The sequence below is a fragment of the Lissotriton vulgaris genome, chromosome 4_1 (genome assembly GCF_964263255.1).
Source record: "Lissotriton vulgaris chromosome 4_1, aLisVul1.2, whole genome shotgun sequence".
Taxonomy (NCBI): Eukaryota; Metazoa; Chordata; class Amphibia; order Caudata; family Salamandridae; genus Lissotriton; species Lissotriton vulgaris.
In genome coordinates, this window is record NC_141691.1 from 75,984,211 (window position 1) to 76,056,299 (window position 72,089).

The following is a 72,089-nucleotide window of genomic DNA, read 5'->3' on the forward strand; positions in this document are numbered from 1 at the left end:
TCTGGACTTACACAATCAAAATTAAATTAAACAGATTATATGAAATAAGGTTTCTAAAAATAAATAATCAAATTGAATTACAGAAAATTATGGAGGTCCTCACCCATATTTAGACCATTCGGGATTTTACTGTTAAGAAATACTATGTAATGGCTCTCCAATTGTCGCAGTCTTTTTTCTCTATCCCCTCCTCTCTTAGATATGGGGACCGCGTCGATAACAAAATATTTCAAATCGTTCAAGTTGTTATTGTGAACTAATTTGAAATGACGCGCAACAGGATAACTGGCGTCGGAGTTGACTATAGCTCGTAAATGCTGTAAAATAGGATTGAACACTTGCAATTTGGTACTTCCAACGTACTGTAAATTACAAGTACATTGTAAGACATAAACTGCGTGGTCAGTTTTGCAAGTGTAAAGATTGTTAATCTTGCTAATAGTCTCTGAATATATATATTTTTTTTCATACTTAACTGTTGTGGTTGGCCTGCACCTCTTGGGAACACACTTTTCAGCCCAGGGACGCGCATGCAGCCCACCGCAAGGGGTTGGTTGTCTCTGGTATACCATGAAATTCCACTATTTCTCTAGTTCCACCTCTGGAGCAGATTTTGTCTGCTATGCTCAGAAGGCTGCATGTAAAAGGGCAGATTTCACCAATTTCACCTATGCAGCAATATTCGGTTTTAATAAGTTCAGGAGTGCCACCCCAAGCAGAGAGCACCACCTATGTGGCACGTCACGTAGGCCCTGCTTTTGCCAACGAGCCTTGAGTGTGAAACGCTCTCGAAGGGAGGGCACAGGTATATTTCATTTGGGAGAGAAGCACTTCCAATAATGTAAACCACATCAGAAAGCTATTCAAACTTCGGAGATTCTATTAAAAAATAGGCGGCACATTTACTTACAAATAGTCATCGCTTAGTTTGTAAAAAGAATAATGCCAGGGCTCTTGTCAGAAGGCCACTGCAGCTTGCACCACGCATTGCCCCTGACTTTGCTGCCAATGGCAGTACAAACACAACTAATAACCATCACGGAACTACAAGTGTGACACTTCAGACTGTTCCAGGCCTCCAAAGCTATGAGAATGGCTTGAGCGGCAGGTAATGGTAACTTTTACTGTGTAATGAATTAATAACTAACTGTTGTTGTGGTCATCGCAGACAGCGCCACCATGTGTTAGTCTGTCACAAGCATCGGTGTTGACAATTATCTGCCGGCGCTGAGAATCGTAAACCACCAGCTCAAATTAAGCACTGCAAATGCTTGAAGTGGTGTGGCTCACTGGTTAGAGGCGGCAGACTCGGAAGCAGAGGACGGCCCGGGACCAGGGTTCAATTCCTGACGCGGCAGGGTCATGAACCAGGGCCAGCGGACTCGATAATTCTCGCCTCGGTGCCTACTCTAACCAGGGATCACACTCGGCAACTCTGGGCATTAGCTTGCCTCATCTCTACAACGGCCCCCCACAAACGCCGGGGATGCCTGGTTTCACCTTGGAGATACCCAGGAAGGAACATCTCACAGGGAAAGCCAGGACGGGTTCCCCAGCGATCTATAGCGCCAGGACGCCTCCGGGTAGCAGTGCGCTTTACAAGACACACACATTTACAAGACACACACATTTACAAGACACACACATTTACAAATAGTGCTGCATTACGCTACGGGAGGGCAGTGCACAGCCATTAATAATGAGATATGGGACTGCTCCACGGTTCCCCAGAGCTGGCACACAAACAGGCAGCTTAGGGCCTCACATACACCTTTGCACCATAGTTCCAATATGCTATGTCTAGAATAGGTTTTGTATTGGAAGAGTCTCCTTCCAGCACAAAATACTATGCTTAGACATACTTTAAAACTGTCCACACACTGGATGTGTTCTGGACAGTGCAGCACATATGCAGTGGGAGAAAAGTTAGAAGAAATTATAATTTCTCAATAGCGCATGCAGCAAGGTGGTGGCATTTTTGGCCCAACGTCTATATACCAAATTTGAAAATTGGACTTTCTGCCAAAAACCATGGGCGGCAAGGGGGCAGGGGGGAGAATGGTAGCATAGGATTGCCCGCATACCACCCAATGGAAGCCCCAACAATGCAAAGTAAAGAGACACAGCACAAATCAGTGCAAAGGCCTACTTGCATTACTTTAAGGGGTTGTTGGCTTTTTTCACTCCTTCAGCACAAAAAAGTAAATGCTTTATCAACTATTTGCGCTACTTTGCATCACTTTTCATGACTTTTGAAGTGGCGTAAAGTATTGATAAATATGCCCAATTTGGCCACATTTTTTTCCTGCATGCCAGTGGTGGCAACAGTCACTCACCAGTGAACGGCTCAGTGACCAGTGGTTGCCACAGTACCTGGAGAAAGGGCCTGACTTACTGGTTCAGCCAAAAAGTATAAACATATTGCCAAAGTAAATACTAATATGTCAAATACACGCTTGTGGCACCAATTTGTAAGCCTCATTTTCTGCCAAGTTTCTTGCACTCTTGTTTACTCGTGTCCTTCCTCCGGCCAATTAGAGAACAGCTTTAGGGCTTCTCCTGATTGCAATTTTAAGTTTTCTAAAAAAAAAATGAAAGTTAAAACAAAGTCTGCAGCCATCAGGCAGGATAATCCCCTAGTTAGGGCCTGGACTCCTCAATTGCCTTTAATAGCTGTTATTAGTTACCCCGGGGAGGGGCCTGTCGGGACCCCTTCAGCCCTCCTTATTGATTACTGACTAATAGCTTCACCATTTTTCATCCAGGTCATTAATGGGGTCCCTCATGAAAGGAATGCCAGACCCCTCTCTCTTTCTCCCTCCAAAACATTGGGTCCCAGGAGTGTGGTGGGTCCATGTGTCTGTAAAGCCTTCCTTCCCTTCTGATGTCAGTCTGTACAAGGCAGTGTCAACAAAACTTACAAATGATTGGCCATGAGTAGGAGGGCGAAGATGTCAAATTTCATCTGCTTCTATTTTGTGAAGTTTTCTCTCAAACGTCTCCAACGTTTTTAACTTCATGAATGTGTTGAAAGTTAGATGTCAGCTTAAAAGAAACAAGGGTTAAACACACTTAAAGCAGTTTTATGTCAAAAAAACTGCCCTGGAAAATATATGTATGGATCCTCTTCACTCACTGACAAATTGGTCAGTGAAAAATGCACAAACTGTCGAAAGGTTGTAAACTCTGAGACAAGTTAAACTTTTCATGGCCATAAACTTGAAGCCCAGGGGTCTGGTTTATTATGTCTCTTTCCCTATTTACCTATTGGTGTTTTGTAAGGTGCTGAATGCTGCACACAGGTGCCTTTAAAGTGCCAAGTGGTGAAAGTTGTAGGATCTATGTACTAAACGTGAATTTGATAACCCCAAAAACCAAAACACATTGGCACTACACCCTCACCAAAGACCCATTACTAGGTCTGGGTTGGCGTCTCACAGCTGCTTCTTTTGTTAGGGGTAAAATGCCCATTAACTCACTTCCCCACCACACAACTCCTACTAATACATATTTGTGGTTATATTTTATTACAAAATAGGCCTGTGGTAATGGTCTCTTAGTTATGCCATACAGGAAACAGAAGACCCTAAGTTTAGGGGAGTGGGAAAAATATCTAAGTATAGGTTGGTTGAGGCATTGCTGCCAATTTCCTGTATTTTTCTGGGACAATCCAGGCAAGTTGGAGACTGTCCCGGGTAATTAACTATCCCGGGATAGTACCGGCAATTGCACTTCCAGCCCTGCCAATTGTGACACATCTTGCGTTAGTACCGCATTTTAAGTCATCATAGAAAAGCGCGACTGTGCTGGAAATCTGAATATGGGGCAGCAGTGTTCGTAGGGAGTTTTTATTTATGCTCCCCACATACCCAAAATCGGGGTAATGATATATTTCTCCATTCCAAATTTTATTTACTCGAAAAACTGGTTAGCACTCTAGCTCTGCATATGGTTGGCCACTCCAAAAACCAATTAGTGCTCTATAGTTCTGCATCCATTGGCTGATGACATAGTTCTATGTTTTTAGGTTAGCGGCGGTCTAGACAGCTCTGTAATGGTTGGCCACTCCTATTCATATTATAACTTGTGCCTTGTTTCCTGTTAACGCTTCGTACGTAAATGAGTCATTCCGATGAGTGCTGATTCTCAATTTATTCTCCCAAAGCACTGGTCTTGAGATGTGGACTTTCGTGTGTGGCGTTTGTAGCGTGGCACCCAGTTGAGTAATATGGCCTTCACGCTGCCTTGCGGAGAGTGCTCGCGACGAACACACAGGCTGGAGCACGAGAGCAAGGAATAGGTGCAGGCACATGGCCTGCACATGAAGAATGCCGCTCTATGATGTTCGCACAGGCAGAAGCACAGGACAGGCGGAGGCACTCGAGGAGCGTAAAAGATAGACACGAGGATGCATGTGATTGGCACCAACAGCAAAATAAAACAATAATGCAAAAAAATATAACTATGTGGGTTAAGCACTTTAAAGTCAGTTGAAAGGTATAGAGCAAGTTTAGTCCACCAGTAACGCAGAAGGTTAATTGTGTCTGCAGCAAAGAATGCGTATCATGCATATCACAGAAGCCAATGCTCAAGTTGGCGGAGTTAAATTAAGCTAATTGTGTGGGGGAGTGGGAGGAGCTTTGGGGAGGTGGGTGTGGTACATTTTCAAGCAAGTAATTGATAGCTTTGCTGCAAAGTGTCCCTGGAAAATGTGTTCACATGTTGGCAACTACGTTGAGGTCTTAGATGTAGCTTTGGTAGCTTTGGTTTCTAAGATCACCGGCATGACCTCGAGGAGGCTTGTCAAAAGAACAGGGTTCTCTTCTTCTGGAATCTGGAGTCCTTGTTGATTTCTTGAACTCTGGAGCCATGTTTATCTATTCGGCAGGGCCAAGCGCTGCCCGAGTCCTTCCTCTCTGTCAGTTCCAGATATAGAAGGATTGTGTGATGATGTAGATCTCACGTTCCATTGGATTTGTAATGCAAGATCACCGGTTGAGATAGTTATAGCCACATCCCTTACTATACCATGTGCAGCTTCTTGAGAATAGTCTCTCCTCCTTCTCAAGTCATTGCAAGGATTGTCCTGCAGGTGTGGATTTCTCAGATCAACGGTGGACTAAAATTCAATCCAGCTGTTCTTCTGGACAAGTTGTAGCAGGTTGAGCTTTTTCTTATGAAAGTAACGTACATGTTATAGCAACAATCCAGTTATGATAGAAACCACATCTGTATTAGAAACTTATCATCAGAATAATGTGTCCTTGCATGTGGAGCTCCAAGTGGGTGATCTTTGACACTGTGTTCCCTTCTGGGATGGATTGGAGCCAAGCAGAATCCCAAAAAGGCCTGATGTTGCATCCTGGTCTTGGAAAATTCTCCAGAGACAGGCATGGGCCATTGGACTGTTCTTAGGGCCAGTCTTTCTTTCTTTGATATTTAAGATGAAGCTTCGTTTTCAGATAGAGGAAGGAATTCAAAAAAATAAGTTATTTTATCTTGCCTGAGCCAAGAACTATAATACACATTCAGTACCACTTCAAAGCCTGTAGAGGAAGGCTGCAGATTATTTCCTTTCCCAGAAAGACTGGCATCTAACTCAGTTCAGTTCTACTTTATTTCGGCTAATATAGCCATAAAAGCAGAAAGTACAGACAAGAAAACATTTACAGACGAATATGAAAAATACCCTTGACAACAATTGATCGCATAACACATTACAATTAATATAGTGGGGCAGAGTAACAATTGATTCTGTAACAATTAGTTATATATATTTCATAAAATCCAGATAAAACCATAAAAAAGGTTAATTCCTAATAAAAAGCCAGATTAAAAGCCTAGATTTAAAATCTCTAAAACCACACAATTTTTACAAAAAGTGAACTCAGTGCATTCTACGTTATTTAGTGCTATGGGTGAAGACTGCAGAATCCAATATTATATTACAGTTTGTGTCCAAGACGTTTCCTGATAAGAAACACATTGAATAGGAACCTGCTTATGAAAAAAACCACCAATTGTGAGGTATTAGACTTGATGATACGCTCAGCCTCTTTATACATCCTGACACCCATATTTTTACACAAGGATTTTATCCAACGCTGTCTAGGTAACGCACAAGCGGAGCAAAAAAACAATAGATGGGCATTATCTTCCTTAGCCTTTAGTGAGCAAAGGGTACAGATACCATCCTCATTTTTACCTCCCCATCTGCATGTATGAGCATTGGTCTGTAATACACCGTATCTAAATTGCAAATATAAGGTTTTTCCTAATGGTGGATTTATCTCATCCATAAAAGGTACGAATGCAGCATTGTCTTTTATGGACAAAAATTTCAGAGTCAGTATACCAGTGGATGGACAGTAAGTTGGCTCGTCGTTAACATAAGACCAGTAGGTAGTTTTTAAAACCTTTTTACACACCGAAGTCATATTCTGGGGTTTGTCCCAAAAGTGGGACAGCCCTAACCTGGTACACCAAAGTTCAATGTGTTTTAACCATGCAATTTTCTTGTACTCATCAATCTGGGTAATTTCTATCAGTCCATTTTTATAGTTACACAACTCCGGGGTTGTCCATAACCTTACCCAATACAGCAATGGCCTAAGAGCTGCTTGGTGATCTGTCCGCTTAAGATCCAAATCCAAAAATACTGGAACTAGGGGGGTTCTAGTTGGTAATTTTAGTAGCCTGCGCAAAAAGTGGTTTTCTTCCCGTTCAAAATTGTGTTTACAGCAATGCCCCCAGACCTCAGCACCATAAAGTGCATACTGATTGGGCCTTTGCCTTGAAGACTTCCAGTGCCGGCGTAATGGCTTTGGAGTCACTAGCTCCATGCACTTTTAGAATGGGCATCGAGTTTTGCTTGAAAGCCAACCTACTTTTTGTCAGGTGTCCCTTCCATGAACGATTACTGTCCAATGTAATACCTAGGTAGTTAAAGCTCCCCCACATATTCCATTTTTTGGTTATTTAAGGCCAAATTCTTCCTAAAGGACTTTTGCGGATTTATTGACATGTATTTTGTTTTAGATGAGTTTATTTCCAACCCCTTCTTTACACAGTAACCATAAAAAGTGTTCACCAGATTTTGAAGGCCCTTCGGAGTCTGTGAGATGAGGATTGTATCGTCGGCAAAAAGCAATGACGTAATTGCCTCATCTCCTAACCTCGGAGAGTCATGGTCACAATCCCTTAGATAAGTAGGTATATCATTAACGTACAATGAAAAGAGCGCGGGCGCCAGCATACAGCCTTGGCGCACACCACGGCTCACATGTATGGGCTTCGATAGTTCACCTCCCTTTCCCCATCTAACTTTGCATAATTCCCTGAGTGTAATCGAATTAGTTAATTTAGTAGCTCGTCTGGGACCCCCAAGTCTCTTAGTGTAATCCACAGAAGATTCCGTGGGACGAGGTCGAAGGCGGCCCGCAAGTCTATAAATGCCACATACAAACTGCCCTTCCTTATGTTAATATACTTCCAGCAGATGCACGTGAACCTGAACACTTGATCTACTGTACTAACTTTTGATCTGAACCCTGCTTGGTATTTGGACATTATTTGTGTCTCGTCCATCCATTCTGTAAGTCTATTTAAAATATGTCTGGCGAAAACCTTCTGTAAAAGATCAATTAAACTAATTGGGCGGTAATTGCCCAGATCGTATCGATCTCCTTTTTTAAAAATTGTTACAATTTCTGCCCCTTTCCAGCTTTCAGGGATTGGCGTTCCAGCCACTATGGAATTACATAAAAAATTGATGTATGGCCCCCATACTTCCACATCGTGTTTTAGTAGGTCTCCAGGAATCCTATCCGGTCCTGGAGCTTTACCCGCTTTAATAGCCCCTAGTGCCTGCATAGTCTCCTCATTGCTAAATCTTAATGGCGCTATGCTCAGTTCTAAGTTGCACTCTAGTTTTTATGTGAGCGACCCCTCTTCATCTTATGAGTAAAGTTTAGCGAAATGGTCGCACCAGGTTTTTTCATCTAAATAGAGAACCTTGGGTGATCTACCCTTCCTGTTCCCTTTTGATATTGGACTCCAAAAGGTGCCTTGATCTCTCAGTTTAGCTGCTATTAGTAAATCTTCCGATAGTGCATCATCCCAAGTTTTTTTCGTTTGGGTCAGAATTTTATTATATGCATGTCTACTTTCTCTTATAGAATGGGAGTTTTTAGTTTGAACAGCCTGGAGCAGATGATACTTAGCTGTGCGACATTCTTTATTATACCAGGGATTAACCAGCTCTAAGTGATTTGAGGTATTTTCCCTTTTGCAAGCTTTACTCAGAAGGGGGCCTAGAGCATCAACCAATTTATAATGTAAATCTAGGGCACCCTGGCTGCCCAATAAGGGTTCCTTACAAGATGTGACGGTATCAGAAAAGATATTGTAAATATTTATAATTGCGTCTTCTTTAGCCAGGATAAAGGGCCATCTTAGTGCACGTCTGTTGTTAGATATCTGGGGTTCGACAAGGGAACTATTTTGTGCTACCCCCTCTTCTCGATTGGATATAAAGGGTTGTGGGTTTATCCATAATTGGAGTGGAAAGTGATCACTCTCGTTCTTGGCATCCATTTTAAGATCAATGAGTAAATACCATAAGCTCAAGGAGACCAATATGAAGTCTATATGTGACTTGCAGTTGGCTTTACAGAATGTTGGGGCTGCCGGTCTATCCGACTGCAGGCGGCCGTTACATGCTCTTAGTTCATGACCTACGGTCAACAGAAAAATTTGGGTTGCTGCTACAGTGCATTTAACTGGCCCAATAGCATCCAGGTTTGGAATATCATTTGCTGTGTCCTGCTCTTCAAGTAAGTTATCGAGGCCCAATACCGGTTTGTATTTACAATTAAAATCCCCTCCTACTATTACTTGGGCATTTGGTCCTAAGGTATCTAGAAATTAGTCTAAAAGTTCTACTACCTTAGATTCTTTATTTGTTGGCTGTGGCCTCTTATATATGTTTATTAAATATATGGTTTCATTCCCCCTTGTCACCATCTTTAGTCCCATCAAATCAGGGTAAGGAATATTTAATGAGGTAACTTATATTTCTAGAGTGACTTTAACCCAGATCACCAGGCCCCCTGACGCTCTTCCTCTTATTGAGGGAATTGCGTCACAGTGGAAAGTTTTGAATCCAAGCCTGTGTGGAGTTATTAAAGACCAAGTCTCCTGGAGAAGGATGATATCATGGTCCTCAATGTAGGTACACCAGGCGAGGTCCCGAAGATTCTTAGCTATCCCCGCAATATTCCATGATACTAGTCTTAAAGATAGTTTATCACTGGGTCTGGGTGGGGGTGCATCCAGCAATGTATCTTGTGTGGATTTAGCGCCTAGAGGGGCAGCTTGGATACTTATTTCTTCCAGATAGTTATTTCCTATAGTAGGTCCCTCAAGCACACTTCTGTCTATTTGGCTTATACTCTCCTCTTCTGAAATATCAGAGATATCGCCAGCACAATTAATAGTCTTGTCCGTTTCCTCTGCCGTTTGAATGGGCCCAATTGCAGACCTATCATCGTGGTTCAGTATGGGCACCACTACCTGTGCCTGTGTATGCTCAGACTCTGGATTTATCATATTTGATTTGCCTACTTGGCTACTTAGAGTTGGCCCAAACCAAGACTATCACTCAATGTGAGTCAATCATTATGATCCAACGCACTCAGTGCTTGATATCTGTTGTGCGTTGTGATCTCAAAGATTGGACTCCCTTAAAAATTAGGGGGCCTTGGTGGATTATTACGCTGAGAGACCTTGTCTAAGTGACTATAGAAATATCCCAAGGGGTGCACACCCACGCTATTCTCACCCTACTTCAGAGAAGCAGCTCTAAGTAGTACAGTCGCAACATGCTGGGGTGTCTAAAATTAATGATAACACAATCACCCCTGCAAGTTTTCCTGGCATTTCCAATCCATGGTGCTCATCTAGTTGACAATATCTGATCGGAAAAATGTATCGGGAACCCACAGTTTTTTTTCAGCCAGGAAACAGTTTTATGTTTAAGTGAGTCATGTGACTCCTGGCGGAAGTTAGATTCTATGGGGTGTAAAAGTGGGACATTTGAAAGTACAACTACGTATGGTTCACAAGCTGGTGGGAGATTAAATGGTCGAATTTTTCTTACTGGAGTCAAAAGCCCCTCCATACTTGTTGAGGTTACTTTGGTCTGAGTAGACTGGCCATCCAGTACGCTCATCACCTTAGCTGTAGCCGGAATTGACCACTCCGCCATTGGTTGCTGTACAACATTGTCTGTTAAAATATTCCGTTCCCTCGTTTTGGGGCTCTGACCATTGGTTGTCTGGTTTAGAAGCTCCCCCAATCTAGATACTTCAGTGGTCAGGGCATCAATTTTTGCCACTAGAGGCTTGACAATCACTTCTAGTTTGTCCTCTAACAACTTAGCAATATGGTCCAAAAGATCAGGGTTTATGTTAATGCCAATGTCAGTAGTCACAGTTCCCTTGTGGCTGGGAGTACTCCTCTTGGCTGTGTCAGGCTTTCTCTTAAGGTGTGTTCCTCCCCATTTAGACGCTGTTTTCCTACATTTCCTTACTGCTCTCTTGGCTGGTGAGCAGTGAGTGGAAACCTCCATAGGATCGTCAGGCGCGTCATCCTCTAATGTGTCCTGGTCTGTCATGTTTATCTCCTGGGATTCCACTATAAGAGCACTGGAGGTGACATCAGTAGTGGAAGGGGGGGGCTAAGTTCAATCCGCCACTGGCATCAGATACTGTAGTTATTGTCTCTGGTAGATTATCGCGCCCCAGTGACTTCCTTCTATCATTGTTAATTTTGCTCACCATTTTCACTAGATAATTGTCCATGGTTACTTTGCTTTTAGCCATTGGTAATAGCTAAGTGCTGGCCCCTTCGATATCAATGGCTTTTGGACCACCACTGGTACTAGGCAGGAAAACAGGAGCAATGATTTATAAGATCAATGTACTTCCAAGTTTAACTTAAGAACTGAAATAACATTTACAGAGTATTCTAAAAGTTCATGTATCTTACTTCTTAAGGGGGTGGCCCAGCCCTGCCTCGGTCTGCCCGGACTGCATAGACTGCCCCGCCTTTGTCCCGGGCTTCTCCCGCGATGCTCCCGCACGCGAATCGCGGTGCGAGAGTTGCTCCGTTTACTTATGCGCCTCCGGGCGCGCTGGTGGCGTGGCATGGTTGCAGCGCGACTCCCTCATGCTGCTGGGAGTGGTAGTCCGGAAGCCGTTCCCCTCACGGCGTGACCGGCAACTGCGACTTCAAAGCCGTTCCCCTCACGGCGTGTCCACTGAGTTTTGCGGCCCCCAGGAGCTCCGGGCGCTCCGTTTACTTATGCTCCTCCGGGCGCGCTGGTGGCGTGGTTGCAGCGTGACTCCCTCGTGCTGCTGGGAGTGGTAGTCCGGAAGCCGTTCCCCTCACGGCGTGACCGGCAACTGCGACTTCAAAGCCGTTCCCCTCACGGCGTGTCCGGTGAGTTTTTTGCGGCATCTAACTCAAATATCAGAATATTGCAAAGAACTGATGGGCCAGAGGTGGCCATCCCTTCGTCGTGGTCTGAAGGGCTGGAACAAGTGTTCCTGGTCCAGACTTAAGTTCTCACAAGCGGCAAAGGGCTGACTTTTCTGCTCCGCATCCAGCGTTTCTAGATTATTACTTTTTACCCACTGAGTCTGGATTACAAAATCATTTTTTTGAGGCCAGACAGACGGCTGATCCCTTTAATCATCAAATGTACTTGATATGGGGCCAAGACCATTGGGCCAATCTCAATACCGAATATGGCTCCTGTTCCTGTCCCTTAGGCTTAGGGAACCTCTAAAACAGTGGTGGCCGGCAGGCATGACGGCCAGGAGGGCGGGGGACGAGGAGTGAGGGGGTTAAAAAGAAGATTTTTTTTACCTGATTACCGGGTCTCTCCTCTGCCGTCCCCTTATCATCTCTCCAGCTAGAACAGGGAAGCAGGAAGCACCCGGCTCCCAGGCTCCCCTGAGCCAATCACAAAGCTGCAATGCAGCGCTGTGATTAGTCTGAGTGCCATGGATCAGCACTCAGCCAGGGAATGGGGGTCCTGCATGTTCTCCACACAAGCTGTAATGCAGCCTGCGTGGGGAAGATGTAAAGTGTGCTTGAATGTTTGGTCGGCCCAAGATGGCCGGCCAAACATTCATGTGCAGGTTGGGATTCCAAACCACTCCTCCTCTGCCCTGCTCTTCAAGCAGAGCAGCCCCGCCCACCCAGAAAGCTGCCACATCAGGGAAACATAAAATGTTAGCAACAAGTTATTTTCATTTGATGTTTTATTTATTTCACTGTTGCAAGCAGTGGGGTGACGCTTCTCTGCCTTAGCGGAGGAGCTGCAGCTGCTCTTAAGGATAGACAGCCAGGCTCCTCTGTCATTGAGAGCTTTCCACCACTATCCTGAGTCCACACGAAACAATCCTTTTTAGTTCAGAGTCCTGTCCCTCGAATATATCACTATCCCAATAACCGCTGAAACCAGGAAGGAAGAATATAAGGTACCATTTCAAGTAGCTTAAAGTGACCCCCTACCCCTACCGTCTGGTGCAAGGAAACCCCTGTACCCCAAGGAGAAAGTCACATTTGCAATGCAATTGCTTGACACTGGGATTACATTTACATTTCTTCAGCTTCTGTTGACTGGGCTTGTGCAAATTTCACAAAAACCAAAGAAGTTTGCCATGAGTTGAATCTCAGAATATCAAGCACAAAAATAATGTTTTACAAAAATAACATAGCCAGAATATGGACTTTTAGAATATTGTGAAAAAGTGTGTATCGTCCTTATATAATTAATTTTCTTAACTTCACATACACATACCTTGATTATGTTTATATCTACGGCTATGTGTAGTCATGCGCCTTGAGACCCTCACGGGTGAGTAGCAGTGCTTTATAAGGCTCTGATTGATTGATCGAAGTATAGTATCCTATAATTACCTATGTATTCTTTTCTTCACGTCTTTTTGGTAGCCTTTATCATGGCTACTATAAGTTTGTTACATGGTATTTAAGACTTGATTTTCCATCCATCCCAGGGTAGACCAGAGATGTAGTCTCTGATAGTGCCAACAGTCTCTGCTAGTGAAGTAGTGTGGCTCACTGGTTAGAGGCGGCAGACCCGAGAGCAGAGGACGGCCTGGGACCAGGGTTCGATTCCCGGAGAGGCAGGTTTCTGGACCAGGGTCAGCAGACTCGATAATTCTCCCGCCTCGGTGCCCACTCTGATCAGCGATCACACTCGGCAACTCTGGGCATTAGCTTGCCTCATCTTCACTAATGGCCCCACCAGACCGCCGGGGATGCCTGGTCTCACCCTGGAGATACCCATTAAGGGACCATCTCTCAGGGAAGCCAGAAAGGGTTTCGCAGGGGTCGAAGCGCCTTGGGACCCTCCGGGTAAGTAGTGCGCTACATAAATGCCTATACATTTACATTTACCTGTGACTTTGGACTGCTGCGCCCCGAAACACTGTCATTAACACTGAGATTGAAAATCTGTGAGCAGTTGCCACAGACCTGGAGCCATCCAGGGTAACATTGGCTGTGTACAACCTCTTAAATTTTTTCTTCCAACAAAACCACAAAACCGACAACAAACAGGTCCATCAACTGCAAAACAGGGTCCTAGCCCTACGGCAATGAAAAGTTTTCGATGAAATGCACCCTGGGACAAAGATAGCGACCAATAAGATCATTGGGAACCAAAAATCAGCAATTAACTTACCTTCTAAGCAAACAACAAAATATGGAGGTTGGTTAAGTATGGATAATTTGCAAAAGATCATTTTGAAAATTCTGAGCGACTGAGCCCAGGGCCAAACGGTATACCGGCAATCATTTTTTAAAACAAATTCTGCATTTTTGGCTAAATTTGCCTATTAATGTCTTCGAGAATTGCTATCTCTCATACCATGATCATTGCAGGGTTCTTATATCCACCCAATATATAAAAGGGGGCAAGCATTTCCCATCAAATTATGGGCAAATTACTTTGCCTCCCTGGGGCCGTATTATGCATTTTCATTGTTTAAAAGGTGCGCCCTGTGCAAACAATAAAAGTGTGCCCTATTACGAGGAATGCACTGCTCCTGCCACACTGTGGGGCATATTACCAAGGACCATTATCACAGCTTTAGCTGGACTTTTTCCCGCTACAGCGGCGATAAATTTATCGCCCTATTACCTAGCTGTTGCTAAAACCAGTTGGCGCCAGCTTGTAGGAGATAGCGATCATCTTGGGGCCCACTTTGCATGTCAGCGATAATTATCGCTAATGACATGCAAAGTGGGCGTGCCGAGATGTTAGCGACTGGAAATAGTCGCTAACATTGTTATCTCCTATTACCTACTTTTGGAAATATTCGCGCTAAGCGCGAATATCTCCAAAAGCTAACGCCTGCTCAGACCAGTTCTTAGCCATTACATCCAATGGTAGGTGGATAACATGGCTAAGAGCATTAGCTCGGTAATGCATGAATATCGCTGGCTTTTCAGCGATATTCATGCTTTTCGGACGATTTTTATCGCTTAGGAGATAAACCTTGATAATAGCAAGGTTTCTAAGCGATAAAAATAGGCGAAGCACTGCGATAAAATTATAGCCGCTAACCAAGCTTAGCGATAATTATCGCTTATTCTTGGTAATATGCCCCTGTGTTTTCACAATGCAGGCGGTACCCGCCTGCACTTTTACAGGGGATTAGAGATTGGGTTTAGGCAAAGCAGCAGTATCATCGATCATATTGTTGCTGTTGCGCTGCTTGTACATCATTCTACAACTAAGAACAGACCTCTTCATGCTTGCTTTATTGATTTCAAGAAAGTAGTTGACAGCAGCAACAGAAATTTGCTCTGGTGCAAGTTATGCAAACAGGGCCATGCAGACAACACACTCAGCTCTATGATAGCCTTATGCGCCAATAACTGGGTCCAAGTAAAGTTGAGAACAGATGGAACCCTGTCCAAAAGGTTTCCATTGATAAAGGTATGTATGGAACATGGGTGTGTGTTGTCACCATGTTGTTTAATCTGTTTGTCGCTGATATGGAGGAATGAATAAAAAACTGTAGGGTATGGCCACCGAAATTGAACTGGCTCTTGTTGCCTATTCCATCATATTCCGAAGACACTATTGTAATGGCTCATCCTGCCCGAGGTCTCCAACACCTATTGGTTCATCTGGAAGGCTATTGCAGAAATAACCATTTAGAAATCAATGGAAAAAAATCAAAACGTATCACCTTTTCTAGGAGTCAAAATTAACCTAGTGAAACGTGCTTCTGGCTAAGCAGCATATGGAGTACCACACCACAAAGGAAGCAGGTATTAGATCTGCATTACAGGAAGCATAGAACTGTCTCACAGGTCCTTCTCAGCACCACTTTTAAGAGTATTGAATGGTGAGTATCTACCGTCGCTGACAAGCGGGCTCGAGGGCTTCCCTGGTAAATATGATCTGTGGCTCAACTGGGAAGCCCTGCACTGGCTTCCCGTCAGCAAGAGGATCACGTTCAGACTCCTCACCCACGCACACAAGGCTCTCCAAGACATGGGCCCCAAATACCTCAACAGCCGCCTCACATTCTACACACCCACCGGCCAGGTCCGATCTGCCAGCCTCGCTCTTGCCGCCGTCCCACGAATTCGCAAAGCCACCGCCGGAGGAAGATCCATCTCCTACCTGGCGGCCAAGACATGGAACTCCCTCCTCACCCCCCTACGGCTGACCCCGGACCATCTCTCCTTCAGGAAACAACTCAAGACCTGGCTGTTCGAGCAGTAGCGACTCCCCTCCCTCCCAGCGCCTTGAGACCCTAGCGGGTGAGTAGCGCACTCTACAAATTTATTTGATTGATTGATTGATTGAACCTCGTCTGGAGTTTTCTCCAACACAGCGGTCACTGGCCCGAAATGCTGCTTTACTAAAGTTCTGGTTCACGTTATTGAAGGCAGACAAAGGCGCCTGTAAGCAACATTTGGGTCTCGAGATCACGTCTTCTAAGTCCAATCCTTGGGTCTTGGCCATTGCGTGTTGGCATTTATTCAGACATCCTTTGGCGACTAACAATGATCCCACCATGGAACCTTAATATCACTTATGAAAACTCCAAGCCGATCTTAAAAAGATTGGTTAATGCAAAATCCAGAATTGTCGAATTGCAGAACTTGCAAGCAAAACTGGATAATCCGTTTGTAGTTACCACCGATAGAGAACTAGCACTGCGAAAGGGCCTAATGCAGTCTCTACCTGGGAAACTGAACTTAACATTTTCATGACTCTGGGCCATATTATTAAGAAAGCACGATACATTATTGCCGCTTTGACAGCAGGAAACTGCCACGAAAGCAGCGATAAGGGGCTTGATAATATGCCCCAGAGAATTCCAATAGAAGCCCAGGTTTGATGTCCTTCACACCAGAACCTGGGCTTCTATTGGAATTCTCTAGGGCATATTATCAAGCCCCTTAATGCTGCTTTAGCGGCAGTTTCATGCGCTAAAGCAGCGATAATGTTATCGCCAGCTCTTGATAATATGGCCCTCTGTCTTGGCTTTTTTGACATTGGTGAAATTGTCAAAGAATGGAACTGTGATAGAACAGATGCGGCATGTCGGTTTAGGCTTATTCCAAGTAACCAATTGTGCATGTTTCTTGTACGGGCTCAGCTTTTCTTTGCGAGAAGAACCAATTCTAAAGGCAGCTCTTTTGGGACCTGAATATAAGACCTCTTCCGATGCCGCACTGTACTGCTTTTAAGGGTCCAATTGCAGGCTAGTGGGCAGACTCATAACATTCCTAGACAAGGATCTTGATGCATTACCCAAGGAGGCCGCCAACTGCCCTGAGTTTAACACAATGTGACATTAAAAGCTATTTTTGGAAGGGGGGGGGGCAATTTCTGTCCTGTTTGAGATACTAATTATATTTCCCAATATTAGTGGCGTCTAGAAACTATCTTAAGTGATTTATTGCTATAGAGCCGGAGGAAGCGCTGTGGCTACTGCTGGAAGTCATTGGACTGCTTGTTCTTATCAAATACCGATTGGGGTACTTTATCCATCATATTCAATCACAGAGGATGTGCTTTTGAAGTTTACTACTGCATAGATTTACGGTTAGATCGAAGTCCTGTCATATGTGTCATTGAGGCCCAGGACCCTTTTAATCCATCAGTGAATTTACAACCATATTGACCAGATATATCTATTTGGAGGCTCTGACTTCAACTCCATTTGATCTTCGGTCACTCGCTCTGCTGCATCACTTTGTCCAAGCCAACATCTATTATCTTCGCTTGGAACTTCGAAATACTTAAATAAGCCCTGAAGAAGTCCCCTTTGTATGGGACGAAACGCGTCGGCTGTATGGCTGTATGGTGCTTCATTTCCCTTGAATTGAAATAAAGAAATGAAAATGAGGAACCACACTATTCGTGATTTATTGAAACTTGTGAACTGAATGTCTAAAAATTGTGGTGCACCTGTGCTGTTGTAATTGATATATTGCTATACTTGCATATTTTCTTTCTCTGTTCTATATTCTTCGTTTTTACTGCATGATGTGTATTTTATTGAATACTTATTATTGTATGCATTTTTACTCGATTTTCTCAATTTGGAATGCTTTTTTATGAACTACATAATAAAGTATTCCTCGCTCCTTACACCAATGTTTAGAATGGCATGAAGAAGACATGAGGGATTAACACCTTAAGCGCTTCCGTCGGCCAACGGTCGTCTCGAGCGCTACCTCCCCAGTGCTGCGCACGACCGTTGGCCGACGGGCCAGCATTCGTTCTTCGAACGTTCAGCACTGGGCGCTGAACGTTCGAAGCAGCTAAGGTGTTAATGTTTGTTACGTTTTTAAGATAAGGTGTCATAGCATCTTCACCTCAGTCTTGACTTGTCCCAGGAGAGGAAGATACCTACTTTTTCTTTTTTAATTTAGCAGTATTTATAAAGTGCAAAAAGTCATCCCCAGGGTGATATCACGCACTATAGCTGTCACTTGTATTACTAATTCACTCGGGGAGAGACCAAAGGGGTAAGAATAATTATTCCAGAGAGAGCCAAGTTTTGAGCTTCTTCCTCAAGCTTAGCTAGTCATCAGGAGGTCATGGGGAAGCAGACTCCAACAGGCTGCAGCAAGATGGGTAAAGGATCGGCCTCCGGCTCTAACTTTCTTTATCCGTAGGGATTTGGATAAGGCGAAGTTAATGGATCTCAGACTTCTTGAAGGTGTGTAGAGCTCGAGAATCACAGGGCCCTACCACCTCAGTCCTAGTATCCAACGCAATGGTCATTGGGGAGCACATACAGTTTATTGTTTTATACTACAAAACTATCCTTACTACTTCAGGAGTTGGGAAAATCCCTAAAACCATGTGCCACTCTTACTATGCCTCAAATCCTAAAGAAGAAGGATGAGAAACCTGCCAGCATCATGTGTGCTGCGCTTGGCCACAGGTTGGGGCACTTCACACCTTTCTCATTGGTCCCTTTGTTACTTGCTTGGTTTCAAGTGGCCTTTTGTGATTCCTTGCGTCTTACTCCAGGCATCCAATCCTCAGTTCATCCCTCGCCACAGCTCTGACTGGTTTAATTTCAAAATCACCGACAGACAATTGTAGAAAGGGGGGCGTAGGGTTGTCATTTAAACTGGAAAACAACTGTTGTTCTTTTACATCACAGTTATGATGTTTTTCTATAAATGTATTTAACTATATTTAATTATCCAAGTAGACCATTTTGACCCAAAAAAAGCTGTATAAATCTGATGAATACAGATCTGTGAAATTCTGCACTAAAATGTGTCTGTTCATCTTTCAGGGGCGTAGCTTCGGGGGAGGGGAGGGTTTTGGTGTGTTACATCCTCCTAATATATGTATTTTCTGATGAATAGTTGAGTACAGGTGCATGCACACACTGACAAAAATACACACACACTCACTCTCATCTCTGCACTGAAAGCCTTAAACAATTTTGGTTATTTTAGAAAATATTGTGCTTCTCGCCATAAATTCAGGTCCCAAAGGGGCAGCCTTAAGAATTTGTCCTTCTCAGAAGAAAAGCTGAGCATGCAAAAAGAAGATGCACAAATAATTCCTTGGAATAAGGACAAATCCGCATTCCTCTCCCTTCCCACTGCCCCTTAAGCCCGCTTCACGCACCCTGCTTGTGGTATATTGTATTTTAACATTATATGCCAGCGTTATTGTCGGTATATCTGAAGCTCCCCCCGCCCCCATAATACTAACTTTCCAAGCCACGCCCCATGGTCCTTATACTCCCCCGGAGAGCGCACCACTGTACTTTCTTTAACCCCTTCACTGCGGCGGCTATTCCGCCACAGTGCTAATGAGGCGGGGGGGCCGAGCGGCGTGCCCTTGCTGGTGACGGAACCACTCCGTCACCAGCCACGGTTGCGCTGTGCTCATGACGGTGCGGTTTCGTCATGGCACGCCCGCTCAATAGAACGCTCAGTGCAGGTGCGGAATCCGCGCAGGCATGCCGAGCGGGTCGTGACGGAACCGCTCCGTCATCAGCACAGCGCGACCGCGGCTGATGACGGAGTGGTTCCGTCACCAGCAGGGAAGGGGTTACCAACATGTATCCACTGAGTCACACTCTGTTACCTGTCTCTTTTGCATTGCAATGGGTGCATTTTGCATTTCTCTGTCATGACTCGTGGGCGTTGTCTTCACAATTCTGCTTGTGTTTTCCTTCACATCCCTGAATCTACTCGGGTCTCATCGGCTCACCCTGCATCAAATCCCTCCAATATGCCATAGCAGCGCATGTACATTGATCGACTCTGTAGCACATTACTGCAGTGTATTGATGGACAGCCCCCACATCCCATTGGAGTGCACGTGTATTGATTGACAGATCCCATACGCCATATAAGGCATATATATTGATCGACAGATGGAGTATTCCACTATGGTGCATGTGTATTTTCATGGACAGCTTCCAGATCCCAAATAAGCGTATGTGTATTGATTGACAGCTTTCATATAAATATATAGTGATTATATACAGAGCATATATATAAAGCATATATCGAGTAGCGCAAATATATATTGATCGACAGATGCCATAATCTACTGTTATGCATGTGTATTGAAGGAGAGCTTCGATATCCCATATTGGTGCACGTGTATTGACTGACAGATCACATGCCCTACAATAGCGCACTTTCTGTAATTGACAGATCTCATACACCTTAGCAGTGTGCGTGAATTGATTGACAGTTTACTGTTAGCAGCCCGTACCACAGCCTTCCAACATGGCGGATGATGTGGTGGGAAAGGTTCTTTTAAAGGGGGTGGACGGTAGACTGACCGCCTTCCAGGTGAGCAGTGAATATCTTTCCCTAACGTCCTGCTCAGCTCGGCCGCCCCATATTTTCACCCAGATCACTTTGTAGCAGAGAAACTCCCTGTAGGAAATCGGTTCTACTCCCTCATGTTTACAAAACAAATTCCTATTTGCAGTGTACATACCTACCTCAAACACAAAGAAGATTAAAATAACAACACACCCAGTCAGTGGTTCAAATAAATAAAGCACAGCTTTACATCAGTGATGTATGAACACATTCCTATTTACAGGAAACATAAACCCTTGTAACGGTAAACAAAACTTAAAGCAGTTGAGAGTTCACCACACCACGCTCCAAGGAGGTTTTTGTTCCACCTATAAATTCTTGTCGTTTCCGTGTTTCCTCCCGCTGCCTTACACTAGAGTGACCAACTGGCATGGGTGCAAATTCAGGACGGTGAGTGTAAAAATTCAGAACAAAGGGTCAAAATTCAGGACAAAAATTCAGGACAGGAGGTCAAAATTCAGGACAAAAGGTAAGTTTTACAGACACATCAGAGGAGGTTGCACAATAGTATATAAGGAAATAGACAACCACTTAAGTACAAGTGTAAATAAGTTTATTAGGTTGAGACAATTGTGCACTTCATGGCAGCTTTGAGCATATGTGCTGGTCTTTTGTGGTAATAAAACCACCCCCCCAACCACCTTTCCAGCCTCCCAAGGAAGCGCCCGATGCCCGGTCCGGCCAGTCTGGCCTTGCTACCACCCTCCAACCTCCAATGGTGACCCTCCTCTTCACAGAGACCCTCTCTCATGTGTATTTATTTTCTTTTATAGTGCTACTCATCCCAAGTAAGTAGGACAGGGTGTCGGAGTGCGTTACATCACACACATATGATATAGAGACAATGACTCATATACATGTGAACGCCATTCTATAGGAAATGTACTTAAGAAAATGGGGGTTACTAGGTGTAATCATTCTTTCATCCATCATTCAGTCTTTCACCATTCATTCTATCCTTCCAACTGTGTCCCCATCCATATCAATATTCAGCCATTTGCAAACCTATCCATCATCTATCCTCCCATCCATCCATCATTCCACTCATCCATCCCTCCATCCACCCTTTCACTCATCTATCCCTCCAGCCACTCTTTCACTCATCCATCCCTCCATTCATCCTTTCTCCTTATCCATCTGTACACTCATCCATTCACTCTTCCACTCATCCATCCATTCACTCATCCATCCAGCCATTTACCCATTCACCCATCCAGCCATCCTTTCATTTACTCATTCATCCACCCAGTCACTCATCCTTCCACCCCTTCACCCTTCCAGTCATCCATCCACCCATCCTCCTTTTCTCTCCCCATCCCTCTGTCATTTAGCCATCCATCCTTCCATCCACCAATCCATCTACCCATCCATTCATGAATCCATCCATTGACCCTATCACTCATCCATCCTTTCACTCATCCATCCATCCATCCTTTCTCTTATCCATCCACCCTTTTACTCCTTCACTCATCCATCCATTCTTTCTCGCATCAATCCACCCTTTCGCCCCTTCATTCATCCACCCATCCTTTCTCTCATCCATCCACCCTCTCACTCCTTCACTCATCTATCCTCCTTTCTGTCTATCCACTCATTTATCCAGCCTTACATCCACCCTTTCACTCATCCATCCATCCATTCACCCTTTCACTTATTTCATCAATCCATCCATTAGTTCACTCATCCATCCACCCATTCACTCGCCTGTCATCCACCCTTTCACTCATCCATCCATTCTTTCACTCATCCATCCATCCTTTTACCCGTCCATCTACCCTTTCACCTATACATCCATCTATTTACCTTTTCTCTCATGTTATGTTATGTTATGTTATCATAGGTTTTATTAAGCGCTCAGCTACTCTAGCAGAGTGTCCCGGCGCTGACAGATCAGACACAGCATAACATATCCATCGAGGGGCAGATTAGAGGCCGAGCAGCCACGTTTTAAGATCTTTCCTGAAAGATGCCAAATTCTCGCTCTTTCTCAGAGCAAGCGTCAGATCATTCCAGGCGCGTGACACTAGATGTTAAAAAGAGCGGCCCCCAGTCCGCGCACGCCTGATTACAGGGATCATCCATCCTTCCACTCACTCATCCGTCCATCCTTTCTCTCATTATCCATCCATTCACCCTTGTTATTCAGCCATCCACCCATCCCTTCACTTACACACCTTTTTTTATGTTAATTATGAGCTGATCCTTTGTCTGCTGAGTTGCAGACAGACGAGGCCCATCAAGGACTTCACCCCTGCTCTAGTTCCTAAAGCAAGGGGTGGGGCGGGGAGGGCTCACTGTGCCTCTGTACATAGGCAATCCGAAATAGTGGAAGTCATACATGATGCACAGTGCCACTGTGACATGGTGTAATTAAGGACATGGCAACACCTAAGCTAAAAATCTGTGCTTAGCATAGTGTGCCGTCGGACTGGTAATTTGCTGCTTCTGTCATTGCATTCAGATATATAACACAACAAGTAGTGTTACACCTACAATCCAGAACTATTGGCTTTGTCAATGGTTGCTAGTTGCATAAAATAAAAAAAGCAGCAACCTTGGCTTTGTTGAATATAACATTGAAAATGCATCAGTTTTAAAATGAGACAGTGAAAGACCCATAAACCTTTTATTTAAACCTGTTTCACCACGTTTTTATGAACTGGATTCCCACCTAGCAGCATGGGCGTTTTTCTTAATTTCTTCCACCTGACTGAATGTCCTGCCCTAGACCGAGGCAGGAGGAGGCCCACCACATGCTGTAAGAGCCTAAACAGGCCCATTGTCATTCTGTATGTGGCAATCAGCCGCAGACAGAATGATAATGGGCGGGGTGGGCTGCTCTTGTGCTCAGAGGAGTGCTAGGTGGCCCCATCAGGCAGCTGAGGCTTCTGGAAGGGGAACCGTGATGTTATTCAGTACCCAAAATTGAGAAAAGGTATCCGTAAAAGGGATCATCACGGACAACGGACGTGAGCTCCAAATTACGGACAGTCTGTTAAATTTACAGACGGTTGGTCACCCTACCTTACATATACTCTTGTGAGCATGGTGTGCACCATCACGCTGTCTTACACATACTTATGAGCATGGTGTGTGCCCTCCCACTGCCTTACACATACTTCTGAGCATTGTGTGTGCCCTCCCGCTGCCTTACACATACTTCTGAGCATTGTGTGTGCACTCCCACTGATTCAAGCAAGCCAGGCTGAAGACGGCTGGAATGCCAGAAACCGGTCCTCGGAAGCTTGTTTCCGGTCCAGGGAAGACATGGCTTGGCAGTTCGGGCTGGACTGTTCCCATGAGGCACAGGGTCAGACTGATTTGCATATAGCCATGTCTGAACTGGAGTGGCAGAGTGGGCTAAAGAACGGTGATGGATTAAACCCAGATCTTTTGACTGGGTGTGAGTGTTTGATTGATTCAGATGCTCTGTCCATCACCACCCCGTTTTGTACCGCTTTTGGCCGCCATAAGTGTGGCAGGCTATGCTCAGACGTGAGTCCCTTGCTCACTTTGCCACTGGAGTCAAGCAAGCCGGGCTGAAGACGGCTGGAATGCCAGAAACCGGTCCTCGGAAGCTTGTTTCCGGGCCAGGGAAGACATGGCTTGGCAGTTCAGGCTGGACTGTTCCCATGAGGCACAGGGTCACACTGATTTGCATATAGCCATGTCTGAACTGGGGTGGCAGAGTGGGCTAAAGAACGGTGATGGATTAAACCCAGATCTTTTGACTGGGTGTGAGTGTTTGATTGATTCAGATGCTCCGTCCATCACCACCCCCTTTTGTACCGTTACACATACTTCTGAGCATTGTGTGTGCCCTCCTACTGCCTTACACATACTTCTAAGTGTTGTATGCGCACTCCCGCTGCCTTACACAGACTTCTGAGAATGGTGTGCGCCATCATTCTGCCTTACACATACTTCTGGTTGCTAAACAGAACAAATTGGCTAATCAGGTTTGTTTTATAGTTAATTAGTACACACACAGCCAATTTGTGCTGCGTGAGCCACAAATTTCTTTTACAAAAAGTTTATTTTCATTTTTAATTTAGTTTCATTGATTTATCTGTATGTCTTCAAAGGCATGTTCGTCAAAACAGTTGAATCAACAACAGACAATTATGTGCGCAATATATACAAGTGTAGAAAATGCTCACAATGGATACTCAAAGTTCAGGACACCAACAAGCAAATTATTACATACAATACAAATTGGAACATAAAAACATTTCACAAAAAGAACCAGTCCTTTAACTTATATACCAATGGACAGGCGGAAACCAGAATACAATGAAACTGCCTGCCTGTCTCACAAAACCTGTGATTAGATGTTTTAAGGATTGACAGCTAGGGCCAACAACAGTGGTATTAATTATTCCCTGGCTGCACCCTTCTTCCTTGTCACAGGCTGGGGGGGTCAACACGTTTCGAACCGTACATACTTCTGAGCATTGTGTGACCCATCACGCTGCCTTACACAAACTTCTGAGCATTGTGTGCACCATCCCACTGCCTTACACATACTTCTGAGCATGGTGTGCGCCATCACGCTGCCTTACACATACTTCTGAGTATTGTGTGCGCCCTCCCGCTGCCTTACACTTACTTCTGAGCATTTTGTGCACACTCCCACTGCCTTACACATACTTCTGAGCATTGTGGGCGAAACGGACAGTGCAGCAGGAAGTATTGTGAGTTTGGTAAAATCATGAAAGGGTACTCCCAAATTTAATTTTAGGTCTAGAGGAGGGAGAAACAAATGTGAAAACACCGAAAAGGGACCTCCTAACTGACCTATCCTATTTTTAAGTGAATCAATCTATTATTTTAAGTGGATGCTGCACATATATAGAGTTTCAAACAAACATGTTATTTTTCACTGTGTTTATTTCTCTTTTCCAACTATTTATTTTCATTACAAAGTTATTTTTCAAAGGAATTTTTTTTATAATATTTTTTAAATTCATTATTATTACACATAAAAACACATGGCTAGACAAATAAGTTATGTACAAGAATTCAAACAAAAAAAGCTCAACAACAACTTCAGATATGAGAATAGTGCAAATTTTCACTAAAAAACAACATACATTCCTAACTATCTCACCATCACATATACTCTTGCATACTCGCTCTCATACTGTGCAGAACAGCTAAAACAGCAAATAGAAACAATACATCTGAGATACAAGGGATACTGGCAATAGTTTACATCAGCAATTTGATAACTTGATGTTCCATAGATTGTATTTTGCTTTGAATCTTGATATATTATGCTCTTCTCAGATGTATGTGGCCTATGTACGTTTCGGTGAACAACAAATTATTTATATCACCTTCTTCAGGGCCGACATAGACATATACATATGGAAAACTGGGGGATCTTCTCATCTGTAAACAAATTGGTAACACAATTAATATTTGTGCTGCATCCATGGCATCCAAGCGAACTGTAGGCCCACATGCATCAAACTCCTGTTTTGCGATTCCTAATTTGCGATTTTTACCGAATCGCAAATAAGGAATCGCAAAACAGGATGCATGATTGAAAGTGCATAACATTTGCCATTTGGTAAAAATCGCAATTTTTACCGAATCACAAATATTATGCGAATTCCAATTTGCGATTTCGCAATTCCCATTGATTCCTATGGGCCAAAAGGCCCATAGGAATCAATGGTAATTGCGAATTCGCAAATTAGAATTCGCAAAATGTTGATGCATTCCATGGGTGCAGGGGGGGGTCCAAAGGACCCCCCCCCCTGCACCCCTGAAATGTATTTTAAATTGGATGTTTCACACACACATGTCCAAAGGACATGTGTGTCTGTAACATGACAGTGTTTAAAATGCTAATTTGAGCTTTTTAAACATTTTTCTCGTGGTAATTTGCCCCCCCTAATTGCGAATTCACAATTTTAAAATTAATCATGCATTGCTTTTAAGGAATCGCAAATTTGCGAATCCTTAAAAGCAATCGCATTTTTGGAATTCGCTAAAAATAGTGATTTTTCCAAAAATGCTTGATGCATACTAAAAAGGTATTTAGAAATCGCAAACGGCCGATTTTACCGAATCGCACCGTTTGCGATTCCTGAATAGCTGGATGCATGTGCTCCGTAGTCTCAAACATTATGACTAAATCGGTGTGCTTAAAGTTGACAAGTGAGGCTTGCGGTTCGTAAGCTTTCATTCATTTAGAGGGTTATGCACTGCTATGCTGACGTCTTTTAAATAAAGAATTAGAGTAGATACCGGAAGAATACAGGAAGAAAAGAAAGAGATCCAACATGTGCAAAGAAGTGTATACCTAAAGAAATGTGCTGATATCTTAACCCGATAGTTAGGCATTCAAGATACTTGTCAGGGATACATACATGGGTATGAGTGTAACGGTATCTCTGAAGGTGGACGAAGTAAACAGTGACTCTTCTTAGGAGGCAACAACTATGGAGAGATAATTATGTGAAAGTCACTATCCAGCAAGACGGATGTGACTGTGATGTTCGTCTGCTAAGAGCGGTTAGGGGCGTTTGGAAGGTAGCCACCAGCTACTTACATATGAAGGTATTTAGATGTCCTCACAAGGTTGGTTATTCTTAAAAACATGCCTAGTTGTAGATGCCTAGAGTGGGGCAACATACACGAAACATAAGCTATCTGACCATATGTTTATTAGCTCACTAAACAACTTGTTAGACCGAGGGTGTATCTCACCTCTTTAATTTTGTATGGTACTCTAAGTTAGGCCCAAAGTATCGATAGACAATCGCTGTCGGCGTGAGACCGCTTGCGGAGACGTTGTATACCTATTAGAAGGGGAAAGAGCACTTGTTTTATAAATAGGTCCTGAGGGGATTTTAAAAAATATCACAATCCTGTTTTAAGACAATCTAGCTGGTGTATGCGTAATGCCTTAGGGGCGGATTGATACTGCAGCCGGCAAAGGTTATCAGGAACGCAATACTTCCAAAAATGATCCTAGCCCTGTAATAGCTATGTCGCGAGCCTAAGGGATTCCCTGCCCACGTGATATACCCCAACGTCCTCACCTTTCACAGATAATGCCTGCTCCTCCAAAACACGGGGGCTCTATGTCCGCCTCACGACGACTACGGGCTTGCCATCCTCTCACTTTATTTACGTAGGAGGAAATTACTGTCCGTATAGCAATTTTTTACCAATCCACAAGGTTGTGCACACTTTTTTGTGAGCAGTGACCAGTGACCAGTTTTGCACTAACTAAAACTTTCAACGTTGAAGATTTCTGCGGTTCTGGAATGAGTTTCAGAGTTGGGGAATCACCTGACATGGGGTCCTCTAACGTACTTTCCATGCCATAGGGACAGTTATCAAGATTACAGCTTGTGACGTGGCACCAGAGCCCAGGGAAGTGAGGTGCATTTTGCTTAGGGAGTCACTTCCTGTTTCACACTGTCCTTGCTCGACTATACCCTGAGAGCTACGAACAGGACTGGACAGGCCGTTGCGAGCACTGGTCAATCCCTCTGTGCGCTGCAAGGGTGGGGGCCGGTTTTGGGCCCCTGGGGGCCATTTTTGTTACAGGGCTGTTTTTAAAGCATAGCTGCAAAATCGCCCGTGGGGGACCGTCCGAGCACTTTGCCGGGCCGCTTTTGGTTCCCAGTCCGGCCCTGGCTACGAACACCCTTCCCAGCTATGAACGAAGGAAGTGGTCAAAGTTCACAGCGGTCAAAGGTTCCTAGTGCAAGGTGCACCAATACCTGTCTGTGGGATGTGTGAGTGTGGTCACTCACAAACATTTCCACGTGCACCATGTTTGAAAGTGTGCGTCGAAAGGCTCGGAAACCACACACAATACGAGCGCTTTGCCCAGAGGCATCTATCCTCGCGAGCACTGAGCAGAGAGTGGAGTCACGCTCGGGTGCAGGAGGAAACAATCATTGACAAAGTCAATCGTTTTTGGTTAGCTTTTCTTCACAATCATCAGTAACCACATGGAACAGGTTCATTGCGGCCTGCAGCAACACACACGCACACACAAACAGAACAGATCCGGCAGCAGGACAGGCCCGGCTCCAGGAATTTTTATTAGGGTGGGCCAATGGTGCATTCAGGTGGGCCACTGACTTCTCATCCTAGGATCTTCCCCCTCAGCCTGGGACGACTCTTGGTGGCCTTCCGCTCTAGGCGCAGCACCCACACCCACAGACCATGCACGTAACCTTGGCTTCATCCTAGACTCCTCTCTCTCGATGTCCAGACAAGTCAACGCCGTCTCGTCCTCCTGCTTCAACGTACTTCGCATTCTCAAAAAGATCTTCCGCTGGATCCCCCTCGAGACAAGAAAGACTGTCACCCACGCTTTGGTCATGAGTCGACTGGATTATGGTAACACACTATACGCCGGAATCTCAGCAAAACTACAGAAAAAACTCCAGCGCATCCAAAACGCGTCAGCAAGACTCATATTAGACATCCCTCGCCAAGATCACATCTCCGGACATCTAAAAGACCTCCACTGGCTACCCGTCAACAAAAGAATTACTTTCCGCCTTCTCACCCACGCACACAAAGCCCTTTACAACCTAGGACCCGAATGCCTCAACACTCGACTGTCCTTCTACAAACCCACCCGCCAACTAAGATCGTCCAATCAAGCCCTCGCCGCAATCCCGCGCATCCGGAAATCCACCATGGGTGGCAGATCCTTCTCCTTCCTGGCTGCCAAGACCTGGAACTCTCTCCCCACCCACCTCCGCCTTACTCAGAACCACATCTCCTTCAGAAAAGAACTCAAAACCTGGCTATTCGACAAATATTGAACCCCTTCCCCCAGCGCCTTGAGACCCTCTGGGTGAGCAGTGCGCTATACAAATGCTCGAACTTGAACTTGAACTTGACTTAGTCGCGGCCGGCATGACTCGCGGGGGGAGGGAGATGGGGGAGAGGGGTCACGGGGGGAGGAGGGGGTCACGCGGGGGAGTTTAATTTAATAATATATATATTTTTTAAATGTAGCTTACCGGTCCCACGTCTTCTCGGCTCCTGCCCAGGATGCAAGCAGCCAGGCTCCCTCCCCAATGGTGCATAATTCCAGTGGCACTGGTTATATCAATACACCCCAGCAGGTAGCAGTTAATGGCTATGCTGTCTGAACAAATAAACTATGGCGTAAACATTTTCAGTTTCGCTGGTTTTGATTGAAAGGGCTTTATTTTTTTTCCAAGGAAGGAGTACATGATCAAACATTTGGTCTCTCAGAAAAACCATAACAGTTTCTGTGGTGGCCCTCCTTTGACTGAGGTAACTTAAAAGTTGCAATGCGGTGGCACTAGGGCCCAGGAAACTCGCTGCCAAGGGCATCTGCTGACAAAGCCTATACATTAAATGCCACATCTCAAAGAGACAGGTACGGTGGGGGTTGGTTTCTGGTTAAATTCTGAGTTTGAGATGGGAGGTTGGTAGAGCAGTGAGGAAGCCTTGCCTGGCCAGAATGAGTTGGAGTCGGGCCTGCCATCCACTGCGAGGAGGGAGGGAGCAAAACCCTGTTTATTGCCCCCATCACTTCCTGTTCCAAGGGGAGTGAAAATTCTGGCCCGCAGTAGCAGCATCTCTCATGGTGAAGGCTCACTGTCATACCCTAAAGCAGTGGTCTTCAAACTTTTTTGCACGGAGCCCCCCAAAGCAAAATGTTTTGAAGTCGGGGACCCCTGCCAAACTTTATTCCAAGAATCGGGAAACAGGAGAGACAGGGCTGAGCGCAAAGGCAGAGCTTTTGAGATCATATCATGGATACTTTTTTGTAGCTCATAATCCACAGTAAATGTGAAACATATGATAGGGAAAATCATGAAACAATAACAGAAATTGACAAAAAAACTGTTCTCTCCATAATTTGGTTCTTGTGATCCCCTCGCACTCCTGGGCCCCAATGGATTTGCACTTTCAGCCCTCTACCTCCTCTGCCTCTTTCACAACTGACCGACCATGGCTATTACTCCAATCTTGAAACAGGTTATCTATCCCTTTTTTGGTTTTACGTAGGGAGGACCCGGCCCAAGGGCATTGGGAAACTTTAAATAAGTACCATTTACATTACACAAACACAAGTTCATATTAATTTATTATATATCTTTTTTTTATTTTAGGCACTGGACTATTAAGTGATTTGAGTTGAGCTGACAGGAGGACCTGAATTAGGTTCCCAAGTAGGAAACTCTTGCCATTAGGACACAACTCCTCCCTTTTAGAAATAATGAGCTCCAACGTGCTGCCCCCACCTTTTCGCAGTAAAGGTGCTCTCATCTCTCTGTGAAACGCCCTTCGCAAAGCTTAACTGGTCACCTTTCTTTTGCTTTTTGCTATATTTGGGTATTAAACCAGCATTAATGAGGTGAAATCAATGCCCAGATAGTTTTTACCAAATGTAAAAATGACAAAGTAACAAAGTAGATGCATGATAAAATGTTCTGTATAACCCCACACCATTTTCCTTTTCTTGCCACATAATTTAGTCAACACTGCCACATGATTTGGTCCTCCCCTGCCGCATAATTCCAGGGACCCTGGCTTTAATAGGCTTCTCATGACACTGGACCCTATGCAACTGGTTAAGCAACACACATAAAACCAACCGAGGAGCTGATATATGCTTTATCTGATGCCAGAGTGCTTTCTACCACAGGCATGGAACGTGTAGATCTATAAATACACTAGTTACTATTTCCCCCTGTGAAAACCAGGATTTAAATCGGCGACTCTTTAGTCAGACACAGAAATCTGCAGTGAATGCTTTAAATAATGTAGGTTTATAACGTAAGAGAGTATATTTTCCCAAAATTCGTTTCGTTTGTTTTGTTTTTTCATTTACTGTGTTTGTGCGTTTTTTATATCTGCAATTATATGAAGATGAAAAAATTACATAGTTATTTGCATACTTTGTTTAACCTTCAGCCCCGTCTCCCTACTCACTGACAGTGCCCCAGGAAACAATCAGGATTACAGGTGCTGCTGGCTTTGGCCCATTGTCATTCTATATAAGGCAATGGGCCGCGATAATCTGTGCTGGGCTGCGCAGAGGCTGCAGCAGCCTCTTGACTTCGGATCAGGAGAGCAGTCCGAACACTGGTCGGGGTAAAAAACGGCTCACATCAAGCCTCGGGCCAAGGCTCATGTTTGGGTGGGCCAGGCTCCTGTTTGGGTGGGCCTGGCCCACCCGGCCCACTCTCTAGAACCGGGCCTGCAGCAGGAACGTAAGGTTTCCTTCACAAGGGGACAGGTACACCAGAGCCAGCAGCAGGACAAGCTTCCCAACAGAGGAGACAGACAGACAGATACGAACGCATGCATGCACGCTTTTACACACACACGCACACACATGCATGAATGAATGCTTGCACACACACACACACATGTCCCCTTAATCAGTGCATGAGTGAAGGTGCTGTATTGATCCAACACAGGATTCAATTCACAATATGGATCATTCCCTCACCAAAACAAGTGCAATACAGTACATGCAGCACCAGAGTGTCAAGCTTCCCTCATACACAGAGCACACAGAGTGTAAGCCAGCAGTGCGAGCTTCCCTCGGACACAAAGAACAAGTGCAGTGAATGCAGCAGCAGCACAGACATCCCTTACACACAGAACATGCACAAAACGGGCAGCAGTCTGCAAGCTTCCCTCACACACAGAGCACACAGAGTGTAACGCAGCAGTGCGAGCTTCCCTCAGACACAGTGAATAAGGGAAGTGATGCAGCAGCAGCACAGACATCCCTCACACACAGAACGTGCACAAAACGGGCTGCAGTCTGCAAACTTCCCTCACACACAGAGCACACGGGGAGTGCAAGGCAGCAGTGCGAGCTTCACTCAGACACAGTGAACAAGTGCAGTGAATGCAGCAGCAGCACAGACATCCCCCACACACAGAACATGCACAACATGGGCTGCAGTCTGCAAACTTCCCTCACACACAGAGCACACGGGGAGTGTAAGGCAGCAGTGCGAGCTTCACTCAGACACAGTGAACAAGTGCAGTGAATGCAGCAGCAGCACAGACATCCCTCACACACAGAACATGCACAAAACGGGCAGCAGTCTGCAAGCTTCCCTCACACACAGAGCACACAGAGTGTAAGCCAGCAGTGCGAGCTTCCCTCGGACACAAAGAACAAGTGCAGTGAATGCAGCAGCAGCACAGACATCCCTTACACACAGAACATGCACAAAACGGGCAGCAGTCTGCAAGCTTCCCTCACACACAGAGCACACAGAGTGTAACGCAGCAGTGCGAGCTTCCCTCAGACACAGTGAATAAGGGCAGTGATGCAGCAGCAGCACAGACATCCCCCACACACAGAACATGCACAAAACGGGCTGCAGTCTGCAAGCTTCCCTCACACACAGAGCACACAGAGTGTAAGCCAGCAGTGCAAGCTTCCCTCAGACACAGTGAATAAGGGCAGTGATGCAGCAGCAGCACAGACATCCCTTACACACAGAACATGCACAAAACGGGCTGCAGTCTGCAAGCTTCCCTCACACACAGAGCACACAGAGTGTAACGCAGCAGTGCGAGCTTCCCTCAGACACAGTGAATAAGGGCAGTGATGCAGTAGCAGCACAGACATCCCCCACACACAGAACATGCACAACATGGGCTGCAGTCTGCAAACTTCCCTCACACACAGAGCAGACGGGGAGTGTAAGGCAGCAGTGCGAGCTTCACTCAGACACAGTGAACAAGTGCAGTGAATGCAGCAGCAGCACAGACATCCCTCACACACAGAACATGCACAAAACGGGCAGCAGTCTGCAAGCTTCCCTCACACACAGAGCACACGGGGAGTGTAAGGCAGCAGTGCGAGCTTCACTCAGACACAGTGAACAAGTGCAGTGAATGCAGTAGCAGCACAGACATCCCTCACACACAGAACATGCACAAAACGGGCTGCAGTCTGCAAGCTTCCCTCACACACAGAGCACACGGGGAGTGTAAGGCAGCAGTGCGAGCTTCCCTCAGACACAGAGCAAGCGCAGAGTGTAACGCAGCAGTGCGAGCTTCCCTCAGGCACAAAGAACAAGTGCAGCGAAAGCAGCAGCAGCACAGGCATCCCTCACACACAGAACATGCACAACATGGGCAGCAGCCTGCAAGCTTCCCTCACACACAGAGCAAGCACAGAGTGTAACGCAGCAGTGCGAGCTTCCCTCAGGCACAAAGAACAAGTGCAGCGAAAGCAGCAGCAGCACAGGCATCCCTCACACACAGAACATGCACAACATGGGCAGCAGCCTGCAAGCTTCCCTCACACACAGAGCAAGCACAGAGTGTAACGCAGCAGTGCGAGCTTCCCTCAGGCACAAAGAACAAGTGCAGCGAAAACAGCAGCAGCACAGGCGTCCCTCAAACACAAAACGGGCAGCAGCCTGCAAGCTTCCCTCACACAAAGAACATGCAAAACATGGGCAGAAACAAAGGAGGTGGTACACCACGTGCACCAGTGCTGCAAGGCTCCCTCACACACAGAACAGGCATGGCACTGTCTGTCATGGAGAGGGTGGCACTCTACACTGCCCTGTCCTCCTGGCCACACCCCAGTGCTTGTAGGACGACGGCCACCAACACCCCCTTTCTGGCCCGGGTCTCATTTGTCACCATCAGACGTTGACGCAGAGCAAGAGAAAGACTCAAAATGGAGAACCGAGGAAGGGACATCTAGAGCTACAGCGAGAAGGGAAGAAATCAGAGGGACATCTAAAAGAGACAAGGGCGGAAATCAGGAAAGAAGGACATCTAAATGCAACAAGGGGAGAAATCAGGGAAGAGGGACATCTAAAAGCAACAAGGGGAGAAATCAGGGAAGAGGGACATCTAAATGTGACAAGGGGGGAAATCAGGAAAGAAGGACATCTAAAAGCGACAAGGGGGAAATCAGGGAAGAGGGGCTTCTAAAAGCGATAAGGGGGAAATCAGGAAAGAGGGGCATCTAAATGTGACAAGGGGGTAAATCAGGGAAGAGGGGCATCTAAAAGCGACAAGGGGGAAATCAGGGAAGAGGGGAATCTAAAAATGACAAGGGGGAAATCAGGGAAGAGTGAAGCAAACACAAGGAGAAGATGGGCGGTCACTGAAACTATTCAGACACTCACCCCCAGTCACAGATCTGGGTTGAATCCATAATCGTTCTTTAGCTCACTTCGCCACCCCAGTTCAGACATGGCCATATGTAAATCCGTCTTGACTCTGTGGTTCATGGGAACAGTCCAGCCCGAACTGCCAAGCCAGGTCTTACCTGGACTGGTTTCGTGCAAACAGCCTTCATCAGCCAGGCTAACTTGAATCCAGTGGCAAAGTGAGCAAGGGACCCACGTCTGGGCATACCCTGCCAACTTAGGGAGAACAAAGCAAACACAAGGAGAAGATGGACGGAGCACAGAAACAATTCAGACACTCACCCCAGTCACAGATCTGGGTTGAATCCATAATCGTTCTTTAGCTCACTTCGCCACCCCAGTTCAGACACAGCTATATGCAAATCAGTTTTGACACTGTGTTATGTTATGTTATAACGTGTTTTATATAGCGCTCAGCTACTCCGAGGAGTGTCCCGGCACTTCAAACCCAGTGCAGACCAAGAGCAGGCCACACACTACTGAACAAAAGCCAGGACTTGAGATCTTTTCTGAAGGCTAACAGGTTGACAATCTTTCTCAGAGAGACTGGTAAAGCATTCCTCAACTGAGGCGCCAAGCATCTAAAAGAGCGGCCTCCAATGCGGGTACGCCTTATACTAGGAACAAAAGCCAAGGCCTGCGAAGCTGACCTGAGCGATCTCGATGGCTGGTAGAAAGCCAGCCGTTTTCTGATATATTTGGCGCCCGTGTCATGGAGAGCCTTAAAGGCCAAAGTGGGTGTCTTGAAGACAATGCGTTTTCGAATTGGAAGCCAGTGAAGAGATCTCAAAAGAGCTCTTGCACCGGCTCTCCGATGAAAGCCAGAAATGGCTCGTGCGGCCGAGTTTTGGACTATTTGTAAACCTGAAAGAAGATACTCAGGGAGTCCGAGATAGAGCACGTTGGCATAGTCCAGACGAGAGCCTTACTTTGAAGCCCCAGATTCTAGGTCTAGTTGGCAAATGTTTCGGCCTCCTCAAAATGTTAAGGAAATGTCTTCCTTTGCTTTCTCAGGCCCATAGGAAAGTCACTGTGCAGACAGTCTGCACAGTGACTTTCCTATGGGCCTGAGAAAGCAAAGGAAGAAATTTCCTTAACATTTTGAGGAGGCGGAAACATTTACCAACTAGACCTAGAATCTGGGGCTTCAAAGTAAGGCTGTTATCAATCTTCACTCCCAGATTCGTGTCCGAAGCAGCGGAGGGAGGAAACATAGCCGCAGGCCACCAAGACTGCCACCTGGGGTCAGAAGGACAGCCAAAGAGGAGCACCTTTGATTTGTCCGAGTTGCAATTAAGGCTGTTCCGCTGGAACCATTCAAACACCGCCCCAAGGCAACCTCTAATACTCTCCGCGTTGAAGTCTGAACCCTTCTGCAAGAAAAGAGGAGCTGGGTGTCGTCAGCATACGAGACAATCTGGGCACCGTGGGACTCTGCCATTGCCGCCTAAGGCGCCATATAGATGTTAAAAAGAGTAGGGATCAGAATTGAGCCCTGAGGAACTCCTACCTCCGATGGCGGCACTGTGGCAGAGAAAGGGGGTGCCCAGATCGTTTGACGGCGGTCTGCTAGAAAGGACTCGAACCAGCTGAACACTGCCCCCGCAGGCCGATCTCACATAGTCTGGAAAGGAGACTTCGATGGGGGACGGTGTCAAAGGCCGCCGACAGATCAAGCATCACCAACATCGCCTTGCCCCCTGAGTCCAAGACCTCCTTAATAGCTTCTGTTACTTCTAGCAGCGCTGTCTCCGTGCTCATGTTTGCCCGGAAGCCTGACTGAGAGCAGTGCAAGATGTTATTGGTCTCAAGGAAGTTGGAGAGGGAGGAGTGGACATACTTCTCCACAACCTTGGCGAATGCTGGGAGGAGAGAGGTGGGCCTATAATTGGAGTGTAACAAAGGATCCAAGTTTGGCTTTTTCAAAAGCGGCAGAATAAGGGCCTGCTTCCAGGCCGGTGGGACCACTCCCCTGCTGAGCGAAAGATTGAGCACTGGGTTAATTAAGGGGTTGATCACTTGAGCTGTTCTGGCGAAGAATTTGCCTGGGCAGGGATCCAAGGGGGAACCAGATTTTAATTTGGTCAGGGAGTCTAAAGAGGCTGAGCAGGATAGAAAAGAAAACTCTGAGAGGGTAGGACCCACAGTAGTCAAGGATGGAGAAGGGAGGGCAATGAAGCAGGAAGCAGCCTCAGCACCTTGTGGCGAAAAGGAGCCCTGAATGGCTTTAATATTTATTGGTGAAGAAGTCGGCTAATTGGGTGACCCAAGATTCGGAGTGACGGTTTGTAGGCATGTTTATAGTAGGTGAGATAAATTCCTTAACAACTAGAAATAGTTCTTTACTGGTGTTAATAGCAGCCTCGATTCTTCTGGCAAAATAGGCTTTCTTTTCCACCAGAATATCACAGTGGTAAGCTTTGATGGATTCCCTATAAGCTATTTTAGAGGTGAAATCGTAGTGGCGACGCCAAACCCTTTCAGCTTTCTTGCACTGTTGCCGCTTTTCAGTCAAAGCGGCAGAAAACCAAGGGGCAGAGGACCTGCGAGCCACTTTGTGCACGGTCGTCGCAGGGGCTAATTCGTCCAGTCTCTCCGCGAACCATGTTTGCAGGTGATCAAGATCAGCCTCTAAACTCCCTGACAGCTGGCAAGGATGGGATAAAAGAGCTTGGGCTAGCATGTCGGAGGTGACACGATGATAGGCTCGTGAGGACTGAGAAGGGCGGCTAAACATACTGGAGGATGCTTTGTCCACAAGAAAGATCTGGAGAATCACAAAAAAATAGTCCGACCATAGGACAGGTACTGGGGTGGAAACGCCAATTGGGATAGTGGAAAAAACTTGGTCAAGCGTGTGGCCTTTATTGTGCGTAGGGGCAGAAAGGTAAGGGATAAGACCCAGGGGAGATGTAGTGTCAAGAATCCTGATAGTGTCTACACTTTCCCTCATGTATATGTGAATATTAATATCCCCCAGAAGAAGGCAGTGGTCAGCTTTTAAACACAGTGCAGAGACCACCGCATGGAGCTCTTCATGAAAAGAGCCAATGGGGCCAGGGGGTCTATAAATCAATAGCCCTGTGCACGATTGATGTGGAGACAGGGATAAAGAAAAGGCCAAGGTCTCACAACCTTGAATATTGCCGGTTCGAGTGATGGAACAGGAATCGCGCTTGTCCACCGCTATCGCGACACCACCCCCCCTGCCATTAACCCTATCCTTCCTGAAAATCACGTAATTGGGAGGGATTGCCGTGGCAATGTCAGGACCCGAGCAGTCGCCCAGCCACGTCTCCGTTAAGAAGAGACAGATGGGATTAGTCTCGACCAGAAGGTTATGAAGGTCTAAGGCATGTTTACTCATCGACCTGGTATTCAGGAGAAAACAGGTGTTCTCATTGGGGAGTGAATTGGGGATGGTCACAGGGGCATTCCTCGGTAGCCAGCCGCAGCCTGGACACCGCCTCTTGTGCCGACTGGGGAAGACAATACAGCATTTATTGGCCTTACCCCGTAAGGAAATTAGCTCGTCCGCCGTATATTTGAGCATATTGCCAGCTGGTAAAACTAGCCCACCCCGGCCGCCCCCGTCCGCCTCCGGGACGCTGTTGGGCGCAGACGGGCTGTCCTTAGGTGCTCCTTTAGCGCGAAAGAGGCGCGTCCGCTATACGCGTCCGCTGCGCGGAGCAGAAGGCCTCTAAATGTATGACGATGCAGGCGAGAGACCGCCCCCCTAGTCAGCCGACCAGCGGGACAGCCTCCCCGCAAGATAGCTGCTACCAGGTGAGAGGCCTACCGGTCCCAGGATACCCTTGGGCTCCAAATCAGCCGTAGGAGTAGGGGATGGTGAGAAGAAATACTGCGCGGCACAAATGCCAAAGGGTAGAGGGGTACGAATAAAGGTCATACAAGGGAAAGCAAGAGCGAGCAAGAACTCGAGATGTTACCTGGCTTTCCGCCTCAGGTAACAAATAAAGCGAGAGGTGCACAGATCATAACAGTGAATGCAAGAAGTTTGATAAAACACTAGTCATCAGCGCAAAACATACAGATTATTAAAATGCAGCTATTAATCAGCAAAACATACAATTTATTAAAAAGCAGCTAGTAATCAGCTAATAGTCAATTGAGTAGGCACCCACTCGCCCGCACCCAGCGTCTGTCTCAGGCTAAGCGGGAGGGGTCAGAGATGTGCCTCATGGCAACCAGTCCAGGTCTTACCTGGACTGGTTTCGTGCAAACAGCCTTCATCAGCAGGCTAGCTTTAATCCAGTGGCCAAGTGAGCAAGAGACCCACGTCTGGGCATACCCTGCCAACTTAGGGCGAACAAAGCAAACACAAGAAGAAGATGAACAGAGCGCTGAAACTATTTAGACACTCACCTCTAATCACAGATCTGGGCTGAATCCATCAACGTTCTTTAGCTCACTTGGCTACCCTAGTTCAGACACAGCTATATGCAAATCAGTCTTGACCCTGTGCCTCATGGGAAGAGTCCAGCCTGACCTGCCAAGCCATATCTGCCCTGGACCGTAAACAAGCATCCTGGGACCGCCCTCATCAGCCAGGCTAGCTTGAATCCAGTGGCAAAGTGAGCAAGGGACCCACGTCTGGGCATACCCTGCCAGCTTAGGGTGAACAAAGCAAACACAAGGAGAAGATGGATGGAGCACTGAAACTTTTCAGACACTCACCCCCTGTCACAGATCTTGGTTGAATCCATCATCATTCTTTAGCTCACTTCGCAACCCCAGCTCAGACACAGCCATATGTAAATCAGTCTTGACCTGTGCCTCATGGGAACAAAACCGGTCCTAGGATGCTTGTTTCCAGTACAGGGAGGACCTGGCTTGGCAGTTCGGTCTGGACTGTTCTCATTGGGCGCAGGGTCAAGACTGATTTGCATATGGCTGGGTCCAAACTAGAATGGTATGGTGAGCAAAAAAGCGATGTATTTAGGCCCAGATCTCTGTACTGGGGTGAATGTATGACATTGTTTTGCATTCTGTCCATCAATTGTTGTTTTAAAATAAGGGAAGAGTGACATCTAAAAGCGACTAGGGGGAAAATAAGTGAAGAGTGACATCTAAAAGCGACAAGGGGTAAAAAATAAGGGAAGAGGGACATCTAAAAGCAACAAGGGGGAAATCAGGGAAGAGTGACATCTAAAAGCAACAAGGGGGAAATCAGGGAAGAGTGACATCTAAAAGCAACAAGGGGGAAATAATGGAAGAGGGACATCTAAAAGCAACAAGGGGGAAATCAGGGAAGAGTGACATCTAAAAGCAACAAGGGGGAAATAATGGAAGAGGGACATCTAAAAGCAACAAGGGGGGACATCAGGGAAGAGTGACATCTAAAAGCAACAAGGGGGAAATAATGGTAGAGGGACATCTATAAGAGACAAGGGGGGAAATAAGTGAAGAGTGACATGTAAAAACGACAAGGGAAAATCAGAGAAGAGACAAGGGGGAAATCAGGGAAGAGGGACATATAAAAGCGAATCCACCCTGTAACTATCCGCGTCCTCGGGTCAGAGCCTGCGTGTTTCTTGTTGGGTGAGATTTCTCGATAACGCACTGCATAGGGGGGTATGTGGCATGTTTCAAAAGCGTGAAGAATGCTTCCTTTCTAATGATTGTATTGCAATGATATGCCTTTATTCCTTAATATCCACAGCGCCCCCTTATGAAAGTGTGTGTTGGCTTGAGGATACAGCGTGATAGGCCATTTTACAGGCTGGCCTCACAGTCTGAACCTGGGGGTGTGGTCGCTAAGGTTATTGTCACAATTCAGATTCCAAGACCTCATTTTGCCGGTCCACCACGGCCCCCCTTCCACCCACCTCCCCCCAGAGCTCTCTTGCTTCTACTCCTGTTTCAGCTCGACTAAGAAAACCTGTACCCAAATAGCCTGACCCCACCCCTTCCTTTCTAATCCTAATAGCCCATTTTAATAATGATGTTTTCCCTGTAATTTGAGGCCATCGGGGTGTCAAGGCTCCATTCATGGGGGGCTGCCTGGCCTTTTTTAGATTTGGTTTGACAGAGTACGTGTCTCCCTGGTAATTTGAAAAGACCCCCAGACATTTTAATGCCACTCACGTCTGACCTTGGAGGGCAGCTCTGCCTGCACCGAAAGAATGCGACAGTGTCCAGGGCTGGTCCCGCGCTGCCCCTCCCCCGCCTCCAGTAGAGCCCTGAGCCCCCCTCACCCAGCAGCCCCCTCACCCAGGGGCATTGTCTCCATAATTATAGGGCAGGCTGACGTTTTTGGGATTGGCACTGCGGTGACTGGCAGGCCTCTGGAGCTGTCTGGCGGGTCCCGCTGGAGTGACAGGGTGTGCGGGGGGGTCTCCTGTCACCGAGAAGAATGAAACAAAGGGGGAAAGACAGGAGATGCATCCCTGTCTGTCTGTCTGTCTGCAGCCGAGGATGACGAGCAGCATTCTGTAAAGCACGAGGGACCAGAGATAAAGAGAACGGTGGAGGAGAGTGGATCAGTGCACATGGCTAGGGTGACCTCATCCTATGGGGCAGGAAACACAGGGATCAGTGAACATGGGATGGATGCCCTCATCCTATGGGGCAGGAAACACAGGGATCAGTGCACATGGCTAGGGTGCCCTCATCCTATGGGGCAGGAAACACAGGGATCAGTGAACATGGCTAGGGTGACCTCACCCCATGGGGCAGTAAACACAGGGATCAGTGAACATGGGATGGATGCCCTCATCCTATGGGGCAGGAAACACAGGGATCAGTGCACATGGCTAGGGTGCCCTCATCCTATGGGGCAGGAAACACAGGGATCAGTGAACATGGCTAGGGTGCCCTCATCCTATGGGGCAGGAAACACAGGCAAGGGAACGGCAAGGGTGCCCTCATCCTATGGGGTAGGAAACACAGGGAATAGAGAGCATGGCTTGGGTACCCTCATCCTATGGGTCCGTAATCACAGGGATCAGTGAACATGGCTAGGATACCCTCATCCTATCGGGCAGGAAACACAGGGATCAGTGAACATAGCTAGAGTGTCCTCATCCTATTGGGTGGTAATTACAGGGATCAGTGAACATGGCTAGGGTGCCCTCATCCTATGGGGCAGGAAACACAGGCAAGGGAACGGCAAGCGTGCCCTCATCCTATGGGGTAGGAAACACAGGGAATAGAGAGCATGGCTTGGGTACCCTCATCCTATGGGGCAGTAAACACAGGGATCAGTGAACATGGGAAGGGTGCCCTCAGTGCTTAATTTGTAAAATATGAAGTGCAGGTGCTGAAATATTTTTCGGAGGCCACACCCACTTTTTCAAGCCCCACCCACTCTCGACACTGGCTCCACCCACTTTATTAGCCCCACCCACATCTTCAAGTGCCACTACTAAAAGTCAAATTTAATACCTGATCTGAATTTCAGAAAGGGAGCCTTCGTAAGGTTTTGATAGGAGGTTCCCCGTGGCGTGGTGTGGTGTGTCGCTCATCCCTCTTTACCTCAGTCTCTCAGACAGTGCTAGTGTAGCAGCACCACCAAGTAGGGGAATATACAACAGGGCACAGACATATGATTTGTAGCAAGAGGCAGATTGCACAGAACAAGTAGTGTGCGTGCTTTTACAGTCTTTCACATACTCCAGATCACAGGACAACATTTGTGAGCTCAGCTGCCACAACTTTTTTATAATTGTATTTAATTTATGCCTGGGTTCAAATAAACTGCATACACACAAGTTGTATACACTGCAAACGTGCACAGTTAGGATTCAAAGAACAGGGTTCCTCATACAGTCATAAAAATGAGAAGTTACTTCAGGGCAAAAATCCATTGCTACAAATAATCTGCTCAATTTAAATATATAAACACATTTAATAACAAGCATTTGCAATGCAATAGGTCTCGCGTTTACGCAAGTTCAAGCTATTGGCATTATAAATGAAAATAAATGCCTTTTATTTATGTTTTAAAAAGAAATAAAAGGCATTGTCATTTGCAATGTCAATAGCTCAAACTCGTATAAATGCGAGACCTAATTGCATTGCAAATTCTTTTTTTATAGCTGCTTCCGCAATGTTGCCAGACCTCATGCATCATGTCCATATGGTAAACCACAAAAAACACCGTTTAAACCATCCTCTACCGGGGGGGGGGGGGGCGACAAGGGCCTGATGCAAATTAAGGTACTTCACACTTCACAACCTCCCTCGGGTTATATATATTAAAATCATACAACAACAAGGCCTGCTGTGCAGTGGAGGTTTAATAAAAATACATTTCCTGGGACAGTATATAAAAGAGATACAGCCTTTCATACATACAGACTAGAGACTTTGACGCATAGCCCTTGGTGGCGGTGCATACACCGGTGGCGTAACGCTAAAAAGGATTCCCCCCTGGTCCCCGACAGAGCTTGAAATTGGAATGTAATGCTGCCTGCGCCTGGCTGCCCCCTTATCATTGAAATTAAAGTTCTATTCGGCACCTGCCTTCACCTCTCCCCAGGGGTGCAACTAAGGAGTAACAGGTTAGCAAATGCTCAGTTTTATATATTATGGCCCATTGGCCCGAGTCGAGTGTTACTTTGAGCTAGTCCGTGTATTTCAATCAGCAGCACTAAGCATTCTGGGACATCCGTGTATTTCAATCAGCAGCACTAAGCATTCTGGGGCATGTAGGCCCATTCTTAACAAGGTTTACAGAAGTGCACTGCAGGCAGGTTCATGAAAAGCAACTCTCGTGGCAGAGTAAGTTGATAGCCATGCAGTATTGGCAACATTATGCTGCGAAAATACCAATGAAAAATATACCAAGTGTGCAAGGGTGTCCAATGTTTTTTTCCTTTAATCTATGTATAACTTTGGTGGAAAAAAACGTTAATTTAATTTTAAATACTCCAATTAAAAATTCACACAAAAGCATGATCTCAATGTAATCAGGACATCGTTTCCTTCTTTGTACCTTCCACTGTAACTACACCCTGAATGAAAAGCTTTGCAAGAAAGGTCCTTTTACAAACACGGCTCCTGCAAAATATTCGTGGCTTGAGTGCTCGAAGTTTTCAAAAATAGCTTAAATACTGTTTTGCACTGTTGTTGCTGCTCGAGTGATACGAAATCGAGCAGACAGATTTTTTTTATATCATGTAAAGATTTTTTGCACAAGGGCAAAAGTGGAGGGATATTATTGTGAGCCATTGTGAATATATATCAAGCGTATTCCGTATTTATATATTTTTTTTATTGTGGCACATATTTTATTGCCAGTTTGCTTGCCACCAAGAACCTCATCCCCATTCCCCACCCTTCCTTCATCGTCCACGGTCCACCTGACCAGAATATAACAAAGTGTGGGAGATCACCAGATGAGAATGAGATCAGTCAGCTGACCAAACTTAAAAACTAAGTTTAGTGCTTCTGTACTTTTCTCTGCTTAATTTGTAGCTTTTCTTACCGTTATCGTGGTGGTGGGGCCGGTCGGCAGGCCAGGAGTCAGACACACACACACTGTGGTAGCTCAGTGGCTGCAGTCAGTGCCACGACGAGCCCAGGCCAGCTCTGCTCTGCCTCTGCCCAAGTTCGTCGACGACGTCGACTGGTCAGCGCGGTACTCGTTGGTGGGGCCGGCGGGCTAACTTATTGTGGACTGGTGGGTGGGGGCCTTACTCGTGGCGTGGGACTGGGAAGCTGCCTGCCGCTGTAACTTCGCAGCGCGGTTATGCCTGGGCGTGGCTTATGGCTGGAACTGGACTGGTGGCAGAGGCAAAGTGAAAAAAATCTGCGCGCGCAACCGCGTGCACAGCCCCCGACTGGCCCCCAGCCCCAACCCCCATCAGAACCTCCAGGGCAGCTCTAGCCCGGCCCCCAGCCCCCACCAACTTCCGCGGCCCGCCCACCCAAAACCGAAACTATCAACAAATTCTGTGGCCGGCTCCACCATGATGAATGATGAAATACAAAACGAAAGTTACGAAGAAAGTGAAACGCAAACACTGTCTACTCTGCACACATATTTTTGTAATCATATATATTTTATTTATTATCAATCAACTGAGATTCTCAATCAACAACATCGACTTGGCCTGGCTTGGGGGCGACGTGCGAGGCTCAGTCCCGACTCCCACTCCCTCCCTCCAACCAGTACAACTTGCAAGTAAGTGTGAAGAGAACACGCCGGTTACGGCCCGGGTCCTTACTACAGGAGAATGTGTGCACTGCACCACCACGAATTGTGCTGCTTTAACATGAAACTGACCCTTTAATCACAATTTAAAGTACCAATTGTGATGACACAGACACACAGGGTGCATTGCCGCACCAGTGCACATTTCACCACGGGCGGTCCGTGTAGGGGAGGTGACCCGCCGCTGTGTCTAAGGTGTTGGAAGGGAAGTGCTGGGGCGGAGGGAGGGGGCGGTATTCTGAAAAGTGCACCAGAGTCTTTAGGGGTTCTGTTCTATATAAAAGAACTTAAGACCAGTCAATAGTGGACTGGTGAGTTGAGGACGGGCAGTGCGCACCGGGACACCTGCCCCCGCCCAGTCACAGTGAGGGCACCGGGGTCTGGGCACAGCCTGAGGGGCACAGAATGATTCAGTGCCACTGGTTAGATAGGCTGGTAGGTCCGTTCATGGCTCTGCTGCTGCACAGAGTGGCATCTCTTGCAAGGGCCCGAATCCCGATGTTCACAATCACAGCCTTACCCTTACGGTAGTGTTGATTTAAACTGACAGAGAGTCTGTTTGAAATAATTCAATTGACAGACAGTCAGTTCAGTATGATGACTTGGGCTCGCCTCGGAGGCCGGGCGGCGGCCGCGGGAACGGGATAATATGACAGATTTTGATTCTTGATAAAATTACGTGCAGAGTACCGTACTGATTACGGGTGGTCTGGTGGGTCGGTCGGTACCCAGAATGAAAACAAGCACGAGCACCACCACACGCACGCTGCAGGGCGAGCCTTTTGCCTGCACAGAGTCAGAGAGAGAGTACACGCAGCAACTGCAAGCAGGTGAACTAAAAACACATCATCAATGTGGGTATCGGCGTGCGCACAGCAGATGATTCATAGACCCGGCCCTGATATTTAAGTGCCGGTGCTAAGCACCGGATAGCACCGGCACAAATTAAGCACTGGGTGCCCTCATCCTATGGGGCAGGAAATACAGGGATCAGTGAACATGGCTAGGGTGCCCTCATCCTATGGGTCAGGAAACACAGGCAAGGGCACGGCAAGGGTGCCCTCATCCTATGGGGTAGGAAACACAGGGAATAGAGAGCATGGCTTGGGTACCCTCATCCTATGGGTCCGTAATCACAGGGATCAGTGAACATGGCTAGGATACCCTCATCCTATCGGGCAGGAAACACGGGGATCAGTGAACATGGCTAGAGTGTCCTCATCCTATTGGGTGGTAATTACAGGGATCAGTGAACATGGATAGGGTACCCTCATCCTATGGGATGATAAACACAGAGATAAGTGAGCATGGGACGGATGCCCTCATCCTTTGGGGCAGGAAACACAGGGATCAGTGAACATGGCTAGGGTGTTCTCATCCTATGGGACAGTAAACACAGGGAACTGTGAGCATGGATAGGATAACCTCATCCTATGGGACGGTAAACACAGACAAATACTGCGTGAGTGGCCGTGGACTTGAGACAGAGTCTGGAAACACAGGAACAACTGTGAATCCTGTACAGAGGCCACGGATGAGCACAGGCTGACAAACACAGGTCGACAAAGGAATCCTGCATACAGGTAATGACCAATCACAGAGAGAGTAACCATGGACTCCTGGCAGGGAAGGGATCATCAGCCAGTTACAGCTTGGTTCTAGTGACACAGTGACATGCAACCCAGTCTGGGCATACCCGTCCCACTTAGGGCGACACACTAAAGTATACAAAAAAAAACTGATGAATGGAATGCATAAAAGAATCTCAGCCACTGGCAATGACATGGGGTCACACTCCAGCCCATTGGTATTTTGCACACCATGTCACCTCAGTTTTGACTCAACATTATGCAAATAAGTCTACATCCTGCTTCAATTGAACAGTCCAGGCTGAACTGTCAATCAAGGTCCTCTTTTAACAGGATCACAGACACCCCAGGACCAGTTTCACCCTAATAATGGGCTCTTCAGCTGGATTCAGCTCAGTTCTAGTGACACGGGGAGCATGAGAGCCACGTCCCACTCAGGGTGTTTCACTGTATCACTGGAACCAAACTGTATCCGGCTGATGAGCCTATAAATAGCGAGAAACCGGTCCGGGGTTGCGTGAGTTCTGGTTCAGAGATGACCTGGCCTGGCAGTTCAGACTGGACTGTTCCTACTGGATTGGATTTGCAGATAGCTGGGTCCATCCTGAGGCGGCCTGGTGTGCAAAAGAACGAAGGGTTGGATGCTACCTAGAGCTTTTGCCAGTAGTTAGGCACACTGCAAGCAGCCTTCCATCACCTTTTGTGTGTTTCAGGTACTCCACTCCGACCAGACCACGAGGCTAAAAGAAAACAGAACTTGGGTACCTTTTAGTGTGCATGAGTGTGCCCACCCATCATGGAGCACGTGTGTTTACTACCCGGATGCAGTACAGTGTGCAATTTAATCACCATTGTGTGCTGTTATGAGTACACCATTCATGGTTTCTGTTTTTTTCCATAGTAAGCGTCAGTTATGCACGTGTGGAAATATTTTATTTCCTGGGATCTTCATCTTGCATTAGTGGGAGGCAGGATACCCCTTTTCTCACACATGTGTGGATGCTGTAGGGAACTTGAGCCATAGGGATCCTTTTAGCCCTGAAGAATACCCATGACCAACATTAGCGAGGGCAGAAACACGTGGCCATAACCGGGTGAACTGGACATCATACCTAGGAGCATATCAGCAAGGGCCTTATTTCTGCTTTTTTGGCTTTAAAAGCCAAAAAAGCGTAGCTAAATCTATTGCCCTATTTACAAGTGGGTGCTAACATGCATTAATGCATTTTAACACCTGTTTTCCCGACGCCTCGCTTTGCATATGTAATGAGATGCAAAGTGGGCGTCACTGAGCAGTACTGCTTGTAAATTATTGCTGATGTGCGCATCGTGATATTAAAAGGAGGCCCACGGATTTTAGCAGGCGTTAGTTTTTGGTGAACACCGCGGTTTTTGCCAAAAACTAACGTCTGCTAAAATGCTGACTTACCAATACTTTACATTGGGGTGGATTATGCTGATACGACCACAGGGTCGTATCAGCAAGGTTATCGCCGTTTTCAATGGAACATCGCTGGAAAACCAGCAATGTTCCATGGAAAACACCGCTATCGTTGGAATAATTATCGCCATTGTGCTATGCGTTGTTAATACAGCGCTAGAATGCTGATAATTTCCAGCGATAGCTGGCGATAAAAAATCTCACGCTAAGCGCGGCCAGCGATAATTATCGCTGCCGCTTGATAAAATGCTCCCAAGTTTTTAAACCATACCAAAGGTGCCTACTCTTAAAGAGAATTATTAAGGTTTTATTTCTATGTAGTTTTTTAAATAAACATTTAGCTCTTGTGAAATCTGACTTTTCTCTTCACTGAATATGTCTCACTCCATTTTCGTTCATACTTTTTGCACCGTCTTTTAGGTGCCGCCAGATCCAGAGAGTACCAGCGAGCTAGGGGGGTTCTCCTATTGTTACTGATAGGTTTTGGAGGGGCGATTGAATCCAGTGCATTATTAATTCACTTATTAAATTCTACCACCAAGGGCTTTTTCTAAGGTGGCTTTTGTCATTTGAAACCAAGACCGCCCTAATGATTGAGCAACTTTGGTGAGTAGCGGCCTTGGCTTTTATTTTTAATGTGAAATGGGACACTGTCATCCCTTCCCTTCCTTCCCTCCCTCCTCTATCTATCTATCTATCTATCTATCTATCTGTCTGTCTATCTATCTATCTATCTATCTATCTATCTATCTATCTATCTATCTATCTATCTATCTATCTATCTATCTATCTATCTATCTATCTATCTATCTATCTATCTATCTGTCTGTCTGTCTGTCTGTCTGTCTGTCTGTCTGTCTGTCTGTCTATCTATCTATCTATCTATCTATCTATCTATCTGTCTGTCTGTCTATCTGTCTGTCTGTCTGTCTGTCTGTCTGTCTGTCTGTCTGTCTGTCTGTCTGTCTGTCTGTCTGTCTGTCTGTCTGTCTGTCAGTCATCTATTCTTTCTTTCTTTCTTCCTCCCTCCTTCCCTCCCTCCTTTCTTCCTTTCTGCCTTCCTTCCTTCTCTCCGTCCCTCCCTGCCTCCCATGACTTTAAAACATCCCTTGTCACAGCAGCATCGCTCCTGCCTCACTGGTGGCTTGGCTCACTGCTCCTAGAATCAGCATTCGTGCTTTCCGTATTGTATCTCTTTTATACTTGACAGTCACCCAGTGCCTCTGGACGTCCCATACTTCCCCCAAAATGGACACTTAACCCCAGACTAAACCACAAGCAGCATCTAGAGGGCGGCAAGAGCTGTGCTACATTAAGGCCACTGCAGGCACTTGCCTTATAGCACTTCCACACACAGACACAAGAGGCGCCAGATTGTTCTCTAGCGCCCCTTGTGGCCACTTGTAAAGTGACATAAAGTGAAGAAAAGCCTTCTTACAGATGGAAAGGGGGGGGAATACCCAAACAATAAAATTCCATTTAGCCTCGAGCTCCACAAATACTGTGCAGAGAAACGGTATGAGAGAGTCATAATGAGTAGAAAGTAAACTTAGAATGAGATATGAGGTCAGATTTAAAGTAGCACAGTAACAGAAAATCTGCCACGAAGTGCAGAAGTCCCAGCTGCTCGCCCAGCTGCACCCCCCCCCCCCAACCCCTAAAGTGAGGTGCTTCGATTGTGGGGATCCCCCTGCCAGAGGTGACTCTGGTCGGCTCTGGCTATGGCAGTGTGCCTTACTTTGTCATAAGGGCAGTTCTACCACCCCGTGGCTTATCTGCCACCATGTTGGATGGATGGAAAGTGACGTGAATTTCTGAAAAAAGTGAATATAGGGTCCCTAACTTGCTGGAGGTAACCCCCAACTTGTGTGAAAAAATATTAATGTGCTCGTAGTGCTTTAACATTGATGCTTCGTGTGCACATTTCGCATCATGCACTGATATGTTATATAACCATATTTGGTTGTTATTCTTATATCAGCCTGAAGTGTTTGCTACTCTTAACAACCATGCTGCGTTCCAGGACATTAGCAGGCCCAAGGCCATTTTATCTTGTTTATTGTTGCATCTAAGCCTCATTTTCAAAGTTGGCAACTAGATGTGTGATTTAAGAAAAAATAATGAAGTCGGCAGTGTATCCAGGCATATTCTAATTAAGGCGCCCTGTTTTCTGTTTTTATGGATTTTTACAAATACATACAGACAGAAAACTATGGGCCTCATTTATGAGGCTGTGCGTCACTTTTACGCTGCCGGTGCGTCACTTTTTGTGACGCACCAGTGGCGTAAAAAATGCGTCTTGTTGCGCCATATTTACAAAGTGACGCATCTAGGTAGATGCGTCACTTTGTAAACCCCTGCGCCACATTATACTTGCGCCAGTATGCAAGGGTGGCGTATTGACGCAAGGAAGGGTCATAGAAGTGACACAGTGAAATCTATGAAATTTCACTGCGTCACTTTTAGGACGCCGTTGCGTCAAAATCTTGCGCCTGCCTCACAGCAGGCGTAAGACTGACGCAGGCCCTTTCACATGGGGCTTGTCCCATGTGAAAGGACGCATTGCTGGAGTTGCGTCACTTTTGTGACACCCTCCAGCAATGCATCACTTTTGCGCTTACAGATACGTCAAAAATACTGACATATCTGTAACTCCTTGCGACATGATGCGTCATACTGTAAATATGACGCATCAGGAATGTTGCAAGGAGTGCGCACTGAGAAGTGACGCATCGCTGCTTTCACGCAGCGATTCGTCATTTCTCATAAATGAGGCCCTTTGTGTTTTCTATCTGCATTTATTTTTAAAAGTGGGTAAATACAGAAAATTGTGCTTCTTTTAAGTGACTCTTCGTGCTATCTTTCATGAATAATAGCCCAATAGCTGAGCAGTTTGACAGCATGGGAAATTTAAAAAAACAGGATGACATTTCTTTAAATAACTGCACTTGCCAGCATACATTTGTGGTATAAAGCTATTAGTTACCAGTGGATGTACTGTTATGTACTATTTGGCAGCCTAAATAGCTAAAACACGACAGACCTCAAAGTATGAGTGCGCGTCTATCGGTTAAATAAATATGGAAATGTACAGTTTTACAACTAATTTATACGCAAAACACAAAATAAATATGGATAAATACATATGAAATGGCCCAAAAATAAATATGGATAAATACAGACGGAAAAGTTTTTAAAAAATTACCATAAAACCGGGAGCCCTAATTTTAATCTCTATAAGGATTTCTTGCATCTTCTTTGTGTGAACATCTTACCTTCCACCTCATCATGTTCCATTAAAGTAACACGTTTCGATCACTTGTTAATGTGCTGTAGACTTGTATTGAGTAAAAATGTATATCAACTGTTGAAATGTCATTCCACTTAGCATTGTATTCCAAATGACCTTACCATGGCCAGAGCTCTGGTAGCTTGAAACAATAGATTTTTGGGCCATGCTGCTCGCTATTTTTGCATTACACGTAACGCAGTGGCGGCTCGTCCGCTATGGCGGGGGAGCATCGCCTTACTGCTTTGAGCAGTGTAAAGGAAAGGAAATATAAAATGATAATAACTTCTGGCTATTATCATTTTATGTTTCCTTCCTAGAGAAGCTTGTGGGCTTGTGGGCGGGGCTGCTCTGCTCACGAGGAGCAGGGCAAAAGAGGAGTGGTTTGCCCACTCCTAGGTGCGCAGTGAATGTTTGGTCGTCCCTCTCGGGCCATCCAAACCAGTCTTGCACACTTTCCCCATTCTCCATGCAGGCTGCATTATATCCTGCAGGGAGAACAAGCCCAGGCCCCCTTCCCTGGTTGAGCGTCCCACCAGGATGCTGAAAACCAATCACAACGCTGCTACCTCGCGCCCGCAGCCCCGCAACTCCCCAGCGCCCGCCCCTGCCCCTCCACCTGCGAGTCATGCCGGCCACCACTGAACGTAAGTTAAACAGTTGGTCTTTCCAACATATTGTGTTTTGTTTTAACAGATGGGGCATTGTCTGAGGGGGCAGGAAGCGCTGAACTGAGCTCCATATGATAACCCCTAGGCATCACACATAAGGGAGAAGGTTCTCCAAGGTGACTGGAGTGGTGAGTGGCTCAGTCCTGGACCTGCTGAACTGGCAAAATATACAATGGAATCAGCCTCATCTAAATTTAAAGTCACACTGTGCTTACCATACGTTTATTTACATACTTGCTTTGCAAGATTACATTGTTTTATGGTTGTGAATGTATTTTATAAAAGAGGGGGGCATAAATGTTGTGTGGGTAGGAGACAACGGGTAACAATACCTTTGCTGGGCAGGTGGGATTTGGAGGAGTACAGAGAATGGAAGACTTGTATGAGGGTAAATTTATGGTTAGGAGTGAAGACGTGTATGAGTGTAAATGTATGGTTAGGAGTGAAGACGTGTATGAGTGCAAATGTATGGTTAGGAGTAAAGACGTGTATGAGTGTAAATATATGGTTAGGAGTGAAGACGTGTATGAGTGTAAATGTATGGTTAGGAGTGAAGATGTGTATGAGTGTAAATATATGGTTAGGAGTAAAGACTTGTATGAATGTTAATTTAGGGTTAGGAGTGAAGACGTGTATGAGTGTTAATTTATGGTTAGGAGTGAAGACGTGTATGAGTGTAAATTTATGGTTATGAGTGAAGAAGTGTATGAGTGTAAATTTATGGTTAGGAGTGAACGCTCTAGAAATACTGCAGAAAGAGGGTGATAGGCAGGAGTGCAAGGACCCGAAGCATAGACGCGTGAAGGGTGAATATCTGAGTTAAAGAGGTCCTCTGATCCGGCCACCCATCACCGTCATGAGTCCCACCCTCTGTTGACTGAAAGCAAAACGACAAACACAAGGGGATCTCTGGATGTGAGGCATGAATCCTCCTCCACCCACCCTCACACGATCTGTAGAAGAAACATAACTGAGGACACCCTACACAGTTTTTCATTTCCTTCCCTACCTCCCTTTATAGGAAGAACTGTGGACTAAAGGCCTGTAGAACCCTATCCTTGTTACCCCGGTGAGAATGAACAGTAGGAAGCAGGGATGAAAGCTGGGAAATGTTAAAAATACAGAGCACCCACTGAAAGGAACTCCTGCCCATACGATGTGTCTACAATATGGTAAAGGTACATTCAAATATTTACAAGAGTACGTGGGACTTATTTTGGTGGCTGTGCTGTAAATAGAATAAAAACTATTGAAACTAAGGGCCAGATGTAGGACGACAAATACAGGTCAGTAACGGCCGATTTCGGCCGTTACCGACCGGTATTTGCAGATGGAGATGTAGGGGCCTGAAAATGTAACAAATCGGTATATTTACCGAATCTGTAAATTTACCAATTCGGTAAAATACTGAATCGGTATATTTACCGAATCTGAAAATCTACATGTAGGTGGCACTGTAATCAGTGCCACAGGCCCTTACCGATTCGCTATTTACCACTAAATACTATTTGGTGGTAAATAACGAATTCCTGTGTACATGCACATCTGTACATGTACACCTGTGCAGTGTGACACACATACATGACACACACAAGCCAGAATCAGGGGTGCAATAGGGTGTCAAAGTGACACCCTGTCCCCCTTGCAAATTCGGTATTTTTACCGAATCAGTATTTACCGATTCGGTAATTAACAATGATTCCTATGGGCCTCAAGGCCCATAGGAATCAATGACAATTACCAAATTGGTAAATACCGATTCGGTAATTACCGAATCCTACAGAATCGGTAAAAATTCCAAATTTTTAACTACATCTCATCTACCGAATCTAGAATACTGAATCTATAAAATTCGGTATTCTAGAGTCGGTAAATGAGAAATACCTACATCTAGCCCAAAATGTGTAAAAGCTCACTTGATATACACTTTCTTGAATCATATTTCGACCCCCACTTGAGCCCATTAATGTATAGCACTCTGTTGCTTCCTTGCAGGGTTTGTGGCAAGCTGCATAAACAAACACTAGCAAATGCATATTTACGGCTATGCTTCCCTTGGTTGCTGCAGCTCGCCATCCCTTCAGAGAGACCCTTCTCAGCCTGCAGCTATCGCGCTCTAGGCAGGAGTTATGCTTGTTGGCTCTCTGGCCGAACATCTTCATGCCACCCTGGTGATGGAAACATTTGACTGCTTATACAGACTCTAGTTGGTGCAAAATGCGGCAGCCAGGCTGATTACAAGCACGCACAGATTTGTCTCTGTTAGGAAGGAATTAAAGCAGCTCCACTGGCTTTCGGTGATACAGCGCACTCCATTCAAAGCACTATGGGCCAGATGTAGGTAATCTCGATTTACCTACTCCTTAATACTGAATCATACCGATTCGGTATTTAAGAGTAGGTAAATGGGATGTAGGTAATTTCACTTTTGAAATTACCGAATCCTAATGATTCGGTAATTACCGAATCGGTATTTACCGATTCGGTAATTGCCATTGATTCCTATGGGCCTTGAGGCCCATAGGAATCAATAACAATTACCGAATCGGTAAATACCGATTCGGTAAAATTACCGAATTTGCAAGGGGGACAGGGTGTCACTTTGACACCCTGTTGCACCCCTCAATTGTGCATGGGTGCACATGTTGCTGACATACATGCCCTTAGGGCATGCATGTCTGCAACATGACACGTTTTTTAAAGCAAAAAAAATGCTTTTTGAAGGGTTTTCATTATTTAGCACCAACTTCTAGTTGGCAGTAAATAACGAATTCTTAAACCCTTGTAGCACTGATTACAGTGCTACCTACATGTTTAATTACAGAATCAGTAATTTTACCAATTCGGTATTTTACTGAATCGGAAAAATTACAAATTCAGTAAAATTACAGATTCTGTAATTTAACATGCCCCTAATAATAATAATAATAATAAGCATTTATTAAGCGCCTGGCTGCACAATACTGTGTGTCCCCGCGCTGACTGCAAATGCAAAAACCACCTAAAGGAAGAGAACAGGAAAACGGGGATTAGTTGTTGGGAAATAGGTGAGTTTTGAGTCTGGCTCTGAACCTTGTTTCAGATGGCTCCATACGTAGTTGAATTGGCAGGGCATTCCAAAGCTTAGTGGCCAAAAAGCGGAAGGATTTTCCTCCCATCTTCGCTTTGGTGATGCGAGGGATTTTAAACAGCATCGTGCCCGCTGATCTAAGATTTTTGATTGGCCTGTGGATGGTCAGGAGGCCTCTTAGATAGCTGGGGCCTTTGTTTTGGGCAATGCGATGTGTATAGCAGAGAGTTTTGAATATTATTCTTTCTTTAACAGGGAGCCAGTGAAGCTTGGCAAGTGCATTTTTTGCCGATGCTCTACGGGGGAGACCGAGCACCAGTCGCGCTGCGGAATTTTGTATGCATTGTAACTGGTGCAGGCTCTTTTGATTAAGACCCAGTAACAGAACATTACCATAGTCTAGATGGGGAGATATTAGAGCATGGACTATAGTTTTTCTTGCTTCAATTGGGAGTAGGTCAAGTACTTTGCGCAGCACTTTGAGGGTGCTGTAGCATTTACCTGTCACTTTATTTACCTGGGCTCTACCTGAGAGATTTGGGTCAAGCATGACACCGAGGTTCTTCACCTTCTCTGCAGGCACAGGAAGTTCTCCCAATTCGCTAGGCCACCAAGCGTGTGACCAGACGGAAGGGTTCTTCCCTACAATCAATACCTCCGTTTTATCTCCGTTCAGGCGGAGGCAGTTGGCATTCATCCATGTCGCTATCCCTAGCATACAGTTTGAGAAGTTGGAGGCTAGGTCTCTACTGTCTGGTGTTATTTTGAACACCAACTGGGTGTCGTCAGCATAGCTGACAATGCCCACCCCAAATTCCTCTACAATGTGTGCCAGGGGTTCCATGTAGATGTTAAATAAGGTGGGGCTCAGACTTGAGCCCTGTGGAACCCCATGGCTAACACTGCGAGGAGATGACTTGAAGGGGGGGCAGTGAAGTTGGAAAGTTCTGTCAGAGAGGTATGACTGGAACCATTTGAGAGCAGAGTCTTTAACTCCCATGTCTGAGAGTCGAGACAGCAGCGTGGTGTGCAGCACGGTGTCGAATGCTGCACTTAGGTCCAATAGGACCAACGCTGCTGTCTCTCCCTCATCCACCAGTTTCCGGATCTGTTCGGTGGAGAACAGAACGGCAGACTCCGTTGAATGGCCTGCTCTAAACCCTGATTGGGAGGGGTGGAGGAGAGATTCTTTCTCCAAAAACTCCATGAGTTGGAGATTGGCTACCTTTTCTATGATCTTAGCACAGAAAGGGAGAAGTGAGATAGGTCGCAGATTTTGAAGCTGGGTAATAGGGATGTTCGGTTTCTTTTTTAGTGGTATTACCTGGGCAGATTTCCAGTTACTCGGGACAGTGCTCTCACGGAATGAGGTTGTGATCATGTTGCTTATATGATCCAGTAGTACGGTTTCCATGACCATTTTGTACTGTTCCGGAGGGCAGGCATCCATAGGGGAGCCAGAACTGATGGTGTTTATGATATTCAACAGTTCCTGTTTGTTGGGGGTCCTGAAATTAGTAAACTGGGGTTTTAGAGGGCGGACGTCTAGAGTCTCTGCCTTATTGTTATCTGACCTGGTGCTGCTGGTGAATGTGGCGTGAATATTTTCTACCTTTTTCACAAAGAAGTCGGCTATTTGATCACATATCTCCGTGGAGTAGGTGTCTTTAGTATCTAAGCGAGATAGTATGGTGATTTCTTTATAAATACCGAATAGTTCTTTGGTAGGGTTTTTAGCTTCCATGATTCTGCATTTGTAATAGAGACTCTTCTCTACTCGTACCAATTTTTGGTATTTTTTCAGCTCAGTTCTATACCTTTTTTTGAGTTCTGGGGCGTAGTCTTTCCTCCACATTCGTTCAATGAGTTTGCATTGTGCTTTGGCCTTTTTCAGTTTTTCAGAGAACCAGGGGGCACTTTTAGTTTGACGAGCTGGGGGCTTGGTCGTCCAGGGAGCAGTTTTGTCTAACGCTTTTGTTAGCCATGATTCAAAGTTGTCCCATATCTCCTGTATGGACGTGGCTGCAGTCGGGGGGTGATCAGTAAGTTCCTGCAGCAGTATTTCAGGGGTGCATTTTTTAAAGTTACGGCGTCTGTAAGGGGGGTTTTTCGCATATGACTTGGTGATGACGTTTTTAGCTATTCTGAATGGCACCATACTATGGTCAGACCATATCAGTGGAACTGGTGGGGAAATTTCAATACCCATGCAGTTCGTAAATATGGGATCTAATAAATGCCCTTGTTGATGTGTAGGTAGGATAGATAGGAGCTTCAGATCGATAGTATTGAGAGCATTCAGAAGGAGTTGCGCTTCCTTAGAGTGGCTATCTTCTAGATGGATGTTAAGGTCGCCCAGTATGATGATATTTTTATGTCTTACGGCTAGTTGGGTGGCCAGTTCAATAAGTTGGTTACAAAAGGATGTTGCAGCTCCAGGGGGTCTATATATTAATAATCCTGTAATGGTATTGGTGGTGTCTAATTTGATAGTGAATCTTCCACATTCCGTATCCGTGATTTTTTGTTCAATTAGAGTGCACTCAAGGTTATTTTTAAAAATCATTGCCAGTCCTCCCCCCCGTTGTTTCTGGCGGTCGATTCTTAGAAGACAATAATTACTCGGTATAGCCCTACATCTCAATATCCAAATACCAGTCGGAAACGGCCGAAAATCAGTATTTTCGGCCGTTTCCAACCCGTATTTGGATACCTACATCTGGCCCTATGTACGGTGTTTAAATCTCTGATGGGCATAGGCCCTGATTATTTGAGGAAACATTTTCAATGGTACGTCCCCTGGAGATCATCTCGATCAGTTGTTCCTCGAGTCAAAATAGCCACCTGGGGTAGCAGAAGTTTTATTATAGGTGCTGCTAAAGCATGGAATGAACTGACTTCTTATCTCAGGAATAACACCGAGCTACTTGCCTTCCAGAGGGGGCTCAAAACCTGGTTGTTTTCCCAATAACCGCTGTATTATAGCTTTAAGTATCCGGTTCGGCATCAGCTAGCACCAGGACACCTTTGGGTACAAGATGTACAGATATAAGTATCTATATGAGTATATAATATATCTATATATATGGATATACAGGTATAATTGTATGCTTTATCCCATTAGAAAATGGCGGGGCTCTCTAATTTCCCTCCGATTCGCAGCTCCTTTTATAATTAATATATTCTCAGATCCAACCAAAACTTAAAGCTGGAGTTCTCCAGAATTATTCACATGTATTTTTCAGTTGCGTTTTGAATACATCAGCGGTTGTAATTAGCATTCATAATGTATGCATACCTATATAGGTGCGGGTATTTGTATTTGTAGGATGAGGGTTACAGGTGGCACAGCAGCTGGGATGATACAGTTGTTTTGAGTAGGGTCAACAGTAGACCTTTGGCTCTCAGGTGGTGCTCCCTGAACATTTGTTGTGATGCTGTGTGAAGGTCGGGCGAGTCACCTCCTTTCGTACAGCCAGTCTGTGTGAGCTCTGTCCCATTGCCACTTGCCAGCTCAAATCCAGATCCATTTTACGTAACAGGTGAGGCACACCCTTCCAACATGTCATAGCCGAAGGATTGTCATGGCCTTGGTAGCCCCATTGTTCCTACCACATCTTCTGATGATTTAACAGTCACACTACCACACGCTCCCAGGGCTCTTCATCCTCAAAGGATCCAATTCACATCTCAGGAGGTGTTCCATGCATTTAAACACGTTTCACAAATCCTCTCTGCCTGGAGACACTGCCGAGAGACTCCTGTGATAGAGACAAGTAAATGAATCCTAACTGCATGGAGGCACGGCCGAGCTCAAGATTCTTGAGGTAGAGACAAGTGAATGGATCCTCCCTGCATGTAGGCACTGTTGAGCTCAAGATTCCTGAGGTAGAGACAAGTGAATAGATCTTCCCTGCATGGAGGCACGGCTGAGAACAAGATTCTTGAGGTAGAGACAAGTGAATAGATCCTCCCTGCATGGAGGCACTGCTGAGAACAAGATTCTTGAGGTAGAGACAAGTGAATGGATCCTCCCTGCTTGGAGGCACGGCTGAGAACAAGATTCTTGAGGTAGAGACAAGTGAATGGATCCTCCCTGCTTAGAGGCAAGGCAAAGAACAAGATTCTTAAGGTAGAGACAAGTGAATGGATCCTCCCTGCTTAGAGGCAAGGCGAAGAACAAGATTCTTAAGGTAGAGACAAGTGAACGGATCCTCCCTGCATGGAGGCACGGCTGAGCTCAAGATTCTTGAGGTAGAGACAAGTGAACGGATCCTCCCTGCATGGAGGCACGGCTGAGCTCAAGATTCTTGAGGTAGAGACAAGTGAATGGATCCTCCCTGCTTGGAGGCATGGCTGAGCTCAAGATTCTTGAGGTAGAGACAAGTGAACGGATCCTCCCTGCATGGAGGCACGGCTGAGCTCAAGATTCTTGAGGTAGAGACAAGTGAATGGATCCTCCCTGCTTGGAGGCACGGCCGAGCTCAAGATTCTTGAGGTAGAGACAAGTGAATGGATTCTCCCTGCATGGAGGCACGGCTGAGAACAAGATTCTTGAGGTAGAGACAAGTGAATGGACCCTCCCTGCTTGGAGGCACGGCTGAGAACAAGATTCTTGAGGTAGAGACAAGTGAATGGACCCTCCCTGCTTGGAGGCACGGCTGAGAACAAGATTCTTGAGGTAGAGACAAGTGAATGGATCCTCCCTGCTTGGAGGCACGGCTGAGAACAAGATTCTTGAGGTAGAGACAAGTGAATGGATCCTCCCTGCTTGGAGGCACGGCTGAGAACAAGATTCTTGAGGTAGAGACAAGTGAATGGATCCTCCCTGCTTGGAGGCACGGCTGAAAACAAGATTCTTGAGGTAGAGACAAGTGAATAGATCTTCCCTGCATGGAGGCACTGTTGAGCTCAAGATTCTTGAGGTAGAGACAAGTGAATGGATCCTCCCTGCATGGAGGCACGGCCAAGCTCAAGATTCTTGAGGTAGAGACAAGTGAATAGATCCTCCCTGCATGGAGGCACTGTTGAGCTCAAGATTCTTGAGATAGAGACAAGTGAATGGATCCTCCCTGCATGGAGGCACGGCCGAGCTCAAGATTCTTGAGGTAGAGACATGTGAATAGATCTTCCCTGCATGGAGGCACGGCTGAGAACAAGATTCTTGAGGTAGAGACAACGGAATGGATCCTCCATGCTTGGAGGCACGGCCGAGCTCAAGATTCTTGAGGTAGAGACAAGTGAATAAATCCTTCCTGCATGGAGGCACGGCTGAGAGCAAGATTCTTGAGGTAGAGACAAGTGAATGGATCCTCCCTGCATGGAGGCACGGCTGAGAACAAGATTCTTGAGGTAGAGACAAGTGAATAGATCCTCCCTGCATGGCGGCACGGCTGAGAGCAAGATTCTTGAGGTAGAGACAAGTGAATGGATCCTCCCTGCATGGAGGTTCTATTGAGCTCAAGATTCTTGAGGTAGAGACAAGTGAATAGTTCCTCCCTGCATGGAGGCACGGCTGAGAACAAGATTCTTGAGGTAGAGACAAGTGAATAGATCCTCCCTGCATGGAGGCACGGCTGAGAGCAAGATTCTTGAGGTAGAGACAAGTGAATGGATCCTCCCTGCATGGAGGTTCTGTTGAGCTCAAGATTCTTGAGGTAGAGACAAGTGAATAGTTCCTCCCTGCATGGAGGCACGGCCGAGCTCAAGATTCTTGAGGTAGAGACAAGTGAATGGATCCTCCCTGCATGGAGGCACGGCTGAGCTCAAGATTCTTGAGGTGGAGACAAGTGAATAGATCCTCCCTGCATGGAGGCACGGCTGAGAGCAAGATTCTTGAGGTAGAGACAAGTGAATGGATCCTCCCTGCATGGAGGTTCTGTTGAGCTCAAGATTCTTGAGGTAGAGACAAGTGAATAGTTCCTCCCTGCATGGAGGCACGGCCGAGCTCAAGATTCTTGAGGTAGAGACAAGTGAATGGATCGTCCTTGCTTGGAGGCACGGCTGAGAACAAGATTCTTGAGGTAGAGACAAGTGAATAGTTCCTCCCTGCATGGAGGCACGGCCGAGCTCAAGATTCTTGAGGTAGAGACAAGTGAATGGATCGTCCTTGCTTGGAGGCACGGCTGAGAACAAGATTCTTGAGGTAGAGACAAGTGAATAGATCCTCCCTGCATGGAGACACTGCTTTGAACAGGGTTCTTGAGGTAGAGACAAGTGAATGGACACCGAACAACTGATTATAGGTCCTCCAAAGGGCTGAGACCGAATCACAGATCATTGTCAGAGGGATTCATAGACAAATCTCAATTGTTTCGCTGCTGTAAAAACTGAAAGATCTGGAGAGGCTTGAAGCATCTTATACTTTATTGAGATAATGAAAATGTTCTGTCCCACTGAAGAGACAGAGGACTCTCCAAAGCTGACAGCCGCATGCCAGCGTACTCATCCCAGACGTCTGTTCTAAAGGATGAGCTTAATAAGGAAACCCTTCGCCTCTGTGCCGTATTATAGACGCAGGTGCAGTGGCAAAGAAGCTGCCAGGAGGCACACTGACTGCAACACAAAGAGATAGAGCACTCAATGGACCCCAATCCACGAGGGTGCCTATTGGAAGGGGCAAAAGAGGGTCCCATGGACCGCCCCTCTGCAGGTGGGTCCGGTCACTCACTGCACCTGTCTGCAAGGAGATATCTGTCCGCCTTTGGAATGCACTCTCGGTGCCGCCCGCACAGGGAAAGGCAGACCAGCGGCTTCAAGCAGAGTTACTAATGCACCGCGCCCAGGAAAGGTGCAAGTTTACGCCTGCGATGGGGAGAGCGCATTCATTGTGATTGGACTGAGTGACCCGGTCTGTGCCCGGCACACCCAGTTAACGCGCGGAACAGTGGGGTCTCCAGAAGTGATTTTATCTGGGGTACAAAGGAGACCCCGATAAAACTAGTGGGGCCACCTACAACGGGCAGTATTGAGGCTGTGCAGTGTCCACAGGATCTTGAGACGTTAATAACATTTCTATGAATAAAAATGCATTCAACCGGAAGCCTAGGAACTAATGTTAATCATAATGCGTGTGTATTGTGTAGGAAGAATGTGAAACGTACATTTCAGCCACAGGGTTTTGCAAAGTTGATCAACTTTGCACTGCATACAATTGTTACTGTTATCAGCTTCACAAAGGTTTGCCTTGAGTCAAATATTGAACAAATTCCTGCAGGAAATAGTTTGAAGAAGAATTTTCCTCGAAATGTTTTTTAATGATGAGCTTCTTTTTTCTCAGAGTTGTTTCCCACAAAACCTGCTTTTGGAAGGACTTTCTCCCCATGATTTTAAAAAAAGGAAAACTTCAGGACCTTTCATAACATCAAGTTGAATTTCATGTTTCTTCATCCCCCTGTTTCCCTCTAGACATATTGGTGCATGACGTGCAGTTTCCGCTTTATATCATGCAAACATATATGTATTTCATTATAGAGCGCGGTGTCTATTTGTTTTACAAAGTTTAAAAGTTGGTTTATTAGAAGTAAACAAAGTGCAACATAATTAAGTATTCAAACCAATGAAAGTCTATTTGCTTTTCAAAGAGACATAACTCGTTTTTCTGTGACACATTTAATTTCCACGTTCACCCCCGCTGTGCAACATTTAAGGCCCATCAGGGACATTAGAACTGCAGAGCTATTAAATGTTTCAGGTGGGTAATGTGTCCAGTGTCAGCCACCGTCAGTCACTTCCTCACCTGGCACCGAAGGGAAATATTTGGCAGCGGATGGCAGGGCCTCCTCCTCCCCTCCCCCCGTGAAATACCTGAAGAGGAATCTGCCCTGCGCAGGTGAAGCACAAGTGAGAGAATCAGTGTCTCTTTTGTTTCTTCCTCTTATCTACCTCCTCGTTTTCTCTCTTTTTTTAAATCTACATTTTTCGCAAAGCTGCAAGGCTTCGCGTTTCGGGGATGCCTGTTTGGCTGGAAGTGTGCGCTCGAGTGACATTGTTCCACGGTCAACGGGACCCCTTCATATGTACAACCCTCTGTATGGACTTATTCCCAGGCAGATACACCGACTGGCCATGGCCTCAAATACCAACCACTGGCTCTTCTAGGTGAGCATTACCCAGTGCTTAGTTTGAGCCGATGGTTTCTGGTACTCGGCACCTGCACTTAATTGCCAACAACTGCGCTTATGACAGTCTGCCACATGGTGGTGCTATTTGTCTAATTTATAGATGAGCACAACAACAGTTCTATATTAATTCAAAATTTAATCGTGCTGCCCAAGTCATTCTTATAGCTTTAGGGGCCTAGAACAGTAGCGGTCGGTGGTGGGAGTAGCTGCCGGGAGGTGACGTGGAGAGGGGGAGGGGCAGGGTGGGGGGTAGTAATCTATGGATTACGGAGGATTACAGGTAAGTAAACATATGAATAAATAAAACGATTTTTGTTGCGTGCACTACATCCCCAAATGCACTGCTGTTTTGGAACAGTCGCTGGTGCGCTGAAAGTTTGGGATATGACTAGAAGAGATGCAAACACAACATTGCATTTTTGGATTGTTTTTCTATGCTACCTGTGATGGAGCTGTGAGAAAGCGCGATAAACAACAGATGAAATGCTTTCTTGATTGACAATAAGGCGTTGGTGAGTGTGATAAATAAATTGACTGCAAGCGACCCAGTGGCTTTGAAATATCCGGGAGAGCTGGTGTGACGATGCTTGCGCCTGAATGTCTTTTATTGGGAAAGAGCATACCAGGGTTAAAAGATGAGCTGGTAGATGCTTTGTCTCGATCCCAGTTTCTGAAGTTCCATGGTTTGACACCAGAAACAGGGTGCCTTGAGGAGAAGGTGCCGGAGGAACTGTGGGCACTATAAAGATGAGAACACGGTGCTTGACCTCGGGTTCATTGGTGACGTCGACGAGGACTTCATATGGACATGTCCGTACCAGATTTGGGAGGAGCGGAGCAGAGGAGGAAAAGGGACAAGGGAGAGATGGAAAAGAGGGAGGGGGTGTGGTGGAAAGGGGGATATCTCTGGTAACCCTTGATGAAAAACTGGTTGGGATGGCTTTTTACTGCAAATACTTCGGGGGTATGAGCTCAAATGGGAGTAGATTTGTGCCACAGATACTTGAGGGCTGGGCAAGGGAAAGGGGAACAGTGAAAGCAATTAAAATAAGCATATGGGAGGGTCTTCAGGGCCATATTTCCAATTAGAACATTGGAATGTTGGTAGCTCCAATGAAAACAATGGAGTGCTCCGGGCTTATAATGGCTGGTATAAGCCTGAAGCTCCAACATTCCAATGTTTCTTTGTTCACAGCTTTGGCTGTGAACAAAGGCTTCAGGGAGCCTGAGGGGATTTCAATCCCCTCGCGCTCCCTGAAGGCTTTGTTTTATTTGTTAGAACATTCTGCCCTCTAGCAACAGAATGTTCTAATAGCCTTATAGCCCTTCGTAGCAGGGCTATGCCGGCTATTAAAGTCCCGCTGCCTTGTTAAAGTCCCTCGCTTTTGGCTTGGGCCTTTAACGCTGCAGCTGGCCTTTAATAGCATGTACAGCCCGCACCGGCGGGCTATAAGGCTATATTATGTTTTTTGAGGCATTCAGAATGTCACAGTGGAGCCAAGTAGTAGTGTGGCCTTGATCTGGAAGATATGCATGTGAGGGGGCAATTAGACTGGCCAAGAGTAAGATGGATCAGAGGTCGAGAGCAAGGTGGGTGAGGATTAATAGGTCAGGCAAGAAAGAGATCCGTTCCATAAGGAATTACCAGAGGATGAGAGACCCTAGAGTGTTGCCCCATGAAGGTGGGGAGAGCATCAGATAGGTAGATGCTTGGTATGCTAAGTAAAGTCCCTCGGGTTGGGAGACTGGCCTGAAAAGTGATCTGGAACTCTTTCCTTTAGAATGTGAGTGGTGATGAGAGTATCCTGGTTGGGGTGGCAGGAGGACAGGCTGAACACGTTGGGAAGGTGGAGGTCAGGAAAGATGTGGGGATATATGTGTCCAAAAGGCCCAAGGAAGGAGTGGCACCAAATGCTTGTGTCTTCTCCATAGCAATAGATTTGGTTTCAGAGAGGAAGAAAGAAGTGTGGATGTGTGTCCATTCCATTGTGCAGTAAGGGGGGAGCGCTTTAATAAGCAATGAAATAGGCAGCAATTGGGATGGGAAGATGACATGCTGGCAGGGGAAGGGCACAGACTAGAGAGGATGAGACGGGGCAGCAGCTGTCTATATTATGGCACTTGAGGGCCAGAAGGCCATACTCGAATCCATAGTGGTGCAACCGTGCAGCTAGAAAAGATTGAACTGCTGCAGTCCTCAGGCTTGGTGTCGCTAAAGATGGTGAAGAGGGACTTGATGGTAGCGCAGGAAAGGTGGGAAAGGACAAAGGTTATCTGGATTCAGCTGTCACCGAGACAGGTATAGAGGTGGGAAAGGAAGCCATCAGCCATTGTCAAGACGAGGAACACGGTGAAAAGGGAGGTTTCTTACCAACTATAGGCCCATTTCTCTGCTTCCGTATCTGGCCAACGTCCTTGAAGCTCATGTAGCCACTTGTCTGTCTAATTTTATTGAGCAAACAGATTACCTGGACCCTCATCAAGCAGGGTTCCGCCCCGCTCATTCCACTGAGACTGTAATCCTAGATGTTCTGGACACCATGCGAGGCAATGCCGATCGGGGTATCCCCCAGGCCCTGGTCCTTTTGGACCTCTCTGCCGTGTTCGACACGGTCGATCATGACATCTTAATGGACCGTGTCGAACAGGCTGGCATCTGTGGCCCAGCCCGTAGCTGGATTGCGTCATTCCTCAGCGGCCGCACTCAAGCGGTACGCCTGGCCCCCTTCACCGCCTCTAAATTATTCACGTCCTGTGGGGTCCCTCAGGGATCCTCACTTTCCCCTTTGCTATTTAATTTGTATCTGCTACCTCTGATTAAGTCTCTGAAGGCCAACAAAACTGTCACTTTCAACTATGCTGATGACCTTCAGCTGATCTTTACGATTGATAACTCCCCTGGATCTATCCAGCAATTCCAGGGCACCATGCTCAACATCCGCCAGTGGATGGATTTAAACCACCTGAAGCTGAACCCCGGCAAGACCGAGATTATCCTGAATGGGAGCAGCCAAACCTTCTGGGGCCCTCACTATTGGCCCACAGAACTCGGTTCCCCTCCCATTCCTTCTCCTTCAGTAAAAAGCCTAGGGGTGACTATTAACGATGATCTATCCCTGAAAACCCATATAGGCACAGTGGTATCCACCTGCTTTTTTCGGCTGCGCAGGATTAGGAAGATCAGTCGCATGCTCACTCATTCGGCGTTGATTCAGGTGGTGGTGGCACTATCTCACCTGGACTACGCCAACTCTATCTACCTGCGCTTACCGCTCTATCTCAGCAAGCGCCTCCAGCTAGTCCAGAATCAGGCGCCTAGATGAATCCATCAGCAACCAAGATGGCAATCCGCCAGACCCCTGCTAAGAAAACTTCATTGGCTTCCTATCTCCCAACGCACTGCATTTAAGATGGCCTGCATTATTTTTAAATCCCTTCACGATCACAGCCCCAAATTCATTAAATGTCTCTTACCTAGGTACACTCCCTCCCGCACCCTTTGCTCTACTAGTCTCCAACTTCTGGTCACCCCTTCATTTAAACTACAACGGCAGGGTGGTTGCAGGTTTGCGACTCTGGCTCCTAAACTCTGGAATTCCCTTCCACTTGAAATCCGATCCTGTAACAGCCTCCTGAGTTTTAGGAAATTGTTAAAAACTTGGCTGTTCTCACAGGCCCATGCGTAAGGCACTCCAGGTTCAGGTACAGGCTATAGCTAGCGCCAAGAAACCATTCGGTGAACTTGCGCTATATAAGAAATTATTAACATAACATAACATAACATAACATAACATAACATAACATCACAACCCCCTGACACACTGGTGCATAGCCTGGCCTCTCTCTGTCTCCTCTGTCACACTAGGGGCAGAGAATGGGCCCTCTGGGACTCTCCCTGTCATAAAGAGTGCACAGCTGGCCTCTTTAGGCCTCTCCCTGTCACACTGGTGCATAGCCTGGCCTCTCTCTGTCTCCTCTGTCACACTAGGGGCAGAGAATGGGACCTCTGGGTCTCTCCCTGTCATAAAGAGTGCACAGTTGGTCTCTCTAGACCACTCCCTGTCACACCAGGGGCAGGGACTGGGCCCTCTGTCTGTCTCCTCTGTCACACTAGGGGCAGAGAATGGGCCTTCTGAGACTCTCCCAGTCATAAAGAGTGCACAGCAGGCCTCTTTAGGCCTCTCCCTGTCACATTGGTGCATATCCTGGCCTCTCTCTGTCTCTGTCACATCCGGGGCATGGACTGGGCCCTCTGGTCATCTCCCTGTCATACAGGGTGCACAGCGGGCATCTCCAGGCTTCTACCTGTCACACTGGGTGCATGACCTTCCCTCTCTAGGCCTCTCGCTGTCACACAGGTGCAGAGCCTGGCCTCTCACTGTCTCCTCTGTCACACTAGGGGCAGACACTGGGACCCCTCGGACTCTCCCTGTGATTAAGGGTGCAGAGCTGGCCTCTCTAAGGCTCTCCCTGTCACACTGAGTGCAGGACCTTGCCTCTCAGGGTCTCTCCCTGTCACAATATTGCATAGCCTGCCTCTCTCTGTGTTCTCTGTCCCAATAGGGACAGAGAATTAGCCCTCTGGGACTCTCTCTGTCATAAAGGGTGCCGAGATGGCCTCTCTATGCCTCTCTTTGACACAATGGGTGCAGAACATGGCCTCTCTGGGTCTCTCCCTGTCAACCTGGGGGCAGAGTCTTTAGCCTCAACCAGTCACACTGGGTGCAGAGCCCATCACGTTTGTCTTTTTTCTGTTCATTAATGTATTTACTTATTTATACAATGCTCTTGCACTGTCTATCACAATGACTGCAAAAATGTTCCTCTCATAGCCTCTCTCATTGCACTAAACCTGTTATGTAGCATTATTCTAAAAATATCAAATATATTAATTCCATAGTAGACGGAGACTGTATGGCAAAGAGACAGGGCCTCTCGTCGCGTGGTTTACCCGTGTGACGAATATGGGTCTGTGAAGTTTTGAATCCTAGTGACCTGTCACTCCAAATATTTAAAAAAACAAGGGGTATCAATTTAACCAGTTTGCTGCTTCTGTCTGCCAACGGCCGTCGCGATCACTACCTCCATAGTGCTGCGCACGTCTGTTGGCCGACGCGGCCCCTCCCGCTTAATAGAACGCTCCGCACCGGCGCGGAATGTTCGAAGCAGCAAACGGGTTAAAATGCTTGCCCAGAGGCAGTTTAAAAAAAGATCAGGGGCAACATCAGCAGCCCTTTGTGGCAATGAAAAGAGTTTCCTGAAAACGAAGACCCCACCCCATACCCGCTTAGAAACTCATCCCTTCAGGGACACAGTCTCCCTCTGGATGGGCCCTCCTACGCCCTGACCTGGACTGCCTCCTGCAGACCTCGCACATTGTGCCCTCTGCTCACCACTGACCAGTCGCGTCGGCCCCATTCCCCAGCACCAACTGGGCTTTGCAAGTGACCGAAGCTTCACAAATTCCCATCATAATCTAAATTACCCTGTGCATGCCCAATAGTTACCTTTGCACAACACACGTCACCTTCCAGTTCCCAAGATGCTTCTCCATTCCTCCTACCCATCATGTCCTACAGTCCACTTCCGTGTTTTGTGTCCCCATGGGACGGCGAAGACGGAGAGCCAAGGAAGGTAGCCCCAGGGCTGGTGCACTCTCACTGGCCAAGCTAAATTACAAATTACAACAGTCCCTCTAGTGGTGAACGAATCGCGAGCAAGGCGCCCTGGGAGGAACACACATGTGCCATCTGGTGAGGGCACCGAAGGCAGGGGGCAGGTGACCCAGCTGTTTTTTGTGGTCTTAATTAGAAAGAATAAGAAAAGGTCTTTTTGCTTCCTAAAGTATATAAAGTATCCCTGCTCTGTAAATATGTAATATATGTAATCCTGAGTGAATGTTATATATTTTTTTATCTCTAACCACTGGTATATGTAATAGAACTTTGTACTTACTACCATTACTATGTGGTTGTAGAGTTTATCTGTTTGTATCTCTTCCTTGAGTGACTTTACAGCTTGTACATTGGCAATGTTTCCCTCCTTTCACTCCACTTGTATATATACCTCTAACCACTAGTATATGTAGTAGACCTTTGTACTTACTACCATTCCTTTGTGATTGTAGAGTTTATCAGTTTATATCTCTTCCTGGAGTAACTTTACAACTTGGAAATTAGCAATTTTTCCTGTTTACTTCTCTTATGTAACTCGTGTAATACAAAGTCCTTATGTAACGCTACTGGTTCTTTTGTAAAGCGCTCTGACACCTCCGGGTAATGTTTGAGCTATATAAAATGGCAATAAACAAATAAATAAAAAAATTACAGAGAACAAAATACACCTGGATTCAACCTTGAGCGATAGGTGGGCAAGTGGTGGCTGGCTCCACCCAAAATGGGGTTTCCTTTGTGGCTTCCAAAAAGCATATTATCAATGGACCCCAATCAATTCAAAACCAGTTGGTGTTCGGTGGAATAAACCGCTAACAAACAAATGGACAAGCGTGTACAAAAGCTAGCTTTGCTAACAACAAAAATTCTTGCCAGTCACCAACGCAACATTGAGCAGTTAGCTGATCAAATCACAGTCTATGACGAGCCGTCGCGGCATTGAATGAGAGCCTTTGCTGATTGATTTAAAACAAAAGGCTGCAACCACAGGACCAATCCGCCTTTACACCTATTGGCTCATCACTGACTCACAACATGATATGCAACTGAGTGGGAAAGCTCGACGCAGATATTGGGTTGCTTAAAATATTCAAGTCTCAGAATATTTACATATTCACAATAACAATTAAAAAGGTTTTTAGCACAATTCCACGTGTGTGGGAAGTCAAACTTAGCTATTGATCAGGAATATTTCTCAAGATAATCAATTAATTTAATAAATCCCACAACTTCTTTTCCAATGGGGTTGACCTAAGTCTCCTCTATTACATTTCCAATAATCCGATATAACATATTAATTAATTTGCTGCCAACATGTTTCTTTCTAGAATAATTCATTTATATGTCCTTCTTCAGGGCTGGAAATAATTAAACCAATACATTTGTGTTATATCAGTGGTTTGCAATCTGACAGGATTTTTTAGTAGTTAGAAGAATGGAAAGTGACCATTTTTCTTTGAATTTTTTTTAATTTTCTTGTGACACTGACTTGGACAACAAACTCATTGCCGGTAGCAATGTTCAGTGCACTAGAGTAAAATGCAGTGTGGCAACAAACAGTGTAGAAGTGTGGCAATTCTTACTTAATTGTCATTGATTAAGCACAACTGGTTCTTAACTTCAGCTACATTGCAGGTGATTCAGCATGCCAATTCCCCCAACCTGGCTGGGGGCAGAGATAGTCCCAATCTTTAAGAAAGGGTCACCTCTGCTCCCAGTCAATTATAGGCCAATAAGCCTGATCGACGTTTCACAAAAACTGTTTGCCAGGCTGTTGCTGGACCGCCTGCTGGATTGGATGACGGAATACGATATCCTGAGTCCTTTCCAAGCAGGCTTTAGGGAGAAGGTCTCAACTATAGATCAGGTCTTTCGGCTTGTCTTCATTTTTTGGAAAACGGTGCAGTTGGAGGGTGGCAGCCTCTACACTGTATTCGTGGACCTGAGGGCGGCCTTCGACCTGGTCCCCCGCAAAAAGCTCTGGGAGGTATTGGCCAAACTGGGTGTCCCTGAGGGTTTGCTGGAGATGATTGTTCGTCTCCATAGTGCCAATTTTGCGCAAGGTGGGAGCACTGTCAAATAGGTTCCCCGTTGGCAGGGGGGGTAAGACAGGGTTGTGTGCTTGCACCGACCCTGTTTTGCCTCTACGTCAACAGGGTAATCTCTCACCTAAATGGGGTTGCCAACTCCGATGCCCCAAGCTGGCCGGCGCCAGGGTGCCGGCGATCATGTTCGCCGACGACACCCTGTTGCTTTCTAAGTCTGCAATGGGCATCCAGCGCGTTCTTGACGGCTTTGCGGACTTCTGCGGGGTTCACGGTTTAGAAATTAACACCCTAAAGACCAAATTTATGGTCTTTAATCCCCCGCTGAAATTCCGCTTTTGCCCTAAAATCGGACAGAGCAGACTTGAGAGGGTGAAAACCTTCGAATACCTAGGAGTCATGTTAAACGATAGATTGTCCTGGAGTACGCACCAGGAGAAAGCGCTCCTTAAATTGACTCAATATTCGGGGGGTATTATGAATCTCCTGGGCAACAACAAATCATCCATTCGGCCCATAGGTCCGCCTATACAGATTTACAAGGTACAGGCAAGGGGGGGCTGCCATGTATGGGAGTGAACTTTGGGGTCATGCAGGAACACAAGACCTGGTAAAAGAGGAGAATATATTCATTCGGAGAGTTGTAGGACTTCCCCCCAGTACGCCACTTGTCCCGTTAAGGCTGGACCTAGGGTTGCGGCCACTAGACGAAGATCTGGCTTATCGTCCTCTGGCTTACTGGCGCAGGTTGTGGGTAACTCCCGAATTGACCAGCTACAGACAGGGATTACAGGAGGTGCTCGCTATGCCCAATGCTGGGAAAATTAAGTGGCTCAAATTCATCAAATCAGAGTTGGAGGGTCTGGGACTCCAGGAGATGTGGTCTGATCCTCTAACCACCTTTCTACTTTTTCCCAAAAAGAAACTAGCTAAGGCATACCAGGATAGTAAATTAACGGAACTCCTAAACCATCAAAAACCTGGCTCATTGACCGACTCTTTTCTATGCATTAAGGATACTTACAGCTTTGCATCAGTTTTAGATAAACTGTATCCTCCCCTGCTTAGGAAATTGTATTTGCAGTGGAGGCATGGGTCCCTCCCCCTTCGAGCTTTCACAAGCAAGTGGAGTGAACAATCAGTCAGCTTGTGTCCAGCCTGCAGAATGTCCGATGAGTCTTGTAGAAAAATAGAAATATTGATGTACATAAGCAACGTTCATTTCCCTTTTCCCACTCCTCTCCCTGCGCGTACCCTGAATACCGTAAAGCATTTAACTACATCCTACTGCCAGCAAAGGCCTGTACCCATGTATACATGACAGCCATTTTAGGCACCCTGGCCCTTTTTGCCCGCCTAAGATTAGAATCACCGGCTCCCCTTCTGCGTGTACACGACC